We start from the raw sequence: 70,927 nt of genomic DNA, 5'->3' as shown, positions 1-70,927 counted from the left end.
AAACACTACACTGTAAATACTGGCCTGAAATGAAATATTTTTTCTTCCAATATTCTACAGCCATTGTCCATTTCAGAAGGAAGGCTAGTCACTGACAACCAAATTAAGTTCCAAAATACATCATTTGTTTCTTTTCCATCTATTAACTTCAAGGGAAATAATATTCATCCTAGAACTATACTTACTTATCATTTGTACATGGGATGGCTGGCTCATTAATGTAAGGATTTAACAACTAAGGCGAGCATTTCATGTGAAATAATTGTCTATACAGAATTTACCATAAAGTCTTTTTTTTCTTTTTTCTTTTTTTTTGTGGGTCATGGTGTTTGAACTTGGCCTGGGTACTATCCCTGAGCTCTTCAGCTCAAGGTGCCTTACCCTTGAGCCAAGCCCCACTTCCCGTTTTCTAGAGGTTAATTGGAGATAAGGTCCTTTTGTGTGCCCCACCTTTTTTTGACAGTTCTGGGGCTCAAATTTAGAGCCTGAGCACTGTTTTGGGCTTTTCTCAAAGCTAGAGCTCTACTATTTGGGCCACAGCACCACTTCCAGCTTTTTCTGTGTGTGGTACTGAGGAATCGAACCCAGATCTTCATGCATGCTAGCTAGGCCAAACTCCCAGCCCCTCATATATTTTCTTTTTCTTTTTTTCTTTTTTTTGTGGTGGATCATGGGGCTTGAACTCTGGGCACTGTTCCTGAGCGCCTCAGCTCAAGCTACCCCACCCCTGGGCCTGAGTGTTGTCTCAGAGCTCTTCAGCTCAAGGCTACCACCCTATCCTTGAGCCACACCCCCACTTCCCATTTTCTAGAGGTTAATTGGAGATAAGAGTCTCAGGTCCTTTTGTGCCCAGGCTGGCTTTGAACCTTGATCTCAGATCTGAGCCTCCTGAGTAGCTAGGATTAGAGGTACACGTGAGCGCCCAGTTTTCATATATTTTCTTGTAAGTTGGGTGGTATGCATCCTTTATTATCAGAAAAATTAGTAATGAATAAATTTATGCACAAAAATATGCACATTTCTGGAGAGCCATTCAAAGCATATCACTGCTTTTAGATTATTGAAAATGAAGTCAGCTGCCATTCATTTTTCTGTCATAGTACTAGCAATGAAAGTATATGATGGGCAAGGTCTACGAAGGGAAAGTGCTGCGGAATGACAAGTCTGAACTCCACCAGTAGTTCACAGCTTTGGGTGGTTCTCATAAAGCAGCTAAGTTGCCTTTCTGTACTATGAAGAAAAGCAAGTTCACCCAGTGAAGACCAAAGAGGCCTTACAATGCCCTTTGCTTTCCACACTCAGCATATAATTCTCTCATCATATCCATGATCAAGTATGCACTGGCTCTCACCTTTACTTAGTGACGCACTTGTCCCACTATCTTCATCCTTTTTATTCTCAGACATCTGTTTAAGAAATTGATAAATAAAAATGATCTCGGTTTTTTTCTCACTAGTATTTACTTAAGAAACACTATGGCTCAAGGTCCTTGATAATACCTAATGTTAAATATTTAGCACAATTAAATAAGTACTTATTGTAATCTTGTTACTGTAATCCTGCTTTTGCTGCCAGGTCAGAAGACCAAGCTTTGATAGCAGAGTCTACCAAAATATTTTAAAAACAAGTAAAATGGAACAGAGATTGGAAAAAAATATCAAAGAGCAATGTAGGCTGTAAAGTTTTCCTTTATCAACTTATTTTACAGATTTTAAGAACAAATTTGGTAATACTTAATTTTTTAAGCCAAGAGTGATGGTATTTGCCTATAACCCCAGCACCCAGGAGTCTGAAGCAGGAGGACTGAGAATTCAAAGCCACTCTATGATAATTAGTGAGCTGAATTAGTGAGTTGAACTCAGTGCCTTTGCACTTGCTAGGCAGGTACTCTACCACTTAAGCCCTGACTCCAACTGCCATTTGCTTTGGTGATTGTTGAGGTAGAGTATTGTTTTATGCCATCCTGGGCTGTAATTCTACTTGTGCTTGCCAGTATCACTGGGGATGGCACAACTACACCCAGCCCATGTCTCCTGTAGCTTGGAAAACAGGCCCCGCCACCACTCCCAGCCACTGGTGGAGCTGGAGTTTCTCAAACCTTTATGCTTAGGCTGGCCTTAAATGGTGATCCCCTAGGTCACTGCCTTCCAAGGAGCTAAGGATTCTATATAGGCTTGAGCCACTATGCTAAGTGAACTCTTTCAATAAGATGTCTAATAAGAGATACAAATATACAAAGATTCTTTACTTGAATTTGTGGACTATTTCTTTTTTTTTTTTTTTTTTTTTGCCAGTCCTGGGCTTGAGCTCAGGGCCTGAGCACTGTCCTTGGACTTTCTGAAGGCTAGAGCTCTACCACTTGAGCCGCAGCACCACTTCTGGCTTTTTTTCTATGTATGTGGTACCGAGGAATCAAACCCGAGTCTTTGTGTATGCTAGGCAAGCACTCTACCTCTAGGCCAAACTCCCAGCCCCGACTTACTGTTTCTTTAATCCTTAACAAATTTCTCTCCAAAACACAACCATAATGTACTACATGTGCATACACACACACACACACACACACACACACACATATATATATAATTGTGCATATGGCAGTAAGAAGAAATGGATTTCTTCAGATAATACCAATTCTAAATATTCCACCCCAATACTCCAAAAATATATTTGCCTCATTTTACACATTAGTGTCTTGCTTTTTGAGGCTGAAAGTGACTTTTCCAAATGATACAAATATAAAGCAATTATCTCAGAATGAACCAAGTATTAAGAACTATTCATTACACGCTGGATTTTGTTTCCTTGTTTTTTCAACCAAGGTCTCCCTGTGTTGTCTAGGCCGACTCTCAGCCTCCTGAGTGCTGGGATTATAGTGCTATGCCATCAAACCTGTTCACATCGTTTCAAATATCGATATCATATATAATTCTTTCCTAGAGAATCTATCGCTAGGAAATAACCCCCCAAAGAAAAATTTTGTTCGCAGATATATTTACCACATCCTATTGAGATAATATGTCAAAATTCAAAAGTGGACAACGGCTAATTAAATTATGAAATAATTGTATAAAATAGAATTGTAAAATCATGATTAAAATATGCAATAGCACAAGGAAATATATTTCAATCTGGGGTAAAAAGGATGTAAATCTGTGCATCCAGTTGATCACAAGTAAAGTAACATGAAAAGAACAGATTTTTAGGGACAGTCATATAAATAGTAGCAGCAGTGGGCTGTAAGTGGTAAAACTGTATTTTTCCTTCAGTTTTTTTCAAGTTGTCTATACCTAGTGAAAGACCAAAGTCAAACTATCCTTGAGCTGAAAAGTGTCACACTTAGATGTTTATAACTGCAATTAAGATCCCTTGCCTTTTTTTTTAATTATCTCTAACAAGGCTTTTTGGATTACAGTAATTCTATGAAAATCTTGAAAGAAAAATCCTCTTTAAAATACCTTCAAAATTATACTTTAGTACTCCGTAAATATTTTAAATATAAGAGAGTTATTTGGGCTGGAAATGTGGCCTAGTGATAGTAGTGATAGCGTGTTTGCCTAGCATGCATGAAGCCCTGGGTTCAATTTCTTACCACATAATCAGAAAAAAACAGAAGTGGTACTGTGGGTCAAGAGTGCTAGCTTTGAGCAAAAATAGTTCAAGGATAGTACCCAGGCCCTGAATTCTGGGGGGAAGGGTGGGGAGGAGAGAGAGAATATTGAAAGTTTATAAACTTAAATCTTAATTGTAGTTGGCTATATTTACATAAGCTGGAATGATTTATATTTCACTTTTTCGTCTGCTTTCCTATAGCTCTTCATTTTATATGTGCACAATGGAAAGGAAAGGTGCTTAAAAACAGTATATGTGGGCTGGGAGTTTGGCATAGTGGTTAAAGTGCTTGCCTAGCATGCACAAAGACCCGGGTTCGATTCCTTGGTACCACATACATACAAAAAAGCCGGAAGTGGTGCTGAGGCTCAAGTGGTAGAGCTCTAGCCTTGAGAAAGTCCAAGGACAGTGCTCAGGCCCTGAGCTCAAGCCCAGGACTGGCAAAAAAAAGCAAAAAAACAAAAAAAAAAACACTATATGTCATTTCCATAGAAAGTATTCACATTTTATGGCAAATCAAAATATAGCCACAAATTCAAAAGGAAGATTCTGCATCAAGCTAAGTGGAATCATATGAACTGTGGCTATAAACACATTTTATGAACTGTCTTTGTGTGTGACTTAGTGAGTGAAAACAGCATGGTGCCTGCCCTAAGGGGCAGGGTAGAAAATGTGGGTGATGTTCTGTCTTTCTGTCACTCATCAGCTTTGTGATCTTACCAACCCATTTAACAATGTCTCCTAAGCTCAGTTTCCACATATGTAAGAGAATTTCAAACTAACACTGTTAAGAAAAATACCAGTACTAACAATCTGAATAAACACTAAACAAATATATAAACTACACAGTATTTGGGCTCTGAAAGCAAAAGGGTAAAGAAAGAATAAATAGCAAATCCAGAGGAAATCCAGCAAGACTCATATGGAGGGATAATTACCACCACATTGCCATCACCCTTTTACCATTACTTCAAGGTTTGTAAATGAAGGCCCATGGTTTAGCAAAGAAAATGAGGAAGTTCAAAGCGAAGGGGAAATTCCATCCTCCTCAGCTAGCTCTCATATGGTTCTCAGATTTCAAATCTGGGACCCTTCAGAAGAAGCAGTCCAGTCAATTGTAGCTGCCACAAGGGTAAAAAGGGAAAGATGAAACCTCTAAGATAATTAAGGTTTTAATCAGCACTGAGGAGATTTAATTCAACATTTTAAACCATGCTTTGAAGTAAACAAATAATATGGCAGGAAATCTGGGTCTTTTCTGTTTCTATCACTCTGTCACTAACCACTTATGTGACATTGGACAAGTCACTTAATTTCCTTGAGCACTGGCATTATAAAAAATATATAGTAGGGTGGGTTCCTTACTTGCCCACAAACAGGAGGCTGAACTAAATGTTCTCATGAGGTCCTTGAATTTCCAGGCTCTATGAATCCAAAGAGCCAATACAAGGGAGTAGAGGAATCACTTAGGTCTCTTTAAGTGATCTTGATGAAATTGCCAATGATCAATTTCAATTTTTTGTTAATTTTCTAAAGTAGCTTTTCTTGCCAGACCCAATGTAATATACTTAGCTAGCTAGTCTATCACTACTCTAATTCCCCTTTTGGCAAAGTATTTACATTAAGAAGCAGTTAGACTTTAGAGGAAACTTCTCGGCCAGGGGGTGGTAAGGAGGAAGAATCTCTGATTATGATAATGGAATCCAGCTGGCATAAAATTAACAAAACTCTCAACCAGAGCTGATGGAGCATTTGGTCTAGCTAACCATTGTCAAAGCAGGGCTTTGGCTGTAGTGTGAAATCATGGTGGCTTGATGAATCATTAGCCTAGTATTAATAGCCAGCAAAAATGCAACATCAGCAACTTAGAAGAGCCTGGTTGCTCACATGTTCAAGCACCACAGTCCAGATAAAGTGGATTAAACCATCCCTATAAAAATGACATTTTCAGGCAGGGAGTTTGGCCTACCAAGTGGTAGAGTGCTTGCCTAGCATGCACAAAGACCCAGGTTTGATTCCTCGGTACCACATACCATAGAAAAAAGTGGGAAGTGCTGCTGAGGCTCAAGTGGTAGAGCCTTGAGAAAGTCCAAGAACAGTGCTCAGGCCCTGAGCTCAAGCCCAGGACTAACAAAAAAAAAAAAAAAAAGACATTTTCTTTTTCGAATAGTCGTCTGAAATTGCTGACTTTAGTTATTTATTTAATTTCGCATCTTAATCTATTCAGAAATATATTATTCTATTGTCTCATTCTAAAATACCCTAAATCCTATGAATGTGACTAAAATTGCATGGCTATGAGAGGAATTTGGAAGTCGTTAACCAGTAGGAAAACTTATCTCAGTATTACATAGCCTATGTACAAGTTGCAAACAACCTAAATGTCTCACAATTACAGAATATTTATGGTACAACCACAAATCAGAAAGTTATGCAAGCAAAAGTGCTACTGAATGAATATAACAATTTACAATATATCACATTTAAAAGCAAGATATGAAAATGTATATAATATAATGCCAACCGTGTAAGAGCAAAGATAGAGAGATATACTAGGATAAAAGAAAAAAAATCTAAGATGTTTTCCAAAATGTTATCTCTGTAAAATAAAATTAGACTTAAATGTTCTTTATCCTTTTCGATATTTTTGGATTCTCTAGAATGAAATGGCATTATTTTCAGAACTAAAAAAATCTTTAAAGTACTTTCCACGAGAGTAAATTTATGAAAAAAAATCCCCTAATGTACACTACAGATATTATTTAAAATGAAAAAGGATATCCTACCCAGACAGAAAACCGAGAGAAGATCATCAAAACCATTATAATGACAAAATACCAAAGCAGGAAGCTCCCTATGGTCCCACAAGAGTCATCCTTCTGGCATTCAGGATCCTGATTTGGAATGGAGAAACTTAAAGGTATGGGAGGAGGCTCTACCTCCCAAAATAAAGATAAAAGGTCTCCCATGGTGGCTCCTTGCTTAGAAAGTAAAACATGCTCAAATGGATGGAAGTGACCTATGACCCATGACAACTTCCCTGGTAACATATTATGACACACATCTAAGCAACTATTACAGGACTAGATAGCTGTTTCTTGACTAAGATTTTATAAGGTTTATCCAAATTACTTTGATTAAAATTTATGGTTCTTCTCTGTCCTCTCTGCTTTAATCTTTTCCACCCTGATTTGTACATATTATATTGTCATATCTTTAAGTCTAAATATTTAAGTTATTTGTTATTTTAATGAGTTTATGTATCACGCTATTGTGGATTAACATGTATAATTCTCATGTGTTACATTCTGAATTGTATTCCTCAAAATTCAAAAGTCCTTATCAACTCAGCTGTAACTTGGAGATAAGATCTTTAAAGAGGTCATGAAGGTTCAAGCCATAAAAGTGAAGCTTTAGGGCTGGGAGTTTGGCCTAGTGGTTAAAGTGCTTGCCTAGCATGCATGAAGACCCAGGTTCGATTCCTTGGTACCACATACATAGAAAAAAGCCAGAAGTGGTGCTGAGGCTCAAGTGGTAGAGCTCTAGCCTTGAGAAAGTCCAAGGACAATGCTCAGACCCTGAGCTCAAGCCCAGGACTGGCAAAAAAAAAAAAAAAAAAAAAAAAAAAAAAAGTGAAGCTTTAATCCATAAAAGTAGTGTCTTCATAAGAAGAGGAAAAGGGTGCTAGTAATTCACACCTTTAATTCTAGCTACTCAGGAGACTGAGATCTGAGGATTGTGTGCAAAGTCAACTTGAGCAGGAAAGTCCATGAGACTCATTTCTACCAAAAAGCTGGGATTGTGGGGCTAGGAGCATGGCGGAGTGGTAAAGTTACTGCTTAGGATATACAGAGCCTTGGTTTTGATTCCTCTGTACCCACATACACAGAAAAAGCTAGAAGTGGTGCTGTGGCTCAAGTGGTAGCGTGCTAGCCTTGAGAAAGCCCAAGGACAGTGCCCAGGCCCTGAATTCAAGCCCCAGTACTGGGGGAAAAAATAGCTGGAATTGGAGTTGTGGCTGGGATAGTAGAGCATCAGCCTGGAGTATAAAGTCTTAGGACTTTTTTTTTGCCCATGCTCTGAGTTCAAGTTCAAGCCAGTGTAGTAGAACACACACCAAAAGAAGGAGAAGAAGGAAGGGGGGAGGAGGAGGAGGAGGAGGAGAAGGAAGAAGAGGAGGAAAGGGTAAGACATTAATGATTTGGGAGAGAGAGGAAAGCTGTACAAAAACACAAGATTGAAGTTCTCTACACACCAAGGGAACAAATCTCATGAAGAACAACTCTGACACCTTGGTCTTGAACCTCCAGTCTTTTAAAAGAAAAATGTATTTTTTAAAGTAACTATTTTTTAAGGGAGAGGGATACACCTAATTAGTCTAGGATACTTTATGTAGTCCTAATACATAATGGCAACCTAAAAATTTGGATGGTAGTGTTCTTTTTTAAAACTTGGATGAACAACAGCTTTTAGATTAATTAAGATTAAGAAATACATAAGCACCAGTTAAAGATCACATTAAATGTATACAATTGCTTTTAAAGAAATATTGACATGGGGTTGTGGGAACCTGGTATTCTAATTTTGACTGTACATTGAAAGCTATCACTTTGAATAGTTTTCAGAATAAGTTCATCTCTAAATTGGCAACTAGAGCATTGCTGTTAAGGCCAAATAAAAATGATTTTTTTTAGGATCACTTAAAGTCTGCGAGGTAGTGAAGTATTGGGTGCCTCATGCCTACAATTCTCAGGAGACGGAGATCTGAAGAGAGTAGTTTAAAGCCAGCTCAGGTTATCTCTTATTAACCATGCAAAAGCTGGTCCTGCAGCTGGGGCTCAAGTGTTAGAATGCTAGTGTTCAAGGACAGCACCCAGGTTCTGAGTTCAGACTCCAGGACCATGTGAGCATGCACACACACACAAACCAGTTAGGTCTTTAAGAGCATAGCATGCCTGATTATCATATGCAATGCCACAAATACACTTCATTTTCTTCAACTGAAACTTGGAATTATTTTAGAAAAAAATGTAGTCATTGGATGCACATGAATAATCCACTGGTTTATTGTGACATAACTTATTCATTTTTTTTTAAATGGGCACACTTATTTGTATGCAGAATGAGTAACATGGGCCCAGAGATTCAGGCTTGGTGTTCCTACTCCCAAGAGCACGTGAGCCACCTCCAGCAGCTCTGCCCTACCTATATTTGTCCCTGTCATTTTGGCATCCACACAGACTGAACTCCTAAGACTTCAACTCTAGTTTAACTCTTTCTTTCTTTCTTTCTCTCTTTCTTTCTTTATTTTATTTATTTTGTGGGTCATGGGGCTGAACTCGGCCGGCCTGGGCGCTGTCCCTAAGCTCTTCATCTCAGGACTACGGTCCTACCCCTGGGTCTGGGTGTTGTTCCTGAGCTCTTCAGCTCAAGGCTACAGCCCTACCCCTGGAGCCATAGCCCCACTTCTCCTTTTCTAGAGGTTAACTGGAGATAAGAGTCTCAGGTCCTTTTGTGCCCTGGCTGGCTTTGAACCTCGATCCTCAGATCTCCACCTCCTGAGTAGCTAGGATTACAGGCGTGAGCCACCGCGTCCGGCTTTAACTCGTTTTTTTAATCTTCTGCACCTGGCTCAATGGCCCCCTATCGGTATTTGTCTTTGTTAAATCAAACCAAACTCAGCCAGGCTGCTGGCAGTTCACGCCTGGAATCCTCGCTACTCAGTTCAAAGCCAGCCAGGGAAGGAAAATCTGTGCGATGTATCTCCAATAAGCCACTGTGGCTAGTGGTAGAGCTGAGACGCTGAGGTTCACGCCCCAGGACCACCATAAAAAGAAAACAAAAGCAAACAACAACAAACTCCACTCCCCTTTGGGCCTTTTTTACAGAATTGGAAGCTGTTGCACGGACGATTGGTGTCTGTGTTGGGGGTGGGGCGGCGTGGGAGCTCGGCCTAGTGGTAGAGAGCTTCTCTAGCCTGCGCCAAGCCCTGGGTTCCCTTCCTCAGCACCGTGGCGCTGTGGCTCAAGTGGTAGAGCAGAAGCAGCTCAGGGACAGTGCCCAGGCCCTGAGTTCAAGCCCCAGGACTGGCAAATAAATAAGACGTCCAACTGCAGACAACTTCAATGAGAATGCGGAGCTCTGTGGTCAACTCTGCACCTTACTTAGATATTTAGCAACTGGCACTGGGTCATAACCAAGCAAGGAAAAGGTATTTTAGCAAGGGGGAAAGAAAGCCTTGTCAAGACTGTCTGAGCACACCACGCACGCTGTACCCTACAACGGGGAGTCCATGGGCGACGCTCAAGGAACCTAAAACCAAGACTATGTGCAAAATGCAACTCTGTCGCCGTCATTACTCCTCACTGCGGATTCTGAACCGGGTCTCAACTGTGCTGTTCGGCTTTCACTCCAAAGCAGACGGAGCAGGAGCCACTAAGCCCAGGGCGTTTCCTTGGTAACGATCTTGGCCTCGTCTCTCTGCGCTCCGCCCCCTCCCTGTTCTCGCGAGAAAAGGCCGCCCCTCCCCCGCCCCCGCACACACCTTCTTCCGGTAACTGGAAACCTGCTAAGGCGCCACCTTCGCGCAGAGCTCTGCGCATGTGCAGTAGAGTGGCGCGAACCCGCGGTTTCCGGCTGGAGAACATGGTGCGTTTGGGGGGTGGACTGTGTGTGTGTTTGCTCCCTGGACGTGGAGTCTACCCAGACTTTTGACTTTCGCGCCTACCGATCTGCCCGAGGTTCAGCCATAAGACAATGTGGCCAGAGCCCGCCCAGCTCTCCGTGGGAGGCAGGAGGGGAAGCCGTGAGGGTGACCAAGGCCTGCCGAGGGGAGTGCTGTCCCGGGCAGGGCGGCGTGGAGAGGGACGGGCCTGCTCGGCTCGGCGGACCCCTCCGTGGCGGGGACCCGGCTTCCACCTGTCAGTAACTGCAGCGTTTGCTGAGTTAACAAAGCAAAGGACCTGTACATTCCAGTGTGCCAAAACGGAGTCCCGCCCCCTGCACGCCCGCGACAGCAATCCTTCCGCACTGCGCGGGCCCTTGGCTACAACCGCTCGCCTGCAAGGTCATTGAGGGTTGGGCACGTGGAAAGGGCTTACGAGACAGAATATGAACCTCCCAGAGCTTACTATTGGGAGTTTCCCAAACCTCGATCCTTGTGGGCATGCTCTAAAAACAAAACAAGTATCTACACATAATAATCAGCCCGAAAATGACGAAAACAAGACATTTTTATGTATTGGGAGTCTTCTCTGAAATAATCAGTTCGCTCTTGATTTCTTTATAGTACCAAAGGAAGTAGAGGTTAGGGCTCCCCTTTCATATACTCACGTTAAAACGGAAGAAAAAAAACTGGCAAAGGAAAAATGTGTGCACTTTTTACATGATAAAGGACGAAATGTTATTTTTTTTTAAGAGTGGTTTTGATTAATGTCTGTGTTTTTGTTTTGTATTTGAATAGATGCAAGGAGAGGGAAGCCCTAGTGCTTCCCTTATTGACAGGACCATCAGGATGAGAAAAGAAACAGAAGCTAGGAAAGTGGTTTTGGCCTGGGGACTCCTAAATGTATCTGTGGCTGGAATGATATATACTGAAATGTAAGTTCATCAGCTGAAAGATAAAAAGTGAAATACAGGAAGTGGCACTGTGGCTCACATGGTAGAGCCTTGAACTAAAGAGCTCAGAGACAACACTCAGATCCTGAGTTAAAGCTCCACAAAAGTGAAGTACAGACAGCCAACGGCTGGTTCTGTAGTATTTTGTGTTCACTTTGATATTTTGGTGGATTTCAGGTTTTTCAAAGAAGTTTATTGAAAAACCTTTCTAATTTTTTGCAGGACTGGAAAGTTGATTAGTTCATATTATAATGTAACATACTGGCCCCTGTGGTATATTGGTAAGTAATTGATTTCCACTATAGTTTAGATTTACAGCCAATGAGAAAGTTGCTTGCAGGTTTAATGCAGCACAGTATTCATTAAGTGCCTACCGTGTTCTTTGAACTGGAAGAGAACAAGCTAAAGCTGTATGGAATATTCAAGTAGAAAAAAACAAATCAATAAATAATACATTATCTATTATTAGTCTCTTCTAAAATAAGGTTTGGAAGGGATAAAATTGTTATTTGTTATTCTCCTAAAATGCCCCTCTCCATATTCTCACCTTTTAGAACCAGCTCAGATTTCTACTCCATGGATGCCTTCCTCATTTTCGTCATTTCTTCCTCTTCTCTCTGCTCTCCCGGCATCCCAGCATCCCAGTATTAAGAGTTCTTATGGATGTTAAAATAGCTCTGTATATATACATTAGTCTAAAGTCTGTCATGTTGGTTTGGCAAGTAGAAGAGCAAAGAATTTGGAATCTTCAGGCTTATTAACAGGCTGGGAACTTTTGTAAAACTTGGCTTCTCCATGCCTGTTCATTTATTATTGAAATACATATGAAAATTTCTTACACAAGAAATGTTAAGGATCAGTCACAACTTAAAACTTACTAGTAACTGTGATCCCAGCTAATAGACATTCTTTAGATGGTAGCTGTTAAGAAGACTAAGGATGGTAATTTTCGATTTTTGTTAATTGGTTAAAGTATGAAAGGTTCCTTCCCTGTATGCTACCTCCCCACCCTCCTACTTACCCCCACACCCCGCCCCAGATGTCCACACACATACCAGGTGATAATCTAGGACCTTTACCCTTTTTAAAAAACAAGTTGTTTTTCTCTTCCAGAGCTCGCTCTTGCATCTCTCTTCAGCCTTAATGCCTTATTTGATTTTTGGAGATACTTCAAATATACTGTAGCACCAACAAGTCTGGTTGTTAGTCCTGGACAGCAAACAGTTTTAGGATTGAAAACAACTGGTAAGTACTTTATGTCTCTTGCAAAGGTGGAAATTAATCAATTTAATTTTCTCTTTTTATAGACTTAAGAATTGAAAGAGACTCTTAAGGCCATCTAGTTCAAGTGTATTAGGAAATTACCTTTTTTTTTTTTTTTGCCAGTCCTGGGGAGTGAACTCAGGGCTAGGGCACTATCCTTGAGCTTTCTTAAGCTGTCCGGCTTTTTTCTGTGTATGTGGTACTAAGGAATTGAACCCAGGGCTTCGTGCATGCTAGGCAAGCACTCTACCACTAGGCTACATTGTGAAATTTAGTGAAACTAACATTGAACAACCTTTTGGAAGCATGTTCTGTTGTTAAATAAAATTAGATGACTTAATTCTTGGTGCATTGAAGCCAATTCTTGCTTTGAACTCTGTAGAAATGGAAAAAAAAACTGATTTGTGTCTATTAGTAATTAGATTGTGTAATTTAATAACCTGTCTTGGGCAGGGAGTGTGGCCTCGTGGTAGAGTACTTGCCTAGCATGCATGAAGCCTTGGGTTCAATTCCTTAGTACTACATACAAAGAAAAAAGCTGGAAGTGGTGCTGTGGCTCTAGTGGTAGAGCACTAGACTTGAGAAAGTTCAAGAACAGTGCCCAGGCTCTGAGTTCAAGTCCCAGGACTGGCAAAAAAAATCAAAAATAAAAATAGCCATGCCTTTCTGTTAATTTTTCTTTCCTAAGGAAAAAGATGAAGTTCCTTACATTGGTTTTACACAAATATTATTTAGACTGGGGAACCTGAGGCAGGAGGATCTCTAGCCTAGCCTAGCCTGGGTTACATAGTAATTCTCTGTCTCAAAATACAAAGCTAAACAACTTACACATATGTACTGTATGTATGTGTATATACACATGTATGTATGCACATATATGTGAATATATACACGTGGGGGGTGTATAATTTTTTCTTTTTTTTTTTTTTTTTCTAGTTGTACAGACCACTCCTCCTCATGATCTGGCAGTCCCGCAAATCCCTCCCTCTCCACCTTCCCCTTCAATTCAGGGTCAGAGTGTATTGAGTTACAGCCCATCTCGCTCACCCAGTACTAGTCCCAAGTTCACCACCAGCTGTATAACTGGGTACAGCCCTCAACTGCAAGGTCTGTCCTCAGGTGGCAGTGCTTCTTACAGTCCTGGAGTAACCTACTCACCAGTCACTTGTTATAATAAGGTAATGACTTGTTTCTTCTGGCCAGTCACATTATTTTAGTATTGGGATATATATTGAAAAATCATCACTTGAGTCAAAACTTCTTATTTAATTGATGGAGATGCTGAGGCATAGTAGATCATTTAGGAACCACAAATAGATCCAGATTTCTTGGTACCTTGTCAAAACTTCTGTAAACGGTATCTTAAAATTAACATATGCAGAGATAATGAAGTAATGAAGCTAGCCTTGAGCTCAGAGACAGCACCTGAGCCCTGAGTTCAAGTCCCTGGACTGGTATACACACACAAAAAAGAATTTTCACAGGTAACAGAAGTTAGAAAATGGTACAAAAGTTTTATGAAAAAGTATGCAGTGATAATTCATAGCCAACAGGTAACTAGGACTTTTTAAAAATAATTTTGTTTTCTCCAAGAAAGTACTATATAATCATTAAAGAAAATTAGAAAAATAAATATAAGGAAAATTACTCATAGTCCTTGTACCCTGAAGTAATCTATTTAATAGCTGTTTACCATTCCTCTAATATCCATAGTTTACTCATAAATATATAAACTGTTTTCATTTAAGAAACGACATTAGAAGTAACCCTGTATATAAAGCTCCTGATAAAATTGGAGGTGCAGTTGGTTACCCAAATGTGTACAAATGTGTAATAGTATTCATTTTACCTCACTCTTGGTCAAGTTTATATCTTTACAAATAAGAAAAATGAAATGTTCTATTTTAGGTTCATTTTTTTGCACAGCCACCAAACTAAGTCATTTTCTTTCTCTATTTGTCTTTTGGGTTTTTATCCTCTGATTTATTTTATTTAGACTTCTTTTGTATGTAAAGATTTATTTTTATTTTTTTGTAGGTCATCGGCTTGAACTGTGGGCCTAGGCGCTCTCTTTAAGTGCTATAGCTCAAGTCTAATACACTATCACTTTGAGCCACAAAGCCACCAGCCAGTTTGCTGGTGGTTAATTGGAGATAAGAGTCTCACAGGCTTTCGTGCCTGGGCTGGCTTTGAACCACAATCCTCAGATCTTGTCTTCTGAGTATCTAGGGTTAGAGGCATGAGCCAACAGCACCTGGTGGGATTTAAAAATCTTCAGATAGTCAAATCTGTTCATCTTTTTGAACTTTGTTATGGTCTAAATTTAGAAATCTCTTCAGTTTGAGAAGTGATCTTTTTTTCTCCCCCAATGGAGTTAAGATTAAGGATTTTTACTGTAGATTGTACTATATAGAATTGACAGAGCTGTGTCAAACATGATTGGTAAATTGTAGCTTATATTCTAGCTGTACAAGAGGCATTACCACCAAAATATCAAATACAGTGTTTGTTTGTTTATTTATTTATTTATTTTTTGCCAGTCCTGGGCTTGAGCTCAGGGCCTGAGCCCTGTCCTTGGACTTTCTCAAGGCTAGAGCTCTACCACTTGAGCCTCAGCACCATTTCCAGCTTTTTTCTATGCATGTGGTACCAAGGAATCGAACCCAGGTCTTCATGCATGCTAGGCAAGCACTCTACCAGTAGGCCAAACTCCCGGCCCCTACAGTGTTTATTTTTAAAGAAACTTGCTTAGCTCCTTTTTTCTGTCTGATCTTTTCAGTTATCTTTTCTTCCTTGAACATTTCTCCATTTAAAAATCAGATGGAAAAGCTGATGAATTATGCTTTTCTTGTTTAGATTCCTAAAAGATGCATCAGGAACCCGGCACTGGTGGCACATACCTATAATCCTAGCTACTCAGGTTGCTGAGATCTGAGGATAATGGTTCAAAGCCAATCTAAGCAATAAATTTCACAAGACACATATCTGTTTACCAAAAAGCCAGAAGTGGAGCTGTGACTCAAGTGGTAGAGTGCTAGCCTTGAGCAAAAGAAGCTCAGGGACAGTGCCCAGGCCTTGAATGCAAGCTCCAGGACTGGCCACAAAAAAAATTATGCCATGGCTGGCCTTGAATGGTGATCTCTGGATCTCTACCCCCAAAGTAGCTAGAATTATAGGCTTGAGCCACTGCACCCAGCTTTAACAGACTTTTTTTTTGGGGGGGGGGGTGGCCAGCACTTCCAGTTTTCTGCTGGTTAATTGGAGATAAGAGTCTCACAGACTTGTGCCCGGCCTGGCTTTGAACCGAGATCCTCAGATCTCAGCCTCCTGAGTAGCTAGGATTACAGGTGTGAGCTACCAGCGCCTAGCTTTTAACAGACTTCTTATGAGAAATTTTAGGTTTGTAGCACAATTTGGAGCCAGGTACTAAGATTTGCACGTTCCCTACATCTTAGTATGTATGTGTTCCCGGATCCGTTATCAATATACGCCATCAAAGTGTTACGTTTATTACAATTGATTGTATATCATTTGTCAAACAGAATTTTAAAAATCCTTGTACTCCACTTGTTCATCCTTTCCTTCCAAATTCTTTACAAACATGGTTTGTCCCATAGTTTTGCCTTTTCCAAAATGTCATCTAGTTAAAGTCATGCATCTGAGACTTGGACATTTTCTTCTTTTCCTTAGCACATGTATTTAAGGTTCCTCCATGTATTTTCATAGCTTGATAGGTCATTTGTTTTTTGTTTGTTTGTTTTGTAGAGCTGAGGTCCCAACTCAGGGCCTTGTACTTGCCAGGCAAGTGCTCTTCCACTGCACTAAATCCCCCAACCCCAGCTCATTTGTTAACACTGAATAATGTTCCATTGCTTGGATATGCTAAACTTTAGTTACGTTATTATAAAACATTTTGGTTGTATCAAGGTGTTATGAGTTACAAAAACTACTGTGAACATTCATGTACAGAGTTTTATTTAGACAAATTTTCCACAACCTTTGAATCATTACCAAGGGCACGATTGCTAGATGGTGTGGTAAGAGAATGTTTAGTTTTTAAGAAACCACCGTGCTGTTGGAATTGACTATACCATTTGGGATTTCCATCAGCATTGAATGATTTCAACTGTTCTGTAACTTCTCCAGCCTTTGGTTTGTCAGTGTGCTTATGTCACTTTTTTAAAGTCAAAAACAAAAATAAATTTGAGTTAAGGAAAAATAAAATCAAGTTCTTCTATTTTGTATAGCTGGCAAGCTTTAGTCCTTCTTCTTCTTCTCCATATCCTACCACTGTTGGCCCAGTGGAGAGCAGTGGGTTGAGAGCTCGCTACCGTACTTCTCCCACAGTCTACAACTCACCAACTGACAAAGAGGACTATATGACAGACCTTCGGACCTTGGACACTTTTCTTAGAAGTGAAGAAGAAAAGCAACACAGGGTTAAGCTAGGTACACGTTTTATTTTTTATCTAGTATACATATTTTTATTGTCATATCATGTAATTCTTGACCCGTTGAAAGCCTTATCCTATAAATTTAACATATAACTTAAATTTCTATTTAAAAGTAAGAGTCAATATAGAGATTCCCTTCTTGAACACTTGTTAAACATGTCATTTGAAATATGATGTAAAAATCAATGTTAATGAATTCTTTAAAAAAAAAAAAAAGTAACAGTCAAAGGTATTGTGGGATCCAGGCACAGTGGTTCATGCCTGTAATCTTAGCTACTCAGGAGGCTGAGGTCTGAGGATTGCAGTTCAAAGCCAGACCAGGCACTACAAAGCCAAGCATTACAAAACCTTGAGACGCTTATCTCCAATTAATCTCTAGAAAATGGGAAGTGGGGCTATGACTCAAGGATAGGGTGGTAGCCTTGAGCTGAATTGCTCTGGGATAGTGCCCAGGCCCAGAGTTCAAACCCCGTGACCCCCCCCTCCAACCTCCCCCGTCCCCACAAAAAAAGTATTGTGGGTTTAGGGTTTTTTGTTATTGTTTGTTGTCTTGTCTTACTGCAGTAGGGGTTGAACTTCAGGCTTCCCACTTGGGCTAGGCTAGTAGTCTGTGGTATGTGACACACCTCCAGCCCCAAAATAATGTTTTGGTAGTAGTGTATAAATATTACTCAATGATGGTTGTCTCTTGTCAGAGAATCCTTAGGAAGGCCAGGGTATAGGGCAGGATGAGAAAAAAGCATATATTTACCCTAGAAGTGCTGCTGTTTTCACAATAATTTTTTAATTTGTCCTTTACTATTTCCTATATCTTATACTTTTCTTTAGGAAACTGTTAGCAAATCTTAATCTATTTGGGGTGGATTTGATTATTACAAAGTCAATTATTTGAAACCAAATTAGGTTATTGAACTGAGTAATGATTTTTTCCCCTCAGGAAGTTTCACAGAAAGCACATTAGGTATGAAAGTGTGGTAAGGAAGCCAAGTTATTGGACCATGGCTCTTTGTGTCGCTTGAAATCTCTCTGGGGATTTTTAATTTAATTCTGCCAGAAAGTACCACAAATGTCACAGGAACAAATCAATATTATCTTGTTACTTTGGGTACATACTTTCTTAAATTTTCAAATATTTCAAGACTGCTGAAAATTGGAGAATATAACACAACACCCCTACACATCTTCATGATTTTCAAACTTTGTTTTTATATTTGCTTTGACCAAAAGAAGTTATGTAGTAGAATTGCTGTTGATGTTTGGAAGTTATTGGTGTTGCTTTTAATTTTCAGGCCTGATAAGACCTGGTTATCTTTATTTTCCCCTAAGCTAATTATACTGTGTTCAGAGAGTCTGATCTATAGCTGGTAATGTTTGTAGATTTTCTTTTTCTTTTCTTTTGTGTATGAGGTTGCTTTGGGGTTTTTTTGGTCGAGGGGGAGTTGAAACTTTTAGGCTTGCTGCATGGTCAATTTTTATAAGTGGTTTTAGTATATTGAAAAGAATATATCATCTGGGGGCCAGGAATTTGCCCTAGTGGTTAAAGTGCTTGCCTAGCATGCATGAAGACCCGGGGTCGATTCCTCGGTACCACATACATAGAAAAAAGCCAGAAGTGGTGCTGAGGCTCAAGTGGTAGAGCTCTAGCCTTGAGAAAGTCCAAGGACAGTGCTCAGGCCCTGAGCTCAAGCCCAGGCCTGGCAAAAAAAAAAAAAAAATTTTTTTTTAAATTTAAAACAAAATATATCATCTGAATGTTACTGAATTTATTTATTTATTTATTTATTTGCCAGTCCTGGGGCTTGAACTCAGGGACTGAGCACTGTCCTTGGACTTTCTCAAGGCTAGAGATCTACCACAAGTTTTTTTTTTTTTTTTTGGGTCGGTTGTGGGACTTGAACTCTGGGCCTGAGTGTTATCTCTGAGCTCTTCAGTGCAAGGCGCCCCACCCCACCCTACCCCTTGAGCCACAGTGCCACTTCTGGTTTTTCTGGTGTTTAATTGGAGATGAGTCTCACAGACTTTAGTGCCTGGGATGACTTTGAACCATGATTCTCAGCTCTCAGTCTCCTGAGTAGCTAGGATTACAGGCATGAGCCTCTGTATCCAGCTTTAAAAGACTTTTTTTAATTAAAAGATTTTATTAACACTGATTTTTTTACAGCGTATTTCAAATGTCATGTTTAACAAACAAGTATTCAGGAAGGGAATTTTTATTCACTATCACTGGCATATAAATTTTAGAACATAATTAAAATTAAGCTGAGAGTTTGTATGTCATAGATACATATCAATCTATATAACATGTCTGTAGAGTGTGTATCCCATCATAGATTTTCATGTCTGTGTAGTTACATTTATATCTCCAAGATCATGGCAATGACCTTAACTACCCAAATATTGAGTCATCTCTCTTGTACTGTTTGGATCTAATCACATATCAAGGAGACCATGCACCTTTTGTTCCTTTGGCTTTGGCTTATCTCACTCAACATGATTTACTTTAGTTTCATCCACTTCCCAGCAATGCCATTATTTTATCTTGTCTGGTGGCTATGTAGAATTCCATTGTATATATGTACACATTTTTTGTATCCATTCATCTGTAGCGGGGCATCTGGGTTGTTTCCATCACTTGTGAATAGTGCAGCGATGAACATGGCTTTGCAGGTGTCCTTATAAGAGATTTTTTTTATAGGGGCTAGGAGTTTGGCCTAGTTGTAGAGTGCTTACCTAGCATGCACAAAGACCCAGGTTCAATTCCACGGTACCACATACATAGAGAAAGCCAGAAGTGGTGCTGTGGCTCAAGTGGCAGAGTGCTAGCTTTGAGGAAAAAGCCCAAGGACGGTGCTTAGGCCCTGAGTTCAAGCCCCAAGACTGGCCAAAAAAAAAAAAAGATTTTTTTATAGTACTACAGTTTTAGCTCAGGGCTTCCACTTGACCAGTTCCTCCAGCCTTTAATTTTATTTTGATTTATTTGTTTGTTTTTTGAGGAGCAGTATGGGGATTTAAACTCAGGGTTACCCAGTTGCTAGTTGGGGACCTACCAAGTGGTAGAGCCATTCCTTCAGTTCCTCATCCGGTACTTTAGCTAGCTGGCTCTGGAGCTGGTGTGTTTCTCAGAGGAGTCCCAATTTTTGTCACTGGAGAATGTAATCTATAGTTGGTATCTAAGCAGTGAGTATGCTTTTGTTACATAGGCATCATTACCCTAGGCCTTCAGACCATGCAGCTAGGATCTAGTTCACAGCTCCACATCTATAACTTTTTTCTACTAGACTGAGATCCAAGGATCCCTGTTCAAAGCCAGCCCAGGCTTGGAAGTCCATGAGACTCCAATTATCTCCATTTAACCACCTGAAAACCAGAAATGAATCTGTGGCTCAAAGCAGTAGGTGCTAGCCTTGAGCAAAAGAGCTCAGAGACAGTGCCCAGACTTAATTCAAGCCCAATGACTGACACCCCCCCCTCTGAACTCCCCCCAAAAAAGCTATTGTATTTTTATTTTCACTGATGCTGTTGTTTCTTTGGTCTTTTTTAATCTAGCACATTGGCTGGGAATAGTGTAAGAGTGTTTTTGTCTTTTATGATAAGGCTTTCCATTTTGAAGATGTCAGGCTATTGTTTGGTCAGTTTGGATTTGTTGGATGATTTTTCTCTTATTAGATTGAGACTCTTACTTTTCTGACAGCGATGCAACTTTTATGGCATGTCTCTGTCAGTGTATCACATCAGGAAATAAATGATATCATTTTGTCCCTTTATTGGTGATATAAAATGGTATCACTTGGTCAAGGTGGTGGCAAGCAGATTGTTTCATTAACAGCTTTTGTTAGGCCAGAAATGTATCTTGGGGTAAAATACTTCTTAGCATACCCAGGCTCTGGGGGTTAGTCCTTAGCACCATATAGCTACCAGAATTTACCCCCACCCCAACCCCCTACCCACCGGCATTTCACTGGGATAATGCAGTGATGATTGCAGAATGAAGACCTTCTAATCCTTGTTTCTAGTACATTTAGTAGTTTTTTTTTACTTTCTTCTCCAAAGAACAGCCTTCTTTTTTTTAAATCTCTCAGCCCAGTTTCTTTTGGACTAAGTCTTTTCTATTTTTTAGTTCACTTTTTTCATTGTTTATTTGTATTTTGGTTCTTTTCAAATATGCCTACTTTGTACAGATGTATCTTTTTTCTATATCTGTGACTTTAAGCCAACTTTCTAACAGTTACCCAGAGTTCTTGGGAGCTCAGTATTGACATATTCATCTTGCTGTTGTGCTTGGAGGCTTATAGTGATTTATGTGATTTTATGTGTTTTGGTAAACAGCCTTCAATTTCTGTAGAGTTTTATCAGTGCTTTGTGTGTCCTTGGTAGATGGATGGAAGCTTTGTCTCAGCCCAGCCATTTGTGTTTGCCCAAAGAATATCATTGACTTTGAGGAAACAAGTTATTTCTGGGTTTGGATATTTCACAGATAGTGTAATTGGGGACTGTAAACCCAACCCTATGTGAAGATTAATTTATACCTCTGAAATCTCAGTAGAAGTAAAAAATAGTCAGTACAATCTTACAATTTAGTGTTTGTTTTGTTTTGTTTTTCTCTTTCAACACAAGATAGATAAGCTTTTATTAGCCCCTAATAATGCCAGTGGGAAGATTTTTTTTTTCCTTATACACTGATAATGTGGCCCTTTGCGGTGAGAAAGGAAATAGTATGATTAGAAGAAAGGTGTTTTCATGACTCTCTCTACCTTTCCTGGACTTAAATCCTCATCTCCATTTGTCTGTTTCTACCCTGCAAGCTGGTAGATATCTCAAGACTGACAGAATTCTCTGGAGCAGCCACAATATCAACTTACTGATAGATATCTCCTTGAGTTTTCAGTTTCCTCTTCATTTTTAGCCATTGGCTATTTGCGGTTTTTTTTTTTTTTAATAAAATGCTTTAGATATTTATAGGTATTTTAGGTTATTTGGTTTGCTCTTTTTGTCAGATTTTTAAATGTCTGTGCTTTGCTTCTTAGGTCTTTTGCAGGTGCTGCAACTTACATTTTGTGCTGTTTAGGTGGTAGAAGCAGTCATTATAAATAAAATCACTGTTTAAGTGACTGCTTTTAAGTGACTTTGGCTAGTACATAACAGGTGTTAAAACTTATTATTTCTGGGCTGGGAGTTTGGCATATTGCTTGCCTAGCATGCACTAATATCTGGATTCGATTCCTTTTCACCACGTACATAGAAAAAAGCCAGAAGTGGTGTTATGGTTCAAGTGGTAGAGCTCTAGCCTTGAGAAAGCCCAAGGACAGTGCTTATACCCGGAGTTCAAGCAAGGGAGAGAATGAAAAAAACCTTCCTGTTTCTATTCATTATCTAAAACTGCTCTTTGTTTTCTCATAGAACGTTTAATCATTCTTACCTTAATTGTAAAAATGATTAATCAGAACAGGATAGCAGCTGGTGACAGTGTCTCACACAAGTATTCCTAGCTACTCAGGAGGCTGAGTTCCAGAGGACCAAAGTTGCAGGCCAGCACAATATAGGACTTGAGAGTGAGTCAAGTAATAGTGTATTAACAATGTGAGTAAGCAAGTTGAATCAGCATAATGCCTGGTACTTCCACAGAAAATAAACACACAAAAACCAGAAAACCCTCTATTATGTTCCTTATTCAATACACCATATATGGTAATTTATAGTCTCATAATTTATCCTCATAAGTCACTTTTGTCAGAAATCCTACTTGAAAATTTAACTGCACACAAAGTGTATTTCTTTGTTACGTATAACTTTTTTTTTTTTTTTGCCAGTCTTGGGCTTGGGCTCAGGGCCTGAGCACTGTCCTTGGACTTTCTCAAGGCTAGAGCTCTACCACTTGAGCCTCAGCACCACTTCCAGCTTTTTTCTATGTATGTGGTACGGAGGAATTGAACCCAGGTCTTCATGCATGCTAGACAAGCACTCTACCACTAGGCCAAACTCCCGGCCCCTACACATAACTTTTTATGCCAACTGGAAACATATAACTTTCACCAAAGTATTAGAGACTGACTAAACTTCAAGGTTTTAGTGAGTTAAAATGTAGCCACATATCCTCTTGTGATTTTCATCCATAAACACCATGAGAAAATAAAATTTTAACTTTTATCATGCAATCCTATAGTTAGGATTATAGGCGTGAGCCACCGGGCCCAGCTATGTTGGGTTATTCTTGCATCCCTAAAATAAAATCAACTTGTTCTTGTTGTATGATCTTTTAACTGTGTTATTAAATTTGGTTAGCAAGTATTAAAAGTTTTTGCATCTGTGTTTATTAAGGAAATTGGTCTATAATTTTCTTTGTGTTGTGTCCTTGTCCAGTTTTTGCATCAGGATACTCTTGTCTTATTAGAATGAATTTGACAGTATTCCTTTCCTTTCTATCATGTGGCATAGTTTGAAGAACATTAATGTTAGTTTTTTAGAGGTCTGTAGAAATTCATCAGTGAGTCCATTAGCTCTTCTCTTATGAGACTATTACTGTTTCCATCTCATTGCTTGTTATATAAATCTATTAAAGTGGTTTACCCACCCTATTCAAATTTGGTTGATAAAATACATGTCCGAATTTATCCATTTCTTCTAGATTTTCCAGTTTATTAAATACATATTTTCAAAGTATACTATAATGATCCTCTGGGTTTTTATTAATCCAGGTCTTTTCTCCTTTTGATCAGTTTGGCTTGGATTTTAGCAGTCTTACCTTTGCAAAAAACAACTGGTTTCATTGATTGTTTGTGTTGTTTTTTTCAGCCTCTGTTTCATTAACTTCTGCCCTAATTATTATTTCTCCCTGCCAATTTTAGATTTGGCTTGTATCTTGTTTTTCTAGAAACTTAAAGGTATATTATTAGAGACTTTTTTTGAGATCTCTCAAAAAAAAATATATATATATATATTATTTTATCAAGGCTCTAGCGCTCTACCACTCAAGCTACAGCACCACTTCCAGCGTTTTCTGTTTATGTGTACTGAGGAATTGAACCCAGGGCTTCATGCATGCTAGACAAAAATTCTACCACAAGCCACATTCCCAGCCCTATAATCATTCCTTTTTTTTTTTTTTCTTACCAGTCCTGGGCTTGAGCTCAGGGCCTGAACTCTGTCCTTGGACTTTCTCAAGACTAGATAGAACTCTACCACTTGAGCCTCAGCACCACTTCCAGCTTTTTTCTATGTATGTGGTACCGAGGAATCAAACCCGGGTCTTTGTGCATGCTAGGCAAGCACTCTACCACTAGGCCAAACTCCCGGCCCCTAATCATTCCTTTTAACAACTAGTTTTATTTGTGATTTTTACAAACCTTATACTACAATCAGTAGATATTTCTGAGACCTGTTAAACTCTGAAAATAATGCCCTTGAGGGCCAGGAGTTTGGCCTAGTGGTAGAGTGCTTGCCTAGCATGCACCAAGACCCAAGATCGATTCCTTGGTAACACATACATAGAAAAAGCTGGAAGTGGTTCAGTGGCTCAAGTGGTAGAGCTCTAGCCTGAGAAAGCGCAAGAACAAGGCCCTGAGTTCAAGTCCCAAGACTGGCAAAAAGAAAAAAAGAAATATTATTCCTTGTTTAATATTCAGGCATTGCTCTGTATGCTAGTAGGAAAAATAATCCCTTGTCCTCAAGGAACTCAGATTCTCTATGGAATTGAGACAAACTATAATTTAAAGTGTGATAAGTAGTACCCTGGTAGAGAGTTGCATAGAAGTAGATTCCTAAATGTCAATTTTTATATTTCCTAAAAGTAACTATAAATTTAAAAGTGTAAAGTGCAGATAGATTTTTAATCAGCACAGGATTTACTGCAGGCTAGTAAATAAAACACAATTACTGCAGCCCATAGCCCAGCAAGAAGTCAATTAACAGGAGATTATATTTATTCCATTCCAGCAGGAGCCTCTAAAAATTCAGGCAGGCAACTGGCTTAGCCTACTTAGTTCCAGAAGAAATGTACTTGTTTCTCACTGAATCACTTAAAAGTCTTAGGGAATTAATCAACTTAATTTTATAACAAAAATAAACAGACACATTTAACTACTTACAATTTTTAGAGCTCTTAAGTTCATACTACTTGAAAAATCGTCTAAATTTTTAACATAAAGAATCTAGGCTATCTAAAGAGACGGCAGTCTTGGAGAGGGGGCATATACTTGATGGTGAGGGATATCTTCTGACTCCTTGAGTGCTGCCGCCTAAGCCCTAGGCAACCAGTGTCTGCAGGTTACTATAACTGCAAAACGTACTACAGCAGACTAAAACTGTTTTATTTCATAATTGTAGGGAGCCCAGATTCTACATCTCCTTCTACCAGCCCAACTTTCTGGAACTACAGTCGTTCTGTGGGGGATTATGCACAAACTTTAAAGAAGTTTCAGTATCAGCTTGCTTGTAGGTCTCAGGCCCCGTCCGCTAACAAAGATGAAGCTGATCTCAGTTCTAAACAGGCTGCAGAAGAGGTAAATGGAAAATAAAAATGACTTATTATTTGTAATTTTCAGTTTGCTAGAAGCTATTCTATCCTTAGAATTTCTTTTTTTTTTCTGTAATCTCCATGTGTACTGGATAGGAATATAACTCGGACATTATTAACAGTGCCTTATTAATAGAAGCCTTTCAGCTTCTGTTTTCATTTTGTGTACCTAAAACTAAACTGTATTGTACATTTTAGTTTTTATGATACATAATTTTACATTAGTACTCTTCCTAAAATATTTTCTTACATTTATAGAAAGGTTCTGAAGTATCTAATTTTAATTTTTATAAGCAGATTTGCTTTTAAAATATATTTGGTAATGTGTAGCTTTACTGGTTTAATACTAAGTACAGAATTTTAATTTTTCCCTAAAAACAGGGAAAAAAATCATTAAACCTATAGATGCAAGAAACTTTTTAAAAGACATGACCATGCATGAACACTAAATGAATAATAAGACTGTTTTCTGAAGTGATGGGGCTTTTTCCAAGTTCATTAAATATTTTGGAGGCTGTGGAAGAACGATAATTTCTATCCAGGTTTTTTTTTCTCACTCTTCATTTAAAAACATATATTTTTAATAGGTTTGGGCAAGAGTGACTATGAATAGACAACTTCTTGATCACATGGATTCATGGACAGCTAAATTTAGAAATGTAAGTGGGTGCCATTGCTCTGAACAATCTTAATGCCTCTTAACATGGAAATAAACTGTTCAACTGTTATTTAGACTGGTTGGTTATTTAGATAGTATATATATATATAAGAATAAACGTGACATTCACCTTTTGGTATCCATTTTCATGAAGTTGTTTTTTCCCTCCCAAGTTTAGTAAATAAGTGCAATTACAGAAGTAAAATTTATTAAAATCTTCTTCCCTCCCCCAACTTCTCAATTTTATTTTCCAAAGAGTTTTTCCAAAGAATTTGTTATGTACCAAGAGTTATAAAAGAACCATACTGGGGCCCTAAAAAAACTTTTTATTGTGCTTTTCATTTTGTTTTATTATCATATAAGTTGTACGACCTCTGTCAAACTTCCCTTCTTAAAACAATATCAACAGGTTTTCTAGTTCTGTGGGCTTTTTTTGTTGTTGTTTTTTGGTTTGGGGTTTTGTTTTTTTTGTTGTTTTTTTGCCAGTCCTGGGCTTGAGCTCAGGCCCTGAGCACTGTCCTTGAGTTTCCTCAAGGCTAGAACCTTACCATTTGACCCACAGCACCACTTGCAGCTTTTTCTTTTCTTTTTTTTCTTTTGGTGGGTCATGGGGCTTGAACTCAGCCTGGGCGCTGTCCCTGAGCTCTTCAGCTCAAGGCTATCACCCTACCCTTGAGCCAAACCCCACTTCCCATTTTCTAGAGGTTAATCGGAGATATGAGTCTCATATGAGTCTCACTGTCTGTGAGCAGTTTTTTCTCAACTCTAGCTCTTTACCACTTGAACCATAGCTCCACTTCTGGCTTGTTTGGTGGTTAATTGAAGATAAGAATCTCATAGACTTAAAATCCTCAGACTTCAGCTTCTTGAGTAGCTAGGATTATAGGCACGAGCCACTAGTGCCCAGAACACTAACATTTTTTTCTTTTCTTTTTTTTTGTGCGTGTGTGTGTGTGTGGGTCATGGGTTTGAACTCAGCCTAGGCACTAAGTTCTTCAGCTCAAGGCTACCACCTGGGCTTTTGTGCCCAGGGCTGGCTTTGAACTTTGATCCTCAGATCTCAGCCTCATGAATAGCTGGGATTACAGGCGTGAGCCACCTCGCCCAGCCACTTCCAGCTTTTTCTATGTATGTGGTACAGAGGAATCAAACTGGGTCTTTGGGCATTCTAACAAACACTCTACCACTAGGCCAAAACTCCAGGCCCTTATTTGTTTGTTGCATCTTTGTTTGTTTGTGCTTGCCTGCCTCAGGTCCTAGGTGTTGTCCATGGGCTTCTTTTTGCTCAAGGCTAGGGCTTTACAACTGGATCCCAAGCTCTACTTCCAACTGTTTTGGGGATTAGTTTATTAGAGATAAAAGGCTCACTGACTCCTTTCTACCTGGGCTGGCTTGAACCTCTGTCTTCAGATCTTAGCCTCCTGAAGAGCTAGGATTCCAGGTGTGAGCTACCCACTGACACTGTCTACTTAGTATAATTTAAATAGGATGTTAAGAGAGAAAGGTAACTAGCTAGGTGTAATGGCACATGCCTGTAATCCCAATACTCAAGAGGCTGAGACAAGATCTTGAGTTAAAAACCAAAAAAACGAAAACAACCCCATGACCCACAAAAAATAATAATAAAGACAAAAATTTTAAAACCTAATTAAAAATAAAGCAAAAATTTACCTATAGTCCCAGCTCTTCAAGAAGCAACAACAGGAGCATTACTTGAGCCCAGTAACAAAGTTTTAGTCCAGTTCTAGAACTACTCAGTCAGAATTTTTGGGCAAGAGTCATAAGCACTTTCCTGGCTATCTTAGTTTTGTTACAGAGTAGCTGGCAAGTAGGTTGCATGTAATGCATGTTAAATGAGTGAGATGATAGCCTGAAGCTGTATGCTGCTTTATGGCCAATTAAAAATGAATCTAAAAATTCTAATATGTGCTTAAAATACAAAAATTTGTCACTGCTGTTAGTTACTTGCAAATGCAGTTTCTCATCTGAAAATTCCTTAGGCTACTGTGTTTTGAAATAGAGTTCTTTAGACTTTTCTTTTTTGGTTGGGTCATGGGGCTTGAACTCAGCCTGGATGCTGTCCGTGTGCTCCTGGGCTTGGGTGTTGTCCCTAAGTTCAGCTCCAGGCTACCACCCTACCCTTGAGCCAAGCCCCACTTCTATTTTCTAGAGATTAATTGGCGATAAGAGTCTCTGGTCCTTTTGTGCCAGGCTGGTTTTGAAACTTGATCCTCAGATCTCAGCCTCCTGAGTAGCTAGGATTACAGGCATGAGCCACCTGAGCCATAGGAGTCTGAGAGATTCTTACTTCCAATTAACCACCAGAAATCCAGAAGTGGTGCTGTGACTCAAGGGGTAGAGTTCTAGCCTTCTAGCTGAAGAGCTGAAGAACAGAGTTCAGGCCCAGAGTTCAAGTCTCCATGACCACCATCCCCCCCCCCTCAAAAAAAATCAGGCATATAGTTTTAAGGTATAGTTTAGTTAATATGCACTCTTACTTAATATATTTATTTAGCTCTTGAGACTTCAGATGATTGCCTTTTTTTTCTGTTTTTACTATACTTTATAATACTATTAATATTCAACTATGCTGTGCAGTTCAAAGCCAGCCTGGGCACTAAAGTCTGAGAGACTCTTTATCTCCAATTAACCACTAGAAAACCAGAAGAGTGGCTCTGGAGCTCTGGGGATAGGGGGGTAGCCTTGAGCTAAAGAGCTCAGGGACAACGCCCAGGCCCAAGGGTAGTGTGGTAGCCAGACACAGCACCTAGGTCCAGAGTTCAAGTCCCACAACAATAAATAAATAAATAAATAAATTAATTCAAATGTAAGAGTTTAAAATGTTATTATTAGAGTTATTTGTGAAAGTATTTGAGAAATGTTTGAAAACTATGACTACAAAATGCCTCCTATCTTCATAGTGGATCAATGAGACTATACTAGTGCCTCTTGTACAAGAGATTGAGTCTGTAAGCACCCAGATGAGACGAATGGGCTGTCCAGAGCTACAAATAGGAGGTATGTAAAGTTGAACCCAGTATTTGATTATGTTCAGTAAATCACCAAGTGAACGCTGCTTCTTCTATAGGACTATGTAACAACTTTAGGTAAAGAAGAAAAACTATATGTCTGTAATATACTTAGTGTGTTTTAAATGTACCAGTTTGAGATGTAAATTATCTACCATAAAATTTGCCATTTAACATGCAACAAAAGGTGCTTATACAACTGTCAACACAGTTGATTCTAGAACATTTCATCACCTAAAACAAGAAACTCCACACCTTTTAGCAAGTTACTCACTTCAGCCTGTATTATGCCAGTCTGATTTTTGTCTGTACAGGTAGACCTGTTTTGCATATGTCAGATAAGTGATATTACTCAGTCTTTGGGCCTTTGTAACTGGCCGTTTTCACCTAAAATTAATATTTTTTAGATTTTTCCTATGATAATATTTATGAGTACTTTGTTTTTAGTTTTTATTTTTATTTTTGTGGATCATGGGGCTTGATCTCAGCCTGGGCTCTGTCCCTGAGCTCTTCAGCTCAAGGCTATTGCCCTATCCCTGGGCCTGGGTGCTATCTATCCCTGAGCTCTTCAGCTCAAAGCTACCACCCCACCCCACTTCCTGTTTTCTAGAGGTTAATTGGAGATAAGAGTCTCAAGTCCTTTTGTGCCCTGGCTGGCTTTGAACCTTGATTCTCAGATCTCTCAGCCTCCTGAGCCGCTGCGCCCAACTTTGTTTTTATTTTTTATTTACTTTTGCTGGTCCAGGGTGGAAACTAAGGGCCTGGGTGTGTCTCTTAGCTTCTTTTTGCTGAAGGATGGAGCTCTATCACTTGAGCCACAGCCCTATTTCTGGCATTTTGGTGGTTAATTAGAGGCAAGAGTTTCACTGACCTTACTGCCAGGCTGACTTCTAACTGTGATCCTTAGATCTCAGCTTCCTGAGTAGTTAGGATTACAGGCATGAGCCACCAGCGCCCAGCTATAGCATTAGTTTTCTGGTTTTTTTGGTTTGTTTATTTGTTTTGTGGGTCATGGGGCTTAAACTCAGCCTGGGCACTGTCCCTGAGTTCTTCAGCTCTAGACTACCACCCTACCCTTGAGCCACAGCCCCACTTCCCAGGAGATAAGAGTCTCTCAGCTCTTTGCAGTACCCGAGCTGGCTTTGAACCTGGCTTTGAACCACGATCCTCAGATCTCATCCTCCTGAGTAGCTAGTATTATAGGTGTGAGCCACCTGCGTGGCTTAGGCTTAGACTCGGTTTTCCGGGGTTTTTTGTTTTTTGCCAGTCCTGGGGCTTGAGCTCTGGGCCTGGACACTGTCCCTAAGTTTCTTTAGCTCAAGGCTAGCACTCTTATCACTTGAGCCACAGTGCTACTTCCAGCTTTTTCTGCTTATGTGGTACTGAGGAATGGAACCCAGGGTTTTATGCATGCATGCATGCTAGGCAAGCACTCTACCACTAAGCCAGCTTATAGCATTACTTTTATGAATAGATTGTATTATTTTTTACATTTGTCATATTTTTAACACATTTATGTAATCTAGAGTTTATGATGGTGTGGTTTTTTCCTGTTGTTAATGATATTGAATGTCCTTGTACCTGCTGAGGAAAACACAAGAGGATGCTATTAATCACACCCAGAGGAGGGTTGATATCTGCCAGGAAGTATCTGTGGGTGGGAGGGTCTTTCTGATTATGTAAAGACCTGATTGACAGTGAGGAGCCAGCTATTTGAACAAGTGAAGAAGAGCATTTTAGGTTGTTTTAGTGACCTTCATGAAAAATAACCTATTCTCTGTGTTTTATTTTAACAGAGGCTAGTATTACTAGCTTGAAGCAAGCTGCCCTGGTCAAAGCCCCTCTCATTCCCACTCTGAATACGATCGTGCAATATCTAGATTTAACACCAAATCAGGAGTACTTGTTTGAAAGAATCAAAGGTAACTATCTAAAAGGGAAAAGGACAGCTTTTTCAGACATTGGGACTTTACAAATGAAAAACAATGACAAGAGAAAATTTGGTTTGGGGGATTAGAAATGGCTCAAGTGTGTGCCTAGCACAAAAAACCTTGTAAAAACATAAATGTAATTATGATCATATATTTTATAAGCATATTTGATTTAAGGCTTCTACTTGAACAAATTTTTAGATCCTCTATTTTGCACACTAAATATCCAAAAAAACAGAGACCGGGAATTTGGCCTAGTGGTAGAGGGCTTGCCTAGCATGCATGAAGACTGGAGTTCAATTCCTCAGTACTACATACATAGAAAAAGCTGGGCGTGGTGCTGTGGCTCAAGTGGTAGAGCTCTAGCCTTTGGAAAGCCCAAGGACAGTGCCCAGGCCCTGAGTTCAAAACCAGGACTGGCAAAAAAAAAAAAAAAAATTCAAAAAACATCCCTGGAGGCTGTGTGCTTATGGCTCGTGTTATAGCCCTCTAATCACAAAGTTGTTCAAAGGATCACAGCCCAAGGATAGTCCAAGCAAAAAGAATGAGATTTGAGATTATCCCATCTCAACAGAAAAAGCTTAGTATGGTAATATGTGCCTGTTAGCACAGTTGCAGCAAGAAATATAAATAGGGTTGGCATCCAGGCTGGCTGAGGCAATTGCATATTGCATAGACTTAATTTTTTAAAAAGGACAGGGTGGGGTTGGGGAATGGCAGCTCACACGTAGAATTCTAGGTACTCAAGAGAAATTGTGGTTTGACATAGCCTAGGCAGACAAACTTGATATACTCTTACCTCCAACTAACCAGCAAAATAGCCAGAAGTAAAAGTATGACTCAAGTAGAAGAGCATCAGGCATGAGTGAAAAAAACCTCATGGGAACATGAGCTCAAGTCCCCCTGATCAAGCCCCAGTACAGACACAAACACACACACACACATACACACACATACACACACACACACACACACACACACAAAGAATAAATAAAAACAGCCTTGACTGTGTTAAAATTAGTATTTTTATTCATTGTAGGACACTGATATGTGAGCTTTGTTCAGGTTTACTCCTATAATCTCAGTACCTAGGAGATTCAAGTTCTTGAGCCAAGTGCTGGTGGTTTAAGCCTATAACCCTAGCTAGTCAAGAGGCTAAAATCTGGAGGATCATGGCTCAAAGCCAATCTAGGAAAAGTCCATGAGACTCCATTTCTAGAATAAACAGCAAAAAGCAGGGCTGAATTTAAGGCCAGCTGGGAGTAGAAATTGTTTAGGGAGATCCTATCTTAAAAAAAAAAAAAAGTGGCAGCTTGGTGACTCATGCCTGTAGTCCTAGCTGCTCAGGAGGCTGAGATCTGAGGATTGTGGTTCAGAACCAGACAGGCACTACAAAGCATGAAACTCTTATCTCCAATTAATCTCTAGAAAATGGGAATTGGGGCTATAGCTCAAGGGTAGGGTGGTAACCTTGAGCTGAAGAGCTCAGGGACAGCACTCAGGCCCAGAGTTTAAGCCCCATGACAGATAGATAGATAAATAGATAGATAGATAGTTACAAGTAATTACAATTACTGAATTTCCTATCCCTTTTATACATGTTTAGCTGTGTAAGTTCTACCTTTGTTGCACAGAGCTTTCTCAAGGAGGCTGTATGAGCTCGTTTCGATGGAACAGAGGTGGCGACTTCAAAGGGCGAAAATGGGATACAGACCTGCCCACTGACTCTGCTGTAAGCCCACACTTGTCTGCCATTTTTATATGTTGGCTTTTTCTGTTTTCCTTTTTCTATTGTATGAGTATTTGAATTTAGAAACTGAACAAGAAACAGGTAGTGATTAAATAGATTAAATTAAATCTGATTAAATTTAATTAGATTCTCTGATTAAATCAGAGGATCTTTTGTTCTGAAGTCAGCCTAATCTCAAGAAAGGTGGTTACCTATTAATCACCTGCTGACTAAGAAGCAAAGCAATTCTATTGTTGTTGGTCTAGTGTTATTATTTTAACTAACATTTCGTTCTAATTGATCACCTGACGCAAGTAATTCATCTCATCATTTATGAAATAAATAAGAAAAAAGATTTCAGAAACTAAGATAGAAAATCATGTTGCCAAGCACTGGTGGCTCATACCTGTAATCCTTGCTGCTCGGGATGCTGAGATCTGAGGATCATGGTTCAAAGCCAGCCCAGGTTCAAAGTCAGCCCAGACACAAAATGAGACTCACCTACAATTAACCACCAAAAAGCAGAAATGGTGCTGTGGCTCAGAACTAGCCTTGAACTAAAGAGCTCAGGGACAGTGCCCTAATCACTCATGAAAACTTTATTTTTGAGTAGCGAGGACTATAGATTGTGAGCCACAAACATCCAGTATTATTACTTCTTTTCTGTTTTTACATTTTTATATGGCTTTACTCCTACTGTATATAAAATTAAATTGTTTTTTCACCTTTGTAATATTTAAGAATTTTTCCATTAGTGCATACTATAATATACTATAATTTACTAGCCCTAAAAAATTGTGGGGAAAGGATTTTCATTTCTCCTTATTGAGTAGTGGGCAGGGAATGATATTGACATGTATCTCTTTCTATTTAAGATTATCAATTTCTAATATTAGATTTATAAAATCAAGGAGCGTAAAAGTTTTTGTGTAATTTTTTAAGTGTTAAAATTCAAATTAAGAATTGAATGTAAAGCTGAGTACCAGTAGCTCACTCCTATAATCCTAGCTACTCAAGAGGCTGAGAACTGAAGATCTCGGTTTGAAGCCAACTCCCATAGGAGAGTCTATGAAACTGTTATCTCCATTAACCACTAGTAAAGCACTAGTCTGGTGCCAAAAAAAAAAAAGTTTAGAGACAGCACCCAGGCCTTAAATTTAAGCCCCAAGACCAGTACCAAAAACTCAAGAATGTATGTCCATTTACTTTAGTTTTTTATTTTACTTTGGTCAAGTGTATGAATCCAAGGACATTCTTGGTGTTTTATCCATCCCTGTACCGCATGCGTATGCTCCAGTCCCCACAAGTAATGGGGACTGCATAGACTAGCTTTTGTTTGTTTGTGTGTTTTTGTTTTTGTTATTTTTGCCAGTCCTAGGCACTGTCCTAGGGCTTTCTCAAAGCTACAGCTCTAACACTTGAGCCATAGCACCATTTCCAGCTTTTTGTGTGTATGTGATACCAAGGAATCGAACCCAGGGCTTCGTGCATGCTAGGCAAGCACTTTACCTCTTTACCAGTTTGGCACACTAGGCCAAACTACCAACCCCTAAAAGACATTTTGCTACTAGGCTTGCATGCTGACTTTGAACAATTGTTTTTCATCTTTAGATCATCATGCACGTGTTTTGCACCTACCTCGATTCCAGATTACCTCCACATCCTAAGTACCCAGATGGGAAAACCTTTACTTCTCAACACTTCGTTCAGACTCCAAATAAACCAGGTACATGCCTCTCCTAAAAGAATGGGTCAAGATTTTTCACATGAAAAATCTAGTGGCTTTGTTTTTTAATATAGCATGTTTCTTCACAGATGTTACGAATGAGAATGTTTTTTGCATTTATCAGAGTGCTGTCAACCCACCGCATTATGAGCTAATCTACCAGCGCCATGTCTATAATCTTCCAAAGGTATTTCTCTATAGAGAAGTTGCTGTTTGAATGTCATGCATGACTTACTTTTTTACAACTTGAAAATCAAGTTGTTTATCAAATGCATAGTAAGCTTTTGGGGAAAAAAACGGGAAGTACTTCTTTCATATTCTTTTTTTGCCAGTGCTGGGTCTTGAACTTAGAACTCTGGTGCTATATCTGAACCTCTTTGTACTTAAGGCTAGCACTCTTATCACTTAGAGCCACAGCTTCGTTTCTGGTTTTTGAGTGGTTAATTGGAGATAAGAGTCACCAGAACTTTTCTGCCATGGCTGGCTTCTAACTGTGTTCCTTAGATCTCAGCCTCCTAAGTATCCAGGGTCACAAGAATAAGCAGCCAGTGTCCTGCTACGTTTGTTTTATTACCTTTTGGAAGCTATAATTTTGATCTTTCTGTATTTTTTAAATAAAATTGTTTATAGAGTCTTACATTCTTTGAAAGTTATAGTTGAGTGTTGATTACGTGTTTAAACCCGTAATCCTACGTACTCGGGTAGCTAAAATTTGGTTTAATTAAGGTTTGCAGCCATACTAGGCAACAAAGTCCACGGGACTCCATTTAACCACTCCAATTAACCACCAAAACGCCAGTAGTAGAGCTTATGGCTCAAGTGATAGAGTCTACTTGAGCCAAACAATCTAAGGGACAGCACCCAAACCCTAGTGCAAGTGCTTGTACAGATACACGTGCACACACACAATGTGTACAGATTTTCCAGGCATGAAAGTACATTGAAGAGTTCTGGGAATGGTGGCTTAGTGGTGCTTACCTAATATGCATGAAGCCCTGGGTTTGATTCTTTGGTATCACATAAACAGAAAAGGCTAGAAGTAGCAGTGTGGCTCAAGTGGTAGAGTGCTAGCTCTCCTTAAGCAAAAGCAGTTTAGGGTCAGTGCCCAGGCCCTAAGGTCAAACCCAAAGAAAAAGAAAATGCATTGAAGAGGATAGCATACTTGTTCAGTTTGTTAAGTAGCACCAAGTTTCAACAGTACTCTGTGAAAACACAGAATATTGTCATGCTGCTTTTTAAAAACAGGCATTGTACTCGTGATATGTTATGTCATTACTTTGCAATTTTTTTTGTTAGCAGACTCTTTATTTTTTTTTTTTTTTTTTTTTGTCAGTTGTGGGGCTTGAGCTCCAGCTCTAGCTGCTGTCCCTGAGCTTTCTTGCTCAAGACTAGTACTCTCCCACACCACTTGTAACTTTGTTTTTGTTTATATTTGGGGTTATTTGAGCTAAAATCTCACTCTGAGGGATAGGGTTAGAAGGGAAGAGGGAGAATGATAAAAGGAGTGATTGATCAAGATGCATTGTGTTGAATGGTAATCCCCTTCATACAGCTACTTAAAGATAATAAAGATATATGTCTCACTATATAGCTGAGACTCAAACTCAAAACCCTCCTGCCTCAGACTCCTCAGTTCTAGTGGGTGTATACAGTATGACTTATTGACTATAATAATATATTGTATTCTTTCTCAGATGTTCAGATAGAGGCACTAAGTTCACTTTTTTCAAGTTCGACATTTTACCTTTGTAACTGCATACATATTTTAGACCACTAAAGTTCCTGTGACTACTCATGCAAGATTTTTTGAGAAACATTTTTTTAAATTATACATCTCCAGAGTCTTTAGTTTAAAACATCCTAAATCAGAGTAAGCAAGTAAGAGTTAATCAGTAAATTAAGAATATAAATGAGCTATTCTATAGGCCAATTGCTTAGTAAAATAGCTTGGTTTTAGAGCTACCTAGTAGTTCCTTGTAGACAAAATAAATTTATATTTAGCTCCTCTCTTCTATAATGAGGCATATTATACCATTCATTAGGACATTTTATATGTAGGCACACCAACCTGAGACTCTTTCAGCCTTACCAAATATTTTCCTCCCATGAGACCATGCCCCCATCAATATGTCAACTTCCTGCTCATGTTCCAGATCTATAGAATCAAACCCAGGGCTTCATGCATGCAAGTCAAGCACTCTACCACTAAACCACATTCCCAGCCCCTCGCTATGGAATTCTTAATTTAATGTCTGTTTTTTCTGCTTACTGTTAAGTTCCTCATTACAAATTCTGTCTTACCACAGTATTCCCAGTTCTACTACAAAGTCTTAAGCTCATTATAGAAAGAACGATAGTCGAAACTTTGTGAGATTTTTAGCTGAAAGGTATTAATTGATAAGCTCTGAACTGACCTATGTAAATCTTTTTGGTTTACTTTAAGCTTGTCTTTTCTGTTCTGGTTCTAGGGTAGAAACAATATGTTTCATACATTGCTGATGTTCCTGTACATAATAAAGACCAAAGAGTCAGGAATGCTAGGGTAGGTATTTATAAATCTAAAATATAAGCATCTAGATTGTGTACTGTTTTGCTTCCTATGTTAATATTCTTCATATAGCAACATTATATAACAAGATTTGAGGACTGAATTCTAAGTATGGCTTTATTGTCAGTGGTGTCTGGTATCTTGGTCAAATCCATTAACTCCTCAGACTTGTATTTTCCTACTAGTGGAAATTAAGTGGAGTGCATCATTGCCTTTACAATTGTTTCCCAGGGACAGCCCTGCAATAAATCAAATCATACTCTTTTTTTTTTTTTTTTTTTTTTTTTTTTTTGCCAGTCCTGGGCTTGAGCTCAGGGCCTGAGCACTGTCCTTGGACTTTCTCAAGGCTAAAGCTCTACCACTTGAGCCTCAGCACCACTTCCGGCTTTTTGCTATGTATGTGGTACCGAGGAATCGAACCCGGGTCTTCATGCATGCTAGGCAAGCACTTTAACCACTAGGCCAAACTCCCGGCCTCAAATCATACTCTTGCTGCTGATTTTTTTTTTTTTTTTAATCTGTTGGGCTTAAACTCTGGGTCTGGGTGCTGTCCCTGAGCTCTTTAGCTCAAAGCTAGTGCTCTACCACTTAAGCCACGCTCTACCACTTAAGCCACAGTTTCACTTCCAGTTTTCTGGTGATTAATCGAAGAGTCTTAAGGACTTTTTTTTGTACCTGGGCTGCTTTTGAACCATGATCCTCAGATCTCAGCCTCCTGAGTAGCTATGATTACAGGTGTAAGCCACCAGCACCCAACTCCACTGTTTTGTTTTGGTTTTTTTTGGAGGGGGGCTGCCAGTCAAGGGCCTTGAACTCTCCCTGAGCACTGTCTTTGGGCTTTCTCAAGGCTAGAGCTCTACCACTTGAGCCACAGTACCACTTCTGGCATTTTTTTTTCTAGGTATTTGGTACCAAGGAATCGAACCCAGGTCTTTGTGCCTGCTAGGCAAGCACTCTACCACTAGGCCAAACTCCCAGCCCCTGATCATTTTTTAAAACCATAAGCTTAAGAATCTGGTTTTTATTTTTTCCCCCAAATCATTCTGTGTATTTTAGATACAAAACATTTTGTAACCATTTACCCTTCCAGAGTGCTGATCAGTACTCATTCAGACTGTTAATTATTGTGGAAAAAATAGTCCATTGAAACTGTTTACATACTTACAAGGAAGTTCATGTATTACTACAAGCTTAAATTATTATGTTTTTTTGATAATTCAACAATAATCAAATACTATTTAAAATAAGGGGACCCCTGCCGATGCCAAGGCAGTCTGGTTAGTGTTACCTGAGTATCTAAAGACCTGTATTCTTTGGTCTGTCTGTCATACTGAGCACCCAGGGCTGAGGGCACATCATGGGAAGGAAGGGCTAGCAGAAGATACCTGTGCTGGGTTTCATTGCTGATGGATGTACTTCTATTTAAGTTTGTGATTTAAACATATTCTCAAGCTTGAGGACTGAGACATGACTAGTCTGAATTGAGATTCCTGAAAGTTTCAAGTATATAACAAGTTTCAAAGACACAGTACCAATAAAAATAATGTATGTCAATAATTTCAGGTTTTGGCTGGGAGTGTTTGCCTATCATGCACAAAGCCCTGGGTTCAATTTATCGGTCCTACGTACACAGAAAAAGCTGAAAGTGGTACTGTGGCTCAAGCAGTAGAACACTACCCTTGAGAAAGCCCAAGGACAGTGCCCAAGCCCTGAGTTCAAGCCCTATGACTGGCAAACACAACAACAACAGCAGTAACAATAGTAATAATTTGGGGGGTGTGATTATATATTGAAAGACTGGCTACATTAGTTAGAATGAAATAGTCTTTAAGTTAATCTTAGCTGTTTCTTCTTACCTAGATGTTGAAGAAATTCTAGAAATATTCTAGAATAAAACTAAGACTTTTTAAATTTTATTTTGTTTCTCTTTGTAACCAAAGAGAAAACCTTTAAAATTATTAACTTGCTTAATATGACTGATTACTCTTTCTAATATCTAATACTTTCTAAAACAAGTAGTTAAAGTTAGGCTTCATAGCCTAGAACTTGGAAGTCTGTTACAGAAGAATAGTCGTTCTTAAAGCCAAAGTCTGTCTCAGGGGAAAAAAAAAAAAGAAAGGAAAGAAGGAAGGGAGGGAGGGAGGGAAGGAAAAAACTAGCATCCTTTAACTTAAAAGGAAATTAGTGGCTCAAATAAAGTCCATTTGGAAGTGAGACCATAAAGAAGGTGCCGATTGATCCAAATACATTATCAATTGCTAGGTGTTTGTGCAGTTACTGGAATTAGATGAATGAATGTTTTACTTCCGAAAGGTGGAAAAAAATCTAGGCAGACTTGACTACGCAGTAATTTAAATGTTCTGTTCAGCAAAACATACCATAAATAAAGTTTAATGCCAAATGACAACCTGAGACAGAGCACTATGCTGCAACACATAGCAACCCAAGTTAACCATCTATCATGTATAAAGGACACACATGAACTAATTAGAACAGAAAAGGACAGTAAAATGGGCAGAATCATTAAAGATTTTCTCAGAAAAGTATTTGTCCATAGACAAAATGTTATTTCCTGTCATATTAAGATTAATCACTTACGTTGTTTATGGCAGTATGAAGAAATAGGGAAAGAGTATCTTTCATATCGTAGCTATGTTTTTAATTTTGACCATGGTTAATATATTCTTATAATTTTTTATTGTAATTAATAAAAGGGTTATGATATTTGCCAGATAGAAGATGCATTAATTCACATATATTGATACCCTTTCACATGTCTTGGTCCCCATTACCCTCCCCTCCACCCCCAACCCCCGTCTTGGTATTCCCCCCTTCCCTATCCAATTTCAAATAACTATATTCTTATAATTTTAAGGCATAGATTTAACTCTATGCTCCTGACAAAAATGAGCAGTTTTCTATATTCCCAAGGCCTGGTGAACAAAGGCAGCTGCTTCAAACTTTTAGTTTGTTTTTCTGGTAAGACTTCTACTTCCAAATAAACAAGCACACAGCTCACTCTCTTTCCCTTAATCTTCAAGATTAGACATTGTTATTTCTTACTTCCTTAGATGAGTAATTTATTTCTGTTGTAGCTCTCTTCTCCTTCCATAAACTTTAAATACAATTGTACTATTCCCTAGGATATAAATAGATTTGTCTTTTTGTCCCGTGCAGTATGGCTTAAGATACATCAAATTAATGAACATATGCAAACTCACTAAAGCATTCCTAATAATTAGTAAATTTTATTCAAAATCAAGCAGCAAATTTCTCTACAGACCTTTTCTTTTCATTCAATTGACATGTCCTTGTTTACTGGAATTCTTGGGTTGCATTGGCCTGATAAAATGTGTGGATCATAATTCGCTGCAGAGTTTCCTTAATCAATTAAGCATCATCAATTAAGCATATACTTATTCAAATATTCTGGTTGTTGTTATTAGCAAAGATTTCCAGTGCTTAGCAAGCAATCCTACAATACTTCTTTATTTCTTTTTACAGGAGAGTTAATCTTGGTCTGTCTGGTGTAAATATTTTATGGATTTTTGGCGAATAGTAGATCATCAGTTCCAAACATTGAACTTCGATTTGTTGAATCTAAGCATCTGAGTCACCTCATCTTTTGAGATAAGGAGAGAGAGAGAGAGAGAGAGAGAGAGAGAGAGAGAGTGTGTGTGTGTGTGTGTGTGTGTGTATACTTCCGTTCTATAAAACATTACCTTTGATTTTACATATTGTTTCAGAAACCGAAGTTGACTATAAAACTGCAATGCTGAGGGGGGGTTTTTTGTTGTTTTTTTTTTGTCTTGGGTTTTTGTTGTTGTTGTTGTTGTTGTTAGTTGCAGGGCTTCATCTTAGAGTAGGCACCATCCTTGAGTTTTTTTGCTTAAGGCTAGTGCTCTACTATTTCTAGATTTTAGGTGATTAAAGATAAACATTTCAGGAACTTTCCTGCCTGGCCAGCTTCAAACCACAATCCTCAGATCTCAGCCTCCTGAGTAGCTAGGATTACAGGCATGAGCCACTGCACTGAGCTCCATGTATACCTTTTAACTATCCTCATTACTTGTGCAGTAGAACATGCAGGCAGCCTGATGGAGGGTAGAGATCTGGTAAGTGGCCTTCAGCACTGTAGAGATGAGGGTTCTCCTGGGCTTTCTGCCTGGAGATACTGAAAGAATGCTACACAGAAGATATGGGAGAGCCCCATGCCCAGTGTTTTTCCTTCATTACTGTCTTAGCCACTTTCATAGCAGCAGCCAGTGAAGTCAGCATTGGAACCAGCATCTGGATCCACTTCCTGGCAAAACATCAAGTAGATAGTGTCTTGCACCTTCTACCACACACAGGCCACAACATCAAGGTCTTGGGAATGCTGGGCAGCTAAACTCTACTCCAGCTGCCTGAGGCCCTGAGGGGGAGTAGGGAGGGTTGCACATGTGTACTCGGGCATAACTGTGGAGAGAAGAAGGTGTAATTGAAGGAATTTACTGCTGTGCTTGGTGGGTAGATTTTTTCAAGAAAAAATAAAAAACTTTTGATAGTGTTAAAAAGCCAGCTTTGATTAAATTAGCTGGTAGAATTAAATTATTTGGGTTTTAGTTCAATTCTAAGGACGTCAAGAGAATGTCACTGTTTGGTTTTTAGCCAGTTAATCTCACTATACCATAATACTGAGGGTGTTTTTTTTTTTAGAGTTTTATTGCACTGATATTCATTTGTTCAAAAATTTTAGCTATAGTATTTCCAAATATTACACTTCTTAGATAATACTACATTTGTAAATTCTGCTTGGTGCTGCCTTTTTTTTCTGTGAATGTGTGAATCAGCTAGCAGTTGCATGTGCTTTCTTGATGGACAGACACATCACTAAGATCTGCTTGCAAGGCCTTGATATGGGCCTGGACCTGGCTAAAACTCATGTCATCTGAAGTATTGTATATGCATATTGTTTCTCAAGTTGATGTCCAGAAGAATGGAGCTATCTTTTAACTGCTTTGAGTCTGTGTAAACTGATTTCCAGAGGTATTAACAATGTCATGGAGTAGCACTTGCTGTACTTTTAAACTATTCCATTGCATATGCTTTATTAAAAATGTTTGAGGAAAAAAATACATAAGAGAAAAAGTATTTTCTTTAATAGGACTTAAGTAGCTTTTAATCTAGAAATTCAAAAGTTTACACATAAGCCTTTTTTTTTTTTTGGTTGCTGCTGGGGTCTCACATACAATAGACAAGCACTGTGTTACTGAGTCACAACTCAGCCTATTTTATTTTCTCAGTTACTATCACTGGTGGCTCACACTTGTAATCCTAACTACTCAGAGATCTGTGGTTCGAAGCCAGCCTAGTCAGGAGAGTCCGTGAGACTTATCTCCAGAAAACTGGAAGTGGTACTATGTCCTAAAGTAGTAGAGTACTAGCCTTGAGCAAAAGAGCTCAGGGACAGTACCCAGGCTCTGAGTTCAAGCCCCATGACTGACAAAAAATTTAAAAGAAAATGCTGAACCCTTGTTACTCACACCTGTAATCCTAGTTACTTAGGTGACTGAGATTAGAGGATCCTGGTTCCAAGCCAGCCCATGCAGAAAAGTTCAAGAGATTCCATCACCAGAGTAACCAGCAGAGGTAGAAGTATGGTTTAAATGGTAGGACATTCGTCATGAGAGAGTATACAGAGCCAAGTTAGCTTCAGTCCTGGAACTGGCAAAGCAGGGAGGAAAGGACACATAGTAAGTGGATGTATTATGTATGGTGACTAGCGGTACACATCACCAAAGAAGAAATGTTTTGTCTGCAAGCTAGCATAAGTTGCTGTACTTCAGTAACTTTCCTATATTAACTTAATTTTTAAAATGTTTGAGTCAGTTTGGACTTAATTATGGCTCAAAAAAATACTTTGGTTGGAGACCTGTCTGTGATCCCAGATACATAGGAGGCCAAGGCAAGAGGACCCTGAGTTGGAAACTAGCTTAGGCTATATAGCAGACAGTATTTTTATTGAGCAGCTTCTAGCCCAGGCCCAGATGGATTGCACTGCTGAATTCTGTAAGACTTTTAAAGACAATCCAACACCAATGCTCCTCAAGCTTTTCTGTGAAATAGAAACAGAGGGAACAATTCCAAACTCATTTGATGAAGCCAATATCACCCTCATTCTAAAACCAGGTAAGAATCCAACAAAAAAATTGAACTACAGACCAGTTCCTCTGATGAACACAGATGCAAAGCTCTTAAATAAAATACTAGCCAACAAAACGCAGAAACAAAATCCTACATTATGATCAAGTAAGCTTCATTCCACAGATGCAAGGCTTGTTTAACATATGCAGATCATGAAATGTAATTCACCGCATGAACATCTCAACAGATGCAGAAAAAGCCTTCAACAAAATACCGCATCTGTTTATATTAAAAGCTTTGGAGAAGGGCTGGGATTTTGGCCTAGTGGTAGAGTGCTTACCTAGCGTGCATGAAGACCCAGCTTTGATTCCAAAGTAGCACATACATAGAAATAGCCAGAAGTGATCCTGTGGCTCAAGTAGTAGAGCTTTAGCCTTGAGAAAGTCCAAGGACAGTGCTCAGGCCCTGAGTTCAAGCCCCAGGACTGACAAAAAAGCTTTGGGGTATCTAGAATAGAAGGAACAGTCCTTAAAGGCTATAAATGACAGACCAATAGCCACATCATATTGAGTTGGGGAAAACTAAAACCCATTTCCCCTAAAAACAGAAACAAGGCAAGGATATCTGTCCCTTCTTAGCCACAGCAATAAGGCAAGAAGAGGACATAAAAGGGGTTCACATAGGGAAAGAAGAAATCTTACTATTCCTATTTGCAGATTACATAACTGAAAGACCCCAAAATCTCCATCTCTAAGCTGATCAGTCACTTTGGGAAAGTAGCAGGATACAAAATTAACCCACAAAAATCAGTAGCCTTTCTGTATGCCCTTAGTGTACAAGCTGAAAGGAAAAACATTGCAATAGTCTCAAAAAAAAAAAAAACCTAGAAATTAACCTAATCAAACCTATAAACCATCTTCATAGTAAAAAAAAAACTATAAAAAATCTGAAAAAAGAATTCAGAGGACACCAGGAAATGGAAAGACCGTCCATGTTCATGGATAGATAGGATCTATATTGTGAAAATGGCCATACTGCCAAAAATGATAGATTCAGCGCAACCCCCATCAAAATCCCAATGAGGGTGGTGGGGGAGGGAAATGAGGACAACAGGAGAAGGGGTCTCAATGAGTGAGAAGTAATGCACCTACTACTTGGCAAATGTAACTGTAACGCCTTTATACATTACCCCAACAATTTTTTTTAAAAAATCCCAATGACCCCAAGATAGAGAAAATGATCCAAAAATGGGTATCATTACCAGACCTCAAACTCTACACAGCTCCATAATAAATAGACCCAAAGGAGCCAGGCATGGTGGCTCACACCTGTAATCCTAGCTACTCAGGAGGCTGAGATCTGAGGATTGCTATTCAAAGCCAGCCTGGTCACAAAAAGTCCGTGAGATTCTTATCTCCAAGAAGTGGCACTGTGGCTCAAGGCCAGGGCCCCAGCCCAGAGTCTAAGCCCCACAACCAACCAAAAAAAAAAAAAGACCCAAAGATCAATTAGATTTAGAAGGCCCAAGAAAAACTATGCACTTAACAGTGATCTAATATTTAATAAGGGAACCAAAGACACAGTAGGGAAAAAAAATAGCCTCTTCAATAATTGGTGTTGGAAAACGACATCTACACATGGAAACCTAAAAAATGGATCCCTGTTTGAGACTTCTCAGAAGAGGTAAGAATGGCAAAGAAACGAAGAAATGCTCATCATCGCTGGCCATAAAGAAATGCAAATCAAAACTCAGATTCCATCTCTCCCCAATAAGACTGGATAAAATTGTGAATTTGAACAACACATATTGGCAGGATGTGGGGGAAAAAGGAGCCCTACTGCACTGATGGCATGAATGTAAACTAGTGCAACCACTCTGAACAGTCTGGAGGTTCCTCAACAAAGTAGGCATAGACCTTCCCTATGACCCACCCATATCCACACCACTCCTGGGCATCTGCCCTGAGCATCATGATCCAGGATATAAGGACACCTGCACATCCATGTTCATTGCTGCACTATTCATATTAGCCAAGATATGGAAACAGCCCAGGTGCCCCACAATAGATGAGTGGGTCCAAAAAATGTGGTACCTAAACACAGTGGAATTGCCATTAGAATAAAACAATGTCATTTTTAGGGAAATGGATAGAACTAGAGCAAATTATGGTAAGTGAGGCAAGCCAAGCTCAGAGGTGAACAGTGCATGTTCTCTGATATGCACAAATAGATCTAAAATGCACTGGCTATGACAAGTTATACAGGATTCTAAATACTGTGAGATCAAAAGAAGATAGGAGAGAAGCATAAATGTACAGTACCTAAATGCTTCTTCATATTTATATAAAATATATGTTAAAACAAGCTCCAAGATATAGAAATGAGACCTATTTTTCCCTTTATTCAGGAGGGTGGGGGCAGCACAGAACTCAAGGGAAAAAGGGTGAACAAATGCAGCAGTGGAGCTCACTGAACACTGATGGAAGTGAACTGTATTACTTGTATGTGGAGACAAGAGGGAGGCACTGGGGGCTGGGAGTTTGGCCTAGTGGTAGAGTGCTTGCCTAGCATGCACGAAGACCCAGGTTCGATTCCTTGGTACCACATACATAGAAAAAGCCGGAAGTTAATTGGACAGGGAAGGGGGGAAAACCAAGAGGGGGGGTGGGGGGTAGGGTAATGGGGACCAAGACATGTGGAAGGGTATCAATGTATGTGAATTAATGCACCTTCTATCTGGCAAATATCATGTTACCCTTTTATTAAATACAATAAAAAAATATTTAAAAAAAAAAAGAAAGAAAGAAAAAGCCGGAAGTGGTGCTTAGGCTGAAGTGGTAGAGCTCTAGCCTTGAAAAAATCCAAGGACAGTGCTCAGGCCCCGAGCTTAAGTCCAGGACTGGCAAAAAAAAAAAAAAAAAAAAAAGAGGGAGGCACTGGGAAAAAATGAGGGAACAGGAAATACTATGAAAAGAAAGGCATCCTGACAAAAAAAGAAAAGTATTCATTACCTAATTCTTGTAATTGTAATCCTTCTGTACATCATCACTTCTGTAGAAGCAATAAAGTTTTGGTTTGGTTTGGGGTTTTTTTTGCCAGTCCTGGGGCTTAAACTCAGGGCCTGAGCACTGTCCTTGGGCTTTCTCAAGGCTAGAGCTCTACCACTTGAGTCACAGCACCACCTCTGGTTTTGTTTTGTTTTTTTTAATGTGTATGGTACTGGGGAATTGATCCTGGGTCTTGGTGCATGCTAGGCAAGTACTCTACCGCTAGGCCAAACTCCCAGTCCAGTAAATTAATTTTTTGGACCAGGAGTTTGACCTAGTGGTAGAGTGCTTGCCTAGCATGCACCAAGACCCAGGTTCTAGTCCTTGGTACCACATACATAGAAAAGCTGGAAGTGGTGCTGTGGCTCAAGTGGCAGAGTGTTAGACTTGACAAAAAAAAAACAAGGACAGTGCTCAGGCTCTGAGTTTAAGCACCAGGACTGGAAAAACATAAATAAACCGCTTCAAATTTGTTTGAATTCACCCTTTAGAAAAATAGTGCACTGCAAACAGACTTTTTTTTTCTATGTATGTGGTACCAGGGAAATGAACCCAAGTCTTCGTACATGCTAGGCCAGCACTCTACCAATAGGCCAAAGTCCCGGCCCTCAGAAGTCTGCTAGAATCACAAGTTACTTTAAGGCTATGCTCTTGCTTCCTGACTGGGGACAACTGAGCCTTGATCCAGCTTACCTTCCACAAAGAATGAGTCCCTCAGATTTTCTGTCTTCCAGTGGATTTCTCTGCTAGGACTGTGAGCTTCTGAATCTACTTCCTATATAGCTTGGGGTGACTTCCAGCTCTGGACCCTGGGCTCCTGCACGCTACATATGTATACTACCTCTGAGCTAAACCACCAGACCGAAATACTGCACCTTTTTGTTCTTGAATTACAGTGAGTCAATAACTACAAATACCTCCAAGCAGTTTTTCTAGTATATATATCACAAGTTTTCCTTTTTTATTTACAGTCCAGGCTAGCCTCGAACTTTCCTCCTGCATACACAAGTTTTGCTTTTTATTACATAGCAGGATCAGATCCACTAATTACGCCATTTCTCATTTTCTTTAATACTGTACGTATATTAGGGGTGTAGGGAATGAGTTTGAACTTGCTAAGCAACATTCTACCTCTTAAGCACATCCTTAGTTTAATGCCAGCTTTTACTTAACCTACATTTGTTTTAAGGCATTTATAATTCAGTGCCTGCTGAGACATAAAAGCGTTCCATTGCTTCATTTTTGTTGAAGTAATATGTACTTTAAGCTGATGTTTTAATGGCAAAGGCCTGCAGCAGGTAGGGTCACACTTTCTAAATTAGTATCCTTTCTAAGTGGCCATTCTTGAAGGGGCAATGTGTCGGCCTGTTTTACTATATATATTTTTCCTTAGTGACCTCATTCGTGGCACTACTTAATTTATCACCTCTCCACCTGACTCCCAGATTCGTCACCACGCCTTGTCTCTCTCCAGCTCTGGTGTTACATTTCAGGTACCTGTCAGGCATTTGCAGTTGGGACTCATGTGGACTGTATGTCTAGACCTGCTAAAACCAGCTCCCTCTTCTAACACCCCTTTCTCTGCTCAGTGTACTACGAGTTACCCACTCAAAACTCTGGTGTCATCATTGATTCCTTGAGCTCCCTTGGTCCCCAATCCAATCAAGCAGCAAACCTCATCCATTCTTCCTTAACAATGTCTCTTGCAGCTGTCTCCTTTCCATTTCTGCCACCATTCCGCTCATTTATACCCTTATCAACTCACACAGGACCCTGCAACAGCTTAATGAATCTCACAGCCTTCTAATTGTTGCCATGCTTCCAGATTTTCCAATTCATCCTGCACATTCTCTTCAAATTTATCTTCCTGAAACACCTGTTTGATCATTTCATTTCCCTGATAAATTCCATAGCCTGACATTTAAAGCCCTCCACAATCTGGCCCTGGCCTGGCCTTCTGCACCCAAATCCCTGGCTCCCTGAGAGCAGGGATGCCCCCACCCATCTTCATCACTCTCTGGGGATACCCTCCCCTCATATAGTCGATCCAAATCCACCCCCACCCCCATCCTTGCTGCAAGACTCACTGATTAAACCTTCTGTTTGGACTCGGTCCTGACCACAACAGCTGGTGGGCATTCTGCCCCAGGACAATGAGCCCTGTGCCCTTTGGCACTGAGCAGCACAGTGAATAGATTTGGAAATAACTTGAGTATCTGTTGTCCTATCTTGTGTCATCCTCACTTCAGAACTGAGTGTTTTGTGCCGGGCAGTGAGTGCTGCTGTTGAAGAATACTTGTAAAAGCTACATGGTCTGGCAAAGGGTGCCTTCTTCTCCAAGTGTACCTTGGACCAGCCAAGTCCATTGGCTTGCTGTCTGTGGCAAGGCCTGAAGACACAGCAGTCCCAGGTCTGCATAGCTGTAGCAGACACTGCTTGAAAAGTAAACCATTTGGGAAGATGCTACAGCTCACTCCATATGCTCTGGGGCCTTCCTCAGGGAGCTGCAGGGAAACCACTGCACTTCTGCACTAGTAAGTGTTAAGCTGGATACAAGGATCTGTGTGGGCACCCAGGAGAGGCCACTGGGCCACCACACCCTGTGGTACCTTAGGAGGGGTCAGGTGGAGACACGGCATTGAACACAGCAGGCTATCTGGAGGCTTCCATGTAGGACCCGTGAGTGCCTCCTCTGCCCACTTGGGATGCCAGGGCCTGTGCTGCTTGCATAAAGAATGACTGTTGCCTGGACCTCCCTTGACATTGCCACAAGCCACTGTGTGTGCCAGGGCAGCAGCATGTCTGAGCCACAACTCTCCTGGGACCCCCAGATGGTCACTGTAATTCCAACGGCACTGGCCTAGGATGTCACTGTGACAGATTCCACAGAGACTCAACACCGCAGGTTGGGGATGGCCCGGGTACCCCACCAAGCCCAACTGTGACCCAGGAGATCTTTCATAGCAGCTCACATGCAAACAATCACTGAAACAAAGCTAGAAGCAGACCCATTCCCGCCTCCAAACCAAGGTGAATATTCCAAAATCATTCTGTCTAGAAGAGCTACGGATCTGCACTGCCAGTCAAAAATGAAGACGGACAATGCTGGGATTAGATTACATGGGATTTTCTTGTTACTTTTGTTTTATTTCATGCGGCTAGAACCCAGGAGCTGGATACTGTCCCTAAGCTTTTTTGCTCAAAGCTAGCACTCTACCACTTTGAGCTCCAACTCTACTTCCTGTTTCCTGGTAGTTAATTGCTTTTTTTTTTTTTTTGGCCAGTCCTGGGGCTTGAAATCAGGGCCTGGCCATTGTCCTTGGGCTTTCTCAAGGCTAGTGCTCTACCACTTGAGCCACAGCACAATTTCCAGCTTCTCTCTTCAGCTCTTCTTGTTCTGTAGCAGAAATGCATCTTAGTAGCAGGCAAATTCCATGGATCAAGTTCAGTGTCTTAACCCCATGGGTCAAGACCCTATGTTCCTTGGGAAAACTTTGTCTTTCCCGCCACGGAGTCAGACCACATAACCCTTTGAGTTTTCACCCAGAGCATCAGAGCAATTTCAGTGGCCATGTGCTTCTCATAAAAGAAAAAAAAAAGCAAGAAAGTTATGTTCATCATCCACTTCAGTGAGTTTCTGGCAGCCAGAGGCTGGGAGGGAAATGCTCAGCTCTTCTTTTTTTTTTTTTTTTTTTTTTTTTGCCAGTCTTGGGCTTGAGCTCAGGGCCTGAGCACTGTCCTTGGACTTTCTCAAGGCTAGAGCTCTACCACTTGAGCCTCAGCACCACTTCCGGCTTTTTTCTATGTATGTGGTACCGAGGAATCGAACCCAGGTCTTCGTGCATGCTAGGCAAGCACTTTAACCACTAGGCCAAACTCCCGGCCCATCTCTCAGCTCTTCTTGATGGAACTGCTCACCTAGAAGCTGCCATGAAAAAGAACTTCACAAGGGATTTCTGATGGCAAGTTCCAGATATCCTTCAAACTTCACAGGTAGCAAGGAAGCTGAAAGTGGTGTTTTTAGAGGAAGAAAATAGTATAGCCTGAAAGCCTTTCAGATGCCCTGTTGGTATAAACTTAAAAAAAAAAGAAAATGGTCCTTCAGCTTGGAAAAGCAACTATCATATTTTTAATTGCATTTTTAAAAAATGAAATAGTTGTACAAAGGGATTCCTAGTCAACATGTCAGTTTATGAGTATAATGTATCTTGATCAATGTCAACCCTTTTTCGGGGCCTGCTGGAATACAGACTCTGGTCTTGACAGCTCATACCCCACTCCAGCCGCCCAGCCCAGCTGTCGCTCTGCTTTCCTTCCCAAACTTGCTATCATAATTGAGGACAGTATGGTCTTGTGTTCTACAGGCTGGGCTTTCTAGTATAGCAAAAAAACACGGCCTCTTTCCTTTCCTACCTCCAAACTCGAAGGAAAAAATAACAACCTTGAATCAGACTCTGCTTTCATGAATTGCATCCATAGGAGGAACCTCAGAAGGTAGCGATCTGCTCTGTTGGTGGAAAATTTTGTTTTTTCAAGAGCAGCAGCCAGGCGTGACTCTTCCTCAAACACATGGTGTGGAGACTGAAATCAGGAGGCTCTCTGATGGTTTTGGCCCAGAAAACAGTCACCAGCTTACTGAGCTCCAGCTCCAAAGAAAGGCCTCTTGTGTTCCTCATGGGAGAGGCAGCATTTGCGGGCAGCTGTGGCTAGAGGAGCCCTGCTAACTCATCAGAGACTTGGCAGAAGAGAGACTTGGGGCAGAAACCATCAAATTCCAAGCCTGATGATTTAAGATGGAGTCACATGGCTTCCATCTCAGACTAGCTGGCCACACTTAAATGCAGTTCAACATGTTGCTGCCAGTTCAACATTATGGATGAGTTCTTTAAAACTTTTTCCTTTTCAGTGCTGTTTTGGGAACTGCTAGAACTAAGGGCCTTAAAGTTGTGATTAGGTTTCCACTTAGACCAACTGGCTTGAATCAAACTTGGATGCAAATCTACATTATGGTGCCTCTTGAATGAGATACCAGATAGGCTGAAGGTGGCCAAAGAAATTCAGTTTCTGAGTTAAGTCCTACTTTCCCCTCCCCTCACTTTTCATGTGTCCATTTTCTCCCTCCCTTCCAGTACTCTCTATTGGGGAAGGGTCCGCAAGTGTTGAAAATGGGCCTTCTTGGTGGGAACATAGTTGAACACTATTAATTTCCAATACTACTAGTTTCCTATTAGACTCAGATCAAGTATCTGTGAGGTTCCCAGTAAATGTTAATCATTGAACTAAGAAAACAATCTGCTAGAAAAGTAGCCCTTTGTTTTTCTTGCACTAGAATGTAAAGGGAATATGCCTTCCACATTTAACCAAAACTGCTGATTCCTAGATTTGAGCCCCAGCACTTAAAAAAAAAAGTGATGTTTCCTCATGGTACTGGCTGCTTAGAAGTGGAGATGAAATGAGATAATGAGATATGGAAAGTTAAGAGCTCCTAAGAGCATACCTTCAGGCTCATAAGGCTGTAGGGCCCCTGCCACACTCTACCACCAGCAGCAGTGCAGACCGAACAACAGAGGACTGCAGTAGGCTAATACGTTGATGTCCAGTCATTGAGCCAGCTACAGTGGGGATGGATCCTCCCGGCTCTACAATACCTGGGCTAGAACACTGGAGCATCTTAAAGCTCATTTGTCTTAGTGTCCAGCCGTTGATGCCAGCAGTTGACAAAGGTCCTAACCGGAAATATCAGCAAAGCACCCTCACCAGCCTCCCCGTGTAGCTTGGGCTCCCTCACAGCATGGCAGCTTCATTCAAAAAACAAATGTAGTTGGACTGGGAGTTTGGCCTAGTGGTAGAGTGCTTGCCTGGCATGCATGAAGACCCAGGTTCGATTCCTCAGTACCACATACATAGAAAAAGCTGGAAATTGTACTTTGGCTCAAGTGGTAGAGTGCTAGCTTTGAGAAAGCCCAAGGACAGTGCTCAGGCCGTGAGCTCAAGTCCCAGGACTGGCAAAAAAAAAAAAAAATGTTGAGAGAGAAGCCTTGAAAGTTCCACAATGTTTCTTCACTTTTTTTTTTTTTTTGCCAGTCCTGTGGCTTAAACTCAGTGCCTGGGTACTGTCCTTAAGTTCCTTTTGCTCAATGCTAATCCTTTCCCAATTGAGCCACAATGTCACATCTGGCTTTTTCTGTGGTTAACTGGAGATGAGAATTTCATGGACTTTCCTGCCCAGGTAGGCTTCAAACTGCACTCCTCAGATTTCAAGCTCCTGAGTAGCTAGGCTTACAGGCGTGAACCACCAGTGTCCAGTTTTCTTCACTGCTTCTTTGATCAAGGCAGCTACATAAACTAGTCAGTTTTAAAGAGAGGGAACAGAGATACCCCACAACTTAATGAAGGATTGTCCCACACCATATCATGCAAGTAGCATGGAGCCTATATAAATTGGTGTGGGCACTTTTAGAAAATACAATCTGCCATAATATGCAATGCCAAAAATATTAATATTCTTCGATTCACATTCTAGAACATATTCAACAGAAAAATATATCTATGCCTAGAAGTGTTTATTGCATTCATTTATTCATTATCTACCCAACAGATGTTGATTAAAGAATTGTGCTAGATGCTAGAAATTCAAAGACTTAAATCCCTACTTTCCCTCAAATAGCACCTAGTGTATAATAACTATGAGGGAAGCTACCCTAATGGCCAGGCAAAGGCTGTGATAAATTATAGTACATCAAACTCCATGAGATACAAACTTGAAATGCCATGATGAAATGCTAATGGTCTTTTATTTTGACCTCTTTTTAAAACGCCTACAACTTTGAGAAGATTATGTAGAATAATGAGAGAAACGTTGGAGAGAAGTGAAAACAAATCAAAGTTGTATGTCTACTGTGATTACAATTATGTAAAAATATGCATGCATATCGCCAAGGACTGAAAGAGAATATCTGAATGAGAGCGCACTTGTGGAAGTAGGAATATGGATTGGGTGATTGCTTTTCTGTGTTCGGCTTTTTTTTTTTAAAGTGCTTTCCAGTGTTATATTGCTTTCAAAATTGGAAGTTGAAAAAGTGTGCAAATAAAATATGATTGGCAAAGGCAAAGAAAGCTGTTCTGAGTGAGAAGCTGGTAAGATAGACTGTGGGGGTACAGTGGCTTATCTTTCTTTTTTGCCAGTCCTAGGGCTTGAGCTTAGGGCCTGAGCACGGTCCTTGGGCTTTCTCAAGGCTAGAGCTCTACCACTTGAGCCAAAGCACCACTTCTGGCTTTTTCTGTGTGTGGGGTACCAAGAAATCGAACCCAGGTCTTAGTGCATGCTAGGCAAGCACTCTACCACTAGGCCAAAATCCTGGCCCAGTGCAGTGGTTTTTGAACATCAGTGAGAAGAAGGTTATAGCAGGAGTCAAAATATAAACTGATTTCTTTAGAAAACCGGAGCAGCCTCTTGGAGCTTCCTCAGTGGGGAGAAAGACTGAAAACAAATGGAGTGCGCAAGGTGCTGGCCTGTAGACATCATTCACAGAGACCTTGACACCTGTTGAGCAGAGAACCGTCAGGAAGCAGTGCTTCTGGAAGGTGACTATGACTGCAGATGGATACATGGAGGCAGGGAGGCCTCTTGACCTCCAGAAGTAGTCAAAATGCATGGAAAGCATTTGCGGAAGAAGAGTACTCACACTTTACCCAGAATTCAAGGCTTTTGTCTCCATGACTGGGAAGATGTCAAATGACAAGGAAGACAGTGAGGAAGTAGACCTGGTGTGATGTGGAGATAGTCACATGCCCATGAGGATAGAAGCACCCCTCTGAACCTCAGGTCCCCCATTTAGACAGAACATCTCTTCGCCCTTCGTAAAGGGAATTCTTCTCCCTCTGCTACTTTCACATCTGCATTAAGATCTCTGTCCAGATAGCACCTCCCCATGCTTTTCCTTTCCTCCCTGAAGCAGCAACCCATAGCTTGCTACCACCCCTCACTTGCTCACCTATTCTTCATTGCACATTCCAGAGATTCGACTTACTACCTGCTCCCCCTACCTATAGTGAACTCACCTTCCCCAAAGAACTGAACATTAAAGGGCAATTTAAGACCGTTTCTTCTTCCCCAGATGTGAAACATCACCACAAACATTATATTGACTTTTTTGTTAGGGGTGGGGAGTCGGGGGGTGGGGAGGAGTTGGTGGTACTGGCATTTGAACTCAGGGCCTTACCTGATAGGTTGACATGATATCACTGAGCCACATTTTCAGCCCAATTTTTCACTGGTTATTTTTAGGACAGGGTTCTTTCCTGCCCCCAAAGTACTCCTCAGTCACCTTCTTCCTATGCTTAGATCACAAATATGTTCCACTATACCCGGCTTCTCTTCCTCACAGATGGCTGGGCTGACAACAGAATCCTCCCAATCTAGCTTCCTCTGTATTCTGGGACAACAGGCACATGCCACTGCATCCAATTATGGGTTGAAAGAGGGCTCAAAAACATTTTACCCAGATTAGCCTTGAACTCGGATGCTCCCATTCTCAACCTCCAAGTAGTTAGGATTGCAGGTATGAACCACTAACACCTAGCTAGGTATATGGTTGTTTGACTGCTTTAGTCCACAGGCTTAAAGCAATTCCTCTGTGTTACAGAAAATGGACAAGAAAAAGTATGCAGTAGCTATTTATTGAGAAAGTTTGGGTGTTGACAGGCACCTCCACATACATTCTACTGGCCAACACTTCATCATATAAACATATCTAGCTGTAGGGGAATCTTGGAAAACTCATTTTGAGTCATCATGGCAACACAGCCATAACCCCAGCACCATGGAGAAGGAAGAATGTCAGATAACCTAGTTCACAGCTGAGGGAGTTATCCTAAATGTGTCACAAAGTCCACAGAGCCTTGGCTATGTCTCACTTCAGGGATGGTGACTGCTCTGAATATAAGATTAACTTATTTAAGGGCCCAGAGTTTGGCCTAATGGTAGAGTGCTTGCCTAGCATGCACAAAGACCTGGGATTGATTCCTCAGTACCACATACATAGAAAAAAGCCTGAAATGGTACTTTGGCTCAAGTGGTAGAGCGTTAGCCTTGAGGAAACCCAAGGACAGTGATCAGGCCCTGAGTTCAAGCCCCAGGACTGGCACACACACACACACACACACACACACACACACACACACACACACAAAAAAAAAAAAGATTAATTTATTTAAAACAAAACTATTAGCTGAGCCTGGTGGCTCATGCCTGTAATCCTAGCTACGCAGGAGGCTGAGATCTGAGGATCAAGGTTCAAAACCAGCTGGGCACAAAAGTCCATGCAATGCATCTCCAATTAACCACTAGAAAACATGAAGTGGCAATGAGGCTCCAGGGGTAGGGACAACACCCAGGCCCAGAGTTCAAGCGCCACTACTGACAAAAATAAATAAATAAATAAAACTATTCAGGCTTGGGTCACAGAATATCTTCTTAACCAACAATCTAAGTATTTTTTTTTTAGCCATGTCAGATACATAATTTGCAGGACCCAGAGAAAAATGAAAACACAGAAATCCTTGTTCTAAAACTTTTTTATTTTTATTTATTTATTTTTTTCTGGTCATGAACTCTGGGCTTCGGTGTTGTCCCTGAGCATTTCAGCTCAAGGCTAGTGCTCTACCACTTGAGCCACAGCCCCACTTCCAGTTTTCTGGTGGTTAACTGGAGATAAGAATCTCACTGACTTTCATACCTGGGCCGGCTTTGAACCATGATCCTCAGATCTCAGCTTCCTGAGTAGCAAGGATTACCAGCATGAGCCACCCGTGCCTGGCCTTGTTCTAGAATTTTAGGACAGCCATTGCAGAGCATTAAACAAATCCCAGGCCCTTTCAAGAGAAGAGTCCTATGAGACGATGTAGAGGGCTGTAAAGCCAGTTGTATGTTTATCCTACCAAAAGAAAATTGCTGAGTAGAGCACAAGAATCTCAGGCCTGGAATCCTAGCTACTCAGGATCTGAGATCTGAGGATCACAATTCAAAGCCAGGCCAGGCAGCAAGTTCATGAGACTCATCCAATAAACCACCAAACAAGCCAGAAGTAGAGAAGGGAAAGAGGGAGGAAGGGAGGGAGGGAGGGGGGGAAGGAGAGAAGGAGGGAGGGCGCTGTTTATATGTATGACCTAACACACACAAAAAATGTCCATTTTTCTGGCTGCTTCAGCTTTTAGGTAAGATTTTTTTCTGTTTTACCTTCTTGTCATGGCTCAGGAAAGCTTAGAAGTGGTCTTGGAGATCAAACAGTAGGATTGTGTCATATTATGGATTGTTAAGAAGCCTAGAAGACCTGAAGTGCTCTAGCACTGCTTGGCAATGGCCTGTTAGGAGTCAGCTTGGCTGTACTATAGAGGGAGGCCATTTTCTCCTCTTTTTCCCTTTCACTGTGAGGCTGGCTCACAGTGAACTTAGATGATACATCTGGGACCTCTCACTGCTTACCTGGGTTAGACTGCTCTAGCTTCTAGCCGCAGTAGAAAAAAGACGTGCTGTGTGCCTGCTTCCCTTTAGGAAGGCTCCATGGTGGCCTGAGAAAGGAAAAGCTTGACCACTGCCCCACCAACTCCTGGAGGCTGGGGTCCTACCCTGCGTGTGGATGTGCTCCAGGCCTGCCAGGGACAAGACTCATCTGGATGGCACTGCAGGGAGAGCACGCAGTCCGCATCCTGGCGGCAGCAAGAGCAGGATGCGGCAGGCTGGATATGGAAGGTTGCACAAAGAAGCTGTGGCAAGGGCAGATGAATGTGCCAGGGACAGGCGGGTGAGGTGCCAGATGGGCCCGCTGTCCCCCAGGAGCTGTGCGAGAAGGCAGGAGGCGGAGGAGGAGTGATTAGCAAGCAGCAGGTGAATCACGAATCTACTCCCCTGGGCAGCTGCGTGATCCACAGGCCCTCCTGGGTGCAGCTCCATGCCAGGCTGCACAGCTGGTGCTGGCAAAGGGGCCAGGGCTCCTGTGGGACCCCTCAAGGATGGGCTGGGGCCTGACTTCTAATGGCCACCTGCTCCTGGCTTGAATCCAGAGCCACCTGGCATCTCTGCCTCTGGGCCTTGCTTCGCCTCATGGCTTCTGAGCAGGCCTTGATTTTTGGAGGCCATACTGTTCATGTGTCCCGCCTACCAAAACCCACTCCTTCTACTATCCCCCAGAAAACTGCGGCTAATGGATTCTGGAGAGCTGTGAACTGTGCTTAGGAAGCAGAAGAAGCTAGCATTCAGGGTCCCCTCAGTTTCTGGTCTCCTTTGGCCCAGACAGCTCTGTGGAACAAGGACAAAGCCTACGCTCTGCCTCTGTATCATAGAGATTCTGACAGGGCAGAAACCAGCCCTGCCTCTCACTCTGAAGGGAGAAAGTTGGCCCTGACTGGTATTTCAGTCTGAGATGCTCTGACTTGTGGCGCCGGCTGCAGCCACAGTGGTCACTTATGTTTGCTCCTCTCCTGCCAGGGCAGCCGAGAGTCAGGAGTGGGAGAACATCCAGTGCTCAGGAAGCTGGAGACCACCCTTGGTCTCTGCTGGCCCCCAGAGATGCCAAGTCTTGCTCAGTCTCTGTCCTACTACCTGCCTAGTGGGGGAAGAACCTAGCTGCCAGCACCTTTCTTTTTGTTTGTTTGTGTTGCCAATCCTGGGGCTTGAACTCAGGGCCTGGGCTGTGTCCCTGAGCTTCTTTTCCTTAAGGCTAATAGTGCTTTACCACTTGAGTCACAGCGCCACTTCGGCCTTTTTCTGTTTATGAGGTGCTGAGGAATCAAACCCAGGGCTTCGTGCATGCTATGCAAGCACTCTACCACTAAGCCACATTCCCAGACTGTTTCCAGCACCTTTCTATCTTCTGCAGACACTGTGTCAGCCAAAAGATTTATGGAACTCTTCATCTGTCCAGGGCCCTGGCTGCTTTCACCTTTGGCGGAATGCTTTCCTTCCCTGTGTCCATTTTCTCCCTCTGCAAAATGAGACCAATAAATCTGGTGGAGGAAGGAAACCAGTTAACAACTCTGGTGACAGAACAATAGCCAGGGGCCTTCACTACTCTGCAGCTGGAGGAAGCTGGTGTCTAATGGTCAAAATGTGCAGAGCCAGCCACTGTCAGGACACCTGGCCTGCTTACTGCCTTACTGCGTGGGCAGCAAATTTAGCCTGTTCCAGGTCCCATAGGGTGAGTCCCTGTCACAGACTGGTACCTGTACATTGGGGACAAACAGGTGTAGTGAATTGGGTCAGTCTAATTGTGATGTGTGTGCTAGAGGGGTGTACAGGGTGCACAAGGTATGTTTCTAGTTTGTGGTACCTATACCTTGTGATATTGTAAAATGAGTGGGCTGTGGGGGTGCCTAGAGGGGGGATCTGGTGTCTGTGTGGTGTGTGTGGTCTGTAAGGAAATGATATAGCGTATGTATTTTGGGGTGGTATGGTGTGGTGTGGTGTAAGGGGACAGTGTGGTGCAGGGGTTGGGGTGAGACTGGCTATGCAGGTATGGACCTGAGGCAGGAGGGGTATGTGGTGGTCAGTGTGGGGCATCAAGACCTCCATCTGTTTGGCCTCTGGGTGACTGGGGAAAGGCCTCAGGTGCGTTCCAGAATGTGGCTGGCAGCCCCTCATCATGGCCCTTACGAAGGGTGCAATTTGGGGGCTCACCTAGAGTTTCGAAGCCAGCAGCTGTAGGGTGGGGTCTCATAACCTGACTGGTTTTTTGTTGTTGTTGTTTTGTTTTGTTTTCTTTTGTTGTTGTGTTGTGGGGCTTGAACTCTGGGCCTGGGCGCTGTCCCTGAGCTCTTCGGCTCAAGGCTACCACCCTACCCCTTGAGCCACAACCCCACTTCCCATTTTTTAGTGGTTAATTGAAGATAAGAGTCTCATGTTCTTTAGTGCCTGGGCTGGCTTTGAACTGCGATCCTCAGATCTCAGCCTCCCGAGTAGGTAGGATTACAGGCGTGAGCCACCATGCCCGGCTCACCTGATGTTTTTACAATGTCCCATCCCAGAGGGCTCTTTGGCATCAGGCCAGAGCATGGATGCCACCAACCACCTGTTGATTGACACTTGCAGGCTGAGGCTCACATCTACACCTGGCAGCAAACACTTCCCATCACTGTTGTCCTTGCAAGCTGACATTCCTGAGCCTTCATTGTCCCCTCTGATCACATTCTCTTCAGAGCTCATGGCTTATGTGCCTAGAACCAGCCAGTCGGTTGTTTTTTAGGTCATTTTGCAAGCAGATCTGTTTCCTAACCACCTTACAACATTTCTGAGAGTATGTTCCTATTTCTTTTTGTTTCCTTTGTGCTCTCTCGCCTCTAATATGGGTTCTTTTTTTGTTGTTGTGTTGTAGTGCTTACGGATCAAATTCAGAGTCTCCTGTGTGCTTAGCAAAACAGCTACAACTGAGCTATACCCCTAGACTGGACTTGGAGTTCTCAGCCCATCCTAAACTGCTTCCTGAAAGAAAATAGTGACATAAAACTGGAGGCATGGGGCCGGGAGTTTGGCCTAGTGACAGAGTGCTTGCTAGCATGCACAGAGACCTGGGTTCAATTCCTTAGTACTACATACATAGAAAACGGCAGAAGTGGTGCTGAGGCTCAAGTGGTAGAGCTTAAGCCTTGAGATAGCCCAAGGATAGTGCTTAGGCTCTGAGTTCAAGCCCCAGGACTGGCAAAAAAAAACTGGGGGTGTGGCTCAAGTGGTACAGCATCAGGCTGAGCTAAAAAGCCAAGCAAGAACACTAGGCCCTGAATTCAAACTCCACTATCTTTCCCCCAACACACACACAAATAAAATGAAAGAAAATGGTGACAAGTTGGAGAAGACAAGGAAAGATTTCCAGACCTGGTGGGGGTCACTGGAACCTTTCTGCTAAAGCCCACACACTTGTAGGCACCTGCTTAGTACCCATCTGAGGAGGGAGGGGAGTGATCTCTCTGGCCAGATTCACCTGCGCTCCCTCTCCTTTCTGGAGGATGTAGAGCCAGAGCAGAAGAGGGGAGCAGCACATCTTCCTATGTGCTAGGTTGAATGGTCAGAGGCTCATGAGTCTAGTCACCTCATCTGTGCCCAGACCTTCCAGCTTCCACCCTGCTCCTTCCTCTTCTGACCCAGCAGAAACAAAAAGCCCCTTCTGCAGGGGAATTCCCTGGCACTAACCTGCCATTAACACCCAAGCAGCAGGTACAGGAAAGAAGGCAGCCAGACTTCAATGCCAGCAGCTCCTGGGTAGAGCTAATGGTCTTGGAAATTTCTAGATCAAGAAGATGGAGGCCCTTTAACCTCCTTCTACCTCCAAGCTAAGTCAAGTTTTTATGGAAGTCTTCAAAGTGCAAAGATCTACAGAAACTATTATAAAAATCTTCTGGAAAACGAAGTCTAAACACATTCTTGACAGGAAGGAAGATGGAAGTAGTTCACGGCTAGACACACTCATTGGGCAGTGTGACCCAGGGCACCTGGCAGATGCTGTCACTATCCTTTCCCAATCATGACCTCATTAAAAGAATTCCAAAAGGGCCATATTGGGACTGTGGGTTTAACACAGCAAGTGTACAAGGCCATGAGTTCAAACAGCACCACCAATTCATAATTATTAAATTTAAAAGAAAAAGAAAAAAAGCACATAGAAATGTAAGAACTCTACCATGACAAGAAAGCCACCAGCTGGTCCTTACAGTCACAGTGAAGAGGAGGAAATGGAGGCACTTCTGGGCCTGCCTTCCCTCGCAGTGCAAGTCCATAGCTCTGAAATGCCAGAAGCCATCCAGGTGCCGTGGCTTACGCCAATAATCCTAGCTATTCTGGAGGGTGAGATCTGAGGATTACAGTCTGAATCCATTATAATCTCTTGAGAGTAGAGGAAGGCAAGCCCCATAAAATCGCACTGTCATGGAACCAGGTATTGTTCAAAACCAAAGATCCTTTCCTGGAGAGGCCATGTTGCTAAAATAGCCAGCCAGGCCTGGGTGACATGTCATAACCTTTTGTCGGCTATCCTGGTATACTCTGAGAAGGCTGTCTCCCAAGCAGAAGCCACATGCCCCACCCCATAGCCTCAAGCTCAGAGACAGACAGATCAGCAAATGCAATAAAAAGAAACAAGCTTGTTTTAATTCTTCAAGAAAAATAGAAAAGATAGAGAATTTGTCATACTTTATATTCTGCTGTAAGCCTACGTTAATCTTTTTTTTTTTTTAATTCAAAGGTACAGGGTTGAGGCTGGGAGTGTGGCCTAGTAGAAGAATGCCTGTCTAGCATACATGAAGCTCTGGGTTCGATTCCTCAGTACCACATACACAGAAAAAGCTAAAAGTGGTGCTGTGGCTCATGTGGTAGAGCACTAGCTTGGAAAAAATCCCAAGGACAGTGCCCAGGCCCTGAGTTCAAGCCCTGGGACTGGCCAAAAAAAAATCCATCTCCAAATCTTGACTTGGTCCCTACAGTTTCAGTCACTGGGGCTGTAGTAATAAAATACCATCGACTGGATGGTTGAAAACTGTTCTCCTGGTATGAAGCTGAGGCCCAAAATCAAAGTGCTGGCAGAGATAGATCCTGGTTCTTTCCCTATTTTGTTTTGTTGTCAGTGCTGAGGCTTCACCTCTGGGTCTCTTGCTCTTAGCTCTCTATTTTTCTTTCACTCTAGGGTAGTACTCTAGTACTTGAGCCACACCTCCATTCCTGGCTTTTTGGCTGGTGACTTGGAGATAAAGAGTCTCAGATTTGTCTGCCCCATTGGCTTCAAACACAGATTCTCACATCTCAGCCTCCTGAGCAGCTAGGATTATAGACATGGGCCACCAGCACCTGACTCTGGTCTTTGTAAGGGCTGTGAGTGGACTCTGTTTCATGGATCTTTGCTGGATTCTAGCAGCTTGTTGCAGTCTGGTGTTCTCTGCTTTCACCAGTACAGGTATGCCTGTTAGGTATGTATGTGCAGGTCCAGATTCTCACCGCACCCCTCCCTCCCCCCCCACCACACACACACTTCTTTTTTTCTTCCTGCAGTGCTCAGGATAATGCATGTTAGGCGGGCAATCTACCACTTTGTTATACCACTTTGTCCACTCTTTATAAGGACAACAATGAAATCGATTAGGGCCCATCCTAATAATCTCACTGTAATTTGATTACAAACCCTAGAGTTCCAGATAAAATCATATTTTGAAGTTCTTTAGTTAGAATTCAACATAGATTTTGTTTGTTTGTTTTGAGACAGAGGAACTATATCATTCCGCATTCTGCCCATAATAGCAGTTGAGGACACGGCCTTAACCTGAATCATGGCAGCTAACTCCACACTGTGAGAAGCATATTTATAACTAGTCCAGTGGGCACTGACTGCATTGCATCTTGAGGCACTCACAGGTAATTTCACAAGCAGACTGCAATTCATATCTGGATCTCCCATCACAGCAACCTGTCAGCATATATTCATGGCTTGGTTAAGACACATTTTTCAGGTGTCAGAAGACAATTCAACACGTAGCAGGTCAGGCTTTGCTCAGCAGGCCCAGACAAGGTTGCAGCAGTCACATCTCAAGGCTATTCCTGAGATGTAGTACTCTACGCAGTAGCTTTCTCTTATCTTGTCTGGGGTCAGTGCGCCCAAGCCAGCCTCTCCATCCCTGAAATTCCAGAAGGACTTCTCACCAGATCTATTACCCAAAACATACTTACACCTGACACAGCCATTTTATTCCTTCTAGAGCTCTTTTTTGCATTGCTGACTTTAAGAAAGCAAATTAATTATTTTAGACTTTACTATTAAATTGACATTGTGATTAATCTGATAATCCTTTTTATGAAATTACCTCTGAAATGCTAACTTTTCATCTTTTGAAACTCACCGTGTAAATTACTCTGAAGATTACACTGTACCAGCTTTTGGCTCTGTAAATCTTAATGGCAGGGCTTTTTTTCTTTTTTTTTTTTTTTTTTTTGCCAAAAGCAATAAAAGCTTTCCTGAATTTATCAGGTCGATCAGGGAAAAAGCAGGCAGGCAGGAAATTGAAGGTGACTCACACTGCAAGCGGGGGTTTTCAACTGATGGAAATGTTACAACCTGCTGCCGCTGGTAAGATACAGCGGGGACATTAGTAATTCCACGAAGCAGAGGGGGTTTGCAGAATAGGATGCAGACGTCAAAGCCCCCTGTGTGGGAGAAGAGTCAGCATGGCTCTGCAGGGCTCTCTTCCCTTCCCATACCCCTGAGTCTTCATCTGATCCTCAGAGTGGATCTTACCCAGCACATCCTTCTCCAGCTTGTTGCTTTAAGAGCCTCCATTGCCACCAACCCTACACAATCCACAAAGTCCTTGGCATGGGCAAGAGGCAGGGAGTACATGTGAGCTATTGTTGACCATTAGAGTCAACATTGCCTAGGACAGGCATCCTACCTAGAGCAACTAAGCCTGGAAGAAGTAGCACCAGCATCCTTTTAGTTAAGCTACTTCCTTCCTTTTTTGATTTAGTAGTATAACCCCATATATACCTTCCGAAGGCACATGTCCCTTTGCAGAAGCCCTTTGTCTCACTTGTTTGCAGACTAGGTGAAGAGCACAAACTTACCGAATCTGGGGTACCATCCTTCCACACCCCCATACCTATGTAAATTGAGTACCTACCATGTACAAGGCTCTAGGGAACAGAACAGCACAAGAATAAGTCAGAGACAATTGCTGTCCTCCTGGCACTTCTACTCTAACAGGAAGTAAACAAAATAGGTATCAGAGACCTGGGCAGAGGCGGGTATACAATCTGAAATCCAGATGTCACAAAAAAACCTTATTGGCAGCACCCAGATCCTGGCTTTGCCTCACTGCCATAATACCTGCATAAAGAACTGAGGTGAGGGGCCGGGAGTTTGGCCTAGTGGTAGAATGCTTGCCTAGCATGCACCATGACCCAGGTTCGATTCCTCGGTACCACATACATAGAAAAAAAGCAGGAAGTGGTGCTATGGCTCAAGTGGCAGAGTGCTAGCCTTCAAAAAAAGCCCAAGGACAGTGCTCAGGCCCTGAGTTCAAGCCCCAGGACTGGCAAAAAAAAAAAGAACTGAGATGAGTGATGACACATACTGGAGGATGAGTGTCCCAGATAGAGGGAACCACAAGGCCCAAAGCCCCAGGAAGAAGCAGGTTGACTATTCAGGGAACAGAGAGCAAAGTGGCAGAAACAGGCTTTCAGGTCAGGGAAGTTTGGGATCTGTGGGGTAGGGAAAGAGCTCAGAAAGTAGCATTTCTGGGTGTTTGACAAGGACAAAGTAACAGGTCTGTCATCGATTCTTGTCTTGAAGTTGTCTCTCAGGCACATCACATACCTTTGGCCAAGGAAGCCAGGTGTCTACGTTTCTGGGCTGTGGAAGCCCCACTCCAAAGGACTGGCTTTCTGAGTTTGGGGAAAGAAGCTAAAGGCATCTTCTGTCCAGCTCCTTGTGGAGTCTCTACTGGTGCCTCTGGGCTGAAGCCACCCAGCTTCATACACCTTTCTTGAGACAGAAAGCTTAGCCATCTACAACCTCCCTCTGTCCCCATTCCTATTAGCCCTGGCTATACAGGGAAGAGCCAGTGACAATCCCCCAGCCCAGGGCTCTAAGGAACGTGCTAGGAAGGCTTGAGACCAGGAGAGGTTTCTGACTCCTTCAGGTTGCCCCTGAGAGGGAGGTCAGCGCTGAAGCCCAGCGGGGTGACTGTTCTTGTTCTTCTCGAGGGGCTGCACCTCTGCCAGCCACACCCAAAATCTGTACTCTCCCAGGCTCACTCCTTCCAGAAGCCAGGATCCTACACATGGGAGCCAGAGGGGGAGAGGGGGAAGAGTGGGGGTAGATCAGGTCTGGATGGGGAAGAACTGGGACAGTCAGAGCCTCTGGGAAGCAGCCCCACCCAGCACACTCCAGCTAAGGGATGGGGGCTCTCTTCCAGACCGTGCGTAGACATGGGCTTGGGTTAGATGGACCCACTTCTCAGCTGCTCCTCGGCTTAACTGCCATAGAAGGATCTTGGGGAGAGGGCAGGCACACACACACACACACACACACACACACACACACACACACACACACACACACACACACACACACACACACACACACACACACACACACACACACACACACAGCCTCAGGGTCCCCAGGCCCACTCCACTGAGGTTGTCTGCTCCCCTCCTCCCAGCTGGAGGCCTCAGCGGGTTCCAGGTCAATCACCCACCCCCCTAGTGCGAACACCGCTGGGGTCCTCCCTGTTGCTTTTCCAGTGAGTCTTTTTCTCCCCCTTGAAATCACACGAGCACATCCCAGAGAGCCAGATCGACCGCCCTGCGAGTTGCCATGGCAACAGAAGGTTCTCTCCTCCTCCCTCTTGTTTACCTTGGTCCGGCACTGCGGCAAAAAGCAGCCTGGGGAAAGGGGGGAGTTTGGAGTGGGGGACGACGACAGGAAGGAGAGCTAGTCCGCCCTAAACCAGATCATTCCGGTTCAAAGCGGCTCTTCCCTCATCCCCCTCCCCCCCAAAGCATCTGCAGCGCACTGCAGAGAAGCTCCAAGCCCCGCCCTGCCTCAGGTCCAGCTGGGCCTCTCGGCGTCCCTCCCTGCCGAGGCTCAGGGTCTGAGGCGGCTCTGGGGTGCAGCTCTAGGAGGCTGCATTGCTGCTGTGTTCTGCAGGTTGTCGTTACATTGGGGAGACACTGATGACCGTCAGCCCTCTCTGGTGCCAAGAGGCCTGACCCTGCCTGGATCCTGCTGTCTGCCACGGAGGGTCCCTTCCTTCTTGGGGGCTCTGGGCTTAAAGCTCCCTTCCCCTTGCTCTTACGGGGGAATCCCACGTAGCTCTTTCTGAGTCCTCCTCCTGCGCCTCCTTCCTCCTGGTTCCTATCAGTGTCTACTCCTGAGCATGGCTGAGGGCGTACTCAAGTGCCCCTACCCAAGACTGCCACGTTACACATCTTTTTTTCTGCCCTTCCCCATGTCCCTTTTATTTGGCATATGGGGACAAGTGGTGGCTATAACATGAGACTCCTATACTTTGAACTAGGGTCTAAAAGCCTAGGTCCATGAGCAGCAAGCCTCCCTATTCATCCACTGAGAATCACATCATCGTGGACAGTGCAGGCAAGGAAGGAGTGGATGCTGACATCTTGAAGGAGACCCTGCATTTGGATGCCTCAGGGAATATTCAGGTGGTAAATAAGAGGCAGCAGTGCCTCCATGCCTGGGCTCTCTTTCTTCAGGGTTGTACAGTACGTTGGTGGAGATTTGGGGCACATTATTAGGGGTCACAACAAGAGCATCCACAGATCCAGCTTTAGGTGGAGAGTCAAGAAAGATCATTTGTCTGTCTTCACTGAGGAGACACAGACTGAATAACAACTGTGTTCGCTTCTTTACAGATGCCACTTGCTCCTGGCTTGGTGTGGGAGCCCGAAATAACAAGTGGCCAGAGCTTCCAGTTGTCTTTTTCTCTTCCCTAGTGCTGGAGCTAGGCTAGGGTGCTGCCTGTCCTTCCCCACTGAGCAGGCCTTGCCCCTTCTTTTCCACCTGGATTCTGAGTTCTAACTGTCCCCTCCCTCCATGTCTAGCATTATACTAACAATTGGTCATTAGCTATATTTTAATAAATTTATTTTATTTATTTTTATTTATTTTTTTTTTTGCCAGTCCTGGGCTTGGGCTCAGGGCTTGAGCACTGTCCTTGGACTTTCTCAAGGCTAGAGCTCTACCACTTGAGCCTCAGCACCACTTCCAGCTTTTTGCTATGTATGTGGGGTACCGAGGAATTGAACCCGGGTCTTCGTGCATGCTAGGCAAGCACTCTATCACTAGGCCAAACTCCCGGCCCCCTTTATTTATTTTTTGCCAGTCCTGGGGTTTGCACTCAGGCCTGAGCACTGTCCTTGGACTTTTCTTAAGTCTAGAGCTCTACCACTTGAGCCACAGCAGCTCTTGTAGCTTTTTTCTATGTATATGGTACCGAGGAATAGAACCCGGGCCTTCATGTATGCTAGGCAAGCATTACCACTACGCCAAACTCCTGGTCCCTATTTTAATAAATTTAATAAAATTCAAAATTGAATTCTTCAGCCATCCTAGATACCACTGATATATGCTCACTCACCACCCTGGAAGTGGCACACCTAGAATATTAATATCTTTGTAAAAGTGATATTGGTCGTGTGACTAGCCTTTCATCAGAAGGAAATGCCATCCAAACTGACTAAGCTACTGGAACCTATCCCCTAGGCTAAGAAGGGGCTAAAGGCTTATCTATAAACCCAGTCAAGGGACTGGGAATTTGGCCTAGTGGTAGAGCACTTGCCTAGCATGCAGGAAGACCCAGGTTCATGTCCTCAGTACCACACACATAGAAAAAAGCTGGAAATGGTGCTGTGGCTCAAGTGGTAGATCTCTAGCCTTAAGAAAGCCCAAGGTCGGTGCAGGCCCAAAGTTCAAGCCCTGCGACTGGCAAAACAAAGCAAATCAAAACAAAAAGTCAAATGTAAACAGTCTATTTCAAAATTCTCCATGGTCTACATGAAGCCATTTAGGGTTCAGGTTCAAGTGAAAGAAACAGCAAAATGGACTCCTTATGCAAGGAGGGGGTCACTTTAAGGCAACTGACTGAGTGAAAAATATGTTGTGGAGTCTTAAGGTTGTTTGCCCTCTGTCTCTGAAGGATTTCTGATTGGATGGAGGTACACTGGGCCATATCCATGAAGGGTGCATGCCTCTTGCTGAGCCATTCCCCCGACCTCCTTGCCAAAGGTTGTATGAATCTGAGTCAGTCTCCCCACCCTTTGGTGAAGCTAACCAGGCCACCATCTTCTACCTAGCCTGGGAGTCCTAACTCCCTCCTCATAAAGTCTAAAAGTTACAAGAGTCTACTATTTAGGGAAGGGTGCACTTCTTGTTACCGTTAGGTTTTCTGCTTTGAATAATGCATGACCAGGTAGGATTTTTTTTTTCTCCCTCTTTCTTGTACACTTACACTGTGACAACTATTTGTTCTCAGAAGGTATGGTGGGTCAAAATAGCCAATACAGACTGTAAGAGGCTTCTGTGCAATTCTGAAAGGGAAATCTGACCAGTGTTTTTGTTTGTTTGTTTGGGTGTTTTCGGGGTTTTTTTTGTTGTTGTTGGTTGTGGGGCATGAACTCTGGGCCTGGGTGCTATCCCTGAACTCTTCTGCTCAAGGCAACTGCCCTACCTCTTAAGTGCCACTTCCAGTTTTCTAGTTGTTAATTGGAGCTAAGAGTCTCACAGTTTTTAGCACCCAGGCTGGCCTTGAACTGAGATCCTCAGATCTCAGCCTCCTGAGTAGCTAGGATTACAGGCGACCAGTGTTCTTATATACTTCAGACTAAACAGGCTTGAGTAGACGTTGCTAGAAGAGGGTCAGAAAGGGGAAAATACAAAGAGGGAAGCATGTGAAAGACAGAGGCCAATGTTAAAAATTGGAGTTTAATCCCCAAAGGACCCCTGCACAAAGCTCAGCCCCTTAGACTGTAAAGTCCTGTGACTCCACCATTTTCTTCTCAGATTTCCTATAGTTCCTCCAACTCTTTCAAAAAGCCTCGGCACACCCACACAAACCTGTCCAGCAGTGCTCTGGGGAATGTGGGGTGGGCAGTGAGAGAATGTGTGGCCTGTCCTCCAGTTGCTCCCTTACTAATGTCCTTGTGGAGTCAGGAGTTCCAGATGGTGAACAGACTAGAGCCAACAGTCAGGGTGTGGGGGTGGATGACAAATTTTACAGAGAAAAGCTGATTGCAGCAGGGACAATTAAAGGTAGTAGAGGGAGGTAAGCCGACATACACACAAATAAGTGTCACACAATCATGGTGCCTTGAACCAAATAGATTTAGATGAGATTTATTTTAGATTGTTTTAGAAAACCAACAGCAAAACACTGACAAGGTACATAAATACAGATTGGACATTTCAGGGGAATTCACTATATTTCCTACTTGCTTGTAGGAAACCAAGGGAGGTGGAAAAGCTGTCCTGATCATATGGCATGCACACCAGACTGCAAAAAGACTTCCACACTATTTAACAAGACTGTGGCAAATAGCTTTTAAGTAAGGCAAGCATTGTGTGTGGCCCCAGCATACTCTGTAGGAAAAGCAAGGCATAAGCCCACCCTCAGAGGCTCTGTTACAGAGAGAAGCTTTCTTGACCAATTCTTCCAGTGATGAATTGGTGGCAGGTGCCTTTACAGGAAGATGCCCAAATTCTCCACGCAATAGACTTTCACAGGAAGTGGCTTTCCAGAGAGTTAGTGTGCTTCTTTGCATTTCCCATGTGTAACTAGTAACAGCAATCATAAGGCTTGGTGAAACTGGCCTTTCCTCTGAAAACTGCCTCTGACTTATCCTGTACACTTACTAAACAGGGCCTTTAAGAAACTGCTTAAAGTTTTAAGAACTTAAAAAACATAACAAGTACACTAAAAAGATACCACTTTTGAAGCACAACTCAGAACTTCTATTTATAACACAAGACAAGGGAAGAGGTGGCTTTTCGCCAAATTCACGACCTTAGAAGGAAAATGCTGTTGGGGGCAGGATCTGAAGCAATACATAGAGGTTCCAGAACTCTGTCTACGAAGCCTACCACAGGCCCTGCCAGTACTCTAGAGTTCTAAGGTATTTGGGGAACCGAAGCAATTTACACTAATGACAATCAGCTCTTGAAACTTATGGTCATGAGACCGCAAACCCTCACCCACCCTGGAACTCAATGCCAGAAAAATAAAATTGAAAACTTGAAGAAGAAAAAAAAGAAAAGAAAATGGCTTTTGTGCTACATCAGAATGTTGGCAGGTAGAGAATTCAGTAACCTGTGCCACTTTCTAAACATCTGTAAGACCACATAAAAACAAACTATTACAGAATTGAACAACACAGAGAGGATAGTCCAATCTTTCCTATATGCCAGGCTACAAGGCTGAATAAGGTAACTCCAAAAGGAAACAAGGAAGCCAGGATGAGTCACAAGCCAGAGAAATATGCTCCAATGCTGAGATTTCCCAGGTCTGCCATACACCACTTTCTCTTCCACAGGTGCTAGGCATTCTTTGGTGGCTCAGAAGAGACAGCCTAGAACTCAGGCGGGAGAGAGATCCTGCTGTAGGTAACATCTAGACTAAGGGTTTCTACTTGTGGCTCCTCATCTCAGTGCTCAACAACAGTTTGATTCCCCAGCAGAGCTCATAGGGCTGCTTAGATGTTGGCTGGCTGCTAGCACCCCTGTGAATCACCTTTTGTAAGTACTCATCCCACTGAAAAGGAAGTACTTGTGGGCAAGGGACTGGGAAGGAAAAGAAATACAAATGAATGAACTGTTTAATAGGAAAGTTTAAACACTAATTATCTTAGATTTCAATTATCTGTGCTTTACTCTTGCTACTCTTGGTAACCAAAGGTCACTCACTGTCAATGTACCTTTTTGCTTAGAAATGATAATATGCTTATGATTATACTTTTAAATCTGTGTATACTATGGTATACAGAAAAGTTTTACATCAAACCACTGCAATCTGAAGAAAGAGCTTTGTTTGACAATTCCATCCTATTCCATCCCTGGAACAAAGAACTATTTAAAATTTCAATTTATTCTGTATCAGTTTGTCCTTTTTCCATGATGTGAAAATACTTCATTAAAT

The 70,927-nt window shown here is 41.7% G+C and overlaps 2 protein-coding genes across 3 annotated transcripts in view; one reads left to right on the top strand and one right to left on the bottom strand.

Moving 5' to 3' along the window:
• Positions 1 to 6,640, bottom strand: part of Ssmem1 (serine rich single-pass membrane protein 1) — an 8,311-nt gene extending 1,671 nt beyond the window's left edge. Inside the window, exons 1-2 of the mRNA XM_090333297.1 lie at positions 6,399 to 6,640; positions 1,352 to 1,406 (exon numbers count right to left, since the gene is read on the bottom strand). Coding sequence (XP_090189423.1) covers positions 1,352 to 1,406; positions 6,399 to 6,581 — 238 coding nt within the window. The 5' untranslated portion in view covers positions 6,582 to 6,640. The remainder of the gene's footprint in view (positions 1 to 1,351; positions 1,407 to 6,398) is intronic.
• A 3,552-nt stretch (positions 6,641 to 10,192) lies between these two features.
• Positions 10,193 to 40,855, top strand: Tmem209 (transmembrane protein 209). Of its 2 annotated transcripts, none has more exons than XM_090333293.1 (15): positions 10,193 to 10,260; positions 11,075 to 11,211; positions 11,452 to 11,510; positions 12,343 to 12,474; positions 13,429 to 13,670; positions 16,740 to 16,941; positions 25,266 to 25,441; positions 26,043 to 26,114; positions 29,035 to 29,131; positions 30,939 to 31,064; positions 32,708 to 32,805; positions 34,414 to 34,528; positions 34,618 to 34,715; positions 36,997 to 37,070; positions 40,581 to 40,855. In XM_090333293.1, the coding sequence occupies exons 1-15, from the start codon at positions 10,213 to 10,215 to the stop codon at positions 40,633 to 40,635; spliced, it is 1,731 nt and encodes a 576-aa protein (XP_090189419.1). In that variant the 5' UTR covers positions 10,193 to 10,212; the 3' UTR covers positions 40,636 to 40,855. The 2 variants fall into 2 exon arrangements, with proteins under 2 accessions (XP_090189419.1, XP_090189422.1); XM_090333296.1 differs by lacking the exon at positions 10,193 to 10,260 and adding an exon at positions 10,315 to 10,678.
• The last annotated feature ends 30,072 nt before the right edge of the window (positions 40,856 to 70,927 follow it).

This window comes from Megascapheus bottae, chromosome 5 (genome assembly GCF_031878675.1).
Source record: "Megascapheus bottae isolate mThoBot1 chromosome 5, mThoBot2.hap1, whole genome shotgun sequence".
Classification (NCBI taxonomy): domain Eukaryota; kingdom Metazoa; phylum Chordata; class Mammalia; order Rodentia; family Geomyidae; genus Megascapheus; species Megascapheus bottae.
This window is presented reverse-complemented; position numbering and strand designations above follow the sequence as displayed.

Coding starts and splice junctions, on each gene's coding strand:
- Tmem209 (XM_090333293.1), top strand. CDS start 10,213: ATGTGCAGTAGAGTGGCGCGAACCCGCGGTTTCCGGCTGGAGAACATG. Junction 13,671..16,739: donor CAGTCACTTGTTATAATAAG/GTAATGACTTGT, acceptor TATTTTGTATAG/CTGGCAAGCTTTAGTCCTTC. Junction 29,132..30,938: donor TCCAGAGCTACAAATAGGAG/GTATGTAAAGTT, acceptor TTATTTTAACAG/AGGCTAGTATTACTAGCTTG.